Source organism: Papaver somniferum, chromosome 7, assembly GCF_003573695.1.
Source record: "Papaver somniferum cultivar HN1 chromosome 7, ASM357369v1, whole genome shotgun sequence".
Classification (NCBI taxonomy): Eukaryota; Viridiplantae; Streptophyta; class Magnoliopsida; order Ranunculales; family Papaveraceae; genus Papaver; species Papaver somniferum.
Window position 1 is genome coordinate 32,744,854 of NC_039364.1, and position 66,351 is coordinate 32,811,204.

At 37.3% G+C, this 66,351-nt stretch overlaps 5 protein-coding genes and 2 pseudogenes across 5 annotated transcripts; 3 read left to right on the top strand and 4 right to left on the bottom strand.

Annotated features, from left to right (window-relative positions):
* Positions 1-16,485: 16,485 nt before the first annotated feature.
* On the top strand, positions 16,486-18,374 carry LOC113300648 (L-ascorbate oxidase homolog). The gene is made up of 6 exons (XM_026549850.1): positions 16,486-16,708; positions 16,791-16,900; positions 16,989-17,259; positions 17,371-17,470; positions 17,573-17,918; positions 18,002-18,374. Exons 1-6 carry the CDS (start codon positions 16,553-16,555, stop codon positions 18,372-18,374), a joined length of 1,356 nt encoding a protein of 451 aa, XP_026405635.1. The 5' UTR covers positions 16,486-16,552.
* Positions 18,375-22,552: 4,178 nt separating this feature from the next.
* On the bottom strand, positions 22,553-22,730 carry LOC113300924 (annotated as a pseudogene).
* Positions 22,731-22,986: 256 nt separating this feature from the next.
* On the bottom strand, positions 22,987-23,166 carry LOC113300919 (annotated as a pseudogene).
* A 353-nt stretch (positions 23,167-23,519) lies between these two features.
* Positions 23,520-25,200, top strand: LOC113294497 (1-aminocyclopropane-1-carboxylate oxidase homolog 1-like). Its single transcript, XM_026542894.1, has 5 exons — positions 23,520-23,881; positions 24,042-24,055; positions 24,248-24,370; positions 24,450-24,774; positions 24,946-25,200. The coding sequence occupies exons 1-5, from the start codon at positions 23,558-23,560 to the stop codon at positions 25,198-25,200; spliced, it is 1,041 nt and encodes a 346-aa protein (XP_026398679.1). The 5' UTR covers positions 23,520-23,557.
* Positions 25,201-35,700: 10,500 nt separating this feature from the next.
* LOC113292627 (1-aminocyclopropane-1-carboxylate oxidase homolog 1-like) lies at positions 35,701-38,407 on the top strand. Its single transcript, XM_026541509.1, has 3 exons — positions 35,701-36,361; positions 37,553-37,877; positions 37,989-38,407. Exons 1-3 carry the CDS (start codon positions 35,796-35,798, stop codon positions 38,244-38,246), a joined length of 1,149 nt encoding a protein of 382 aa, XP_026397294.1. The 5' UTR covers positions 35,701-35,795; the 3' UTR covers positions 38,247-38,407.
* A 1,953-nt stretch (positions 38,408-40,360) lies between these two features.
* Positions 40,361-42,152, bottom strand: LOC113296907 (F-box/kelch-repeat protein OR23-like). The gene is made up of 2 exons (XM_026545266.1): positions 41,777-42,152; positions 40,361-40,864 (listed from the first exon to the last, which is right to left on the bottom strand). Exons 1-2 carry the CDS (start codon positions 42,084-42,086, stop codon positions 40,836-40,838), a joined length of 339 nt encoding a protein of 112 aa, XP_026401051.1. The 5' UTR covers positions 42,087-42,152; the 3' UTR covers positions 40,361-40,835.
* A 120-nt stretch (positions 42,153-42,272) lies between these two features.
* LOC113296906 (pyruvate dehydrogenase E1 component subunit alpha-3, chloroplastic-like) lies at positions 42,273-44,809 on the bottom strand. The gene is made up of 3 exons (XM_026545265.1): positions 44,411-44,809; positions 43,507-44,287; positions 42,273-42,836 (listed from the first exon to the last, which is right to left on the bottom strand). Exons 1-3 carry the CDS (start codon positions 44,663-44,665, stop codon positions 42,559-42,561), a joined length of 1,314 nt encoding a protein of 437 aa, XP_026401050.1. The 5' UTR covers positions 44,666-44,809; the 3' UTR covers positions 42,273-42,558.
* Between the last annotated feature and the right edge of the window lie 21,542 nt (positions 44,810-66,351).

A 66,351-nucleotide genomic window follows, 5' to 3' on the forward strand; every position in this document is an offset into this window, starting at 1 on the left:
TGCATTCGACAGATAAAGCAATTCACATATATGCTCGACCAAGGATTGAACTTCTTATTTGACAGGTTATTCGGAGAGAGTAAAAGTCCTAATTGGGATAGGATACTTGTGCACCCCTTTAGTCCCCAGATTAGGCTTGCGCTTCAAAATATTGCAGTCACTTGTCGTATGATTGACGAATCTATGAAAGCGGTAGTATCTAAAATTCTCCATTTTTCCTCAGTGGGAAGAAAGATCGGATGGCAGAGAATCCAATGTGAACAAAGTTAATGAGCCAATGCGCACTCTCTCATGATATATGACAATTCAATTGCACCATCTTGGATCCATACTTTTTGTAGTTCGATCACTTCTTCAATGGGAAGGGGAAAGTTTGAGTCTGTCTGGTCATTCCCTATTTGTTGACGATGGGATAGAGCTTGTGCATTTCGTTTGATTATACTTCCTTTGTGTTATGGAGGATCCTGGAATGTCGGGGAAGCATGCTTGTGTTGTTCCACGTCTTTCCTTTTATTCCCTTCTGCAACGACATTCGTGGAAGGTTGGATATTGTATTGCTTGTTGACTAGGGGTCTTCTACCTCGAGTCTCACGTGGTTCCTATACTTTTGTAGTCCTTGCTCTCTCCAGTAAAGCAGGTGCAGTAGTTGTTGATTGTTCGGCTGCTTTATGAAGTTCCGAGAAAGTTTGGAATCAGAGATTTTTCAATAGAGCTCTGTAGACCGGAATCGTTCCATTGATGCACAAATCTGTAAGTTGTTGCTTAGTGACATTTGGATCATGACAATCTAAATTAGCTTGGACTCTAAACCTTTTCACATAATCGTTGGAATCTTCATTGTTCCTCTGAAACATCCTTCCCAGATCAGAGAGAATAACTTGTTCTGAAACTGTTAGAGCATAGATCGGTTGAACCCACCAAGTGTTGGTATGTCAAGTTTGGTTGTCATATTTTAGTGAATCAAAACTCATTTAAAGAGTCGTTCGATTATTTACTGGAGTCAACTTCGTATAGGTTAGCTAGAAAGTTACTAGGATATGAGATTTACAAGTATTATGTGAAGACTTGAAGAATGTGAAGAAGTAAAGAGCTACATCGAACATATCATCCTTCCTCTTGAGGTTAATAATATTTAACTTGAACTGTTTCATTCCTAACATATCTTTCAAGTCTTGAAAACATAACTGCGAAGCTGTGAATGATTATACTCTAGTTAGACAAAGTATTAAGGAATTATAAAACAAAGTATAACGTCTATCTTTTGAACTTCGTATATAAGACATCGACATAATCGTATGAATGCTATTGTGATTATGTGTATGGGTATAGGAGAATATTTCGTCCTAGGAAACAATGTTTTACATTCGTTTAAAGGAAGTACAATTCATAAACTTGTTTTATGAATTGAAAGGGAATTCGCTAGGCTTATTGGTATTGTTATTCATTGAAAATCTTTGGATTACCAATATGTAATTGGTATGACCAACTCTAGACATTGGGGAACCGATCCTAGTAAGAGGTGCAACCGATCACAAGTATGTGGAATCGATACTTGTAAGAGGTACACCAAGTCTTAGTAAATGGTAACCGATCCTATGACTTGTGCAACCGATTATGAGTAAATACCATAATTATGTGGTAACCGATCCTAGTACCTAGTCAACCAATTTTTTTAAAGCTAGTGTGACCGATCCTAGTACCCACAAGGAGGTAGAACTGAAGCCTTGTGTTCTTGGTATAACCGTGAAACCCATTAATGGTGATTTGATAGGATAATCAATCACATAGTTCTTGGAAGTCAGATGAACCAATTCTAAACTCGTTTGGAAGTGTGGCAAATCGGTTCCAAGATTGTAAATATGAAAAACTATTTACAAAGTAAAGATGTAGACATACTTTGAACATGTGCAGTAATTCTTATCTATTATTGTTCAGTGATATTCCTTAATAACTAAAGGAGAATCCCGGATCAAAATAAATTGAGAATCTTTTAATAAAGGTTTTTTTTTATATGCTTTTAATTTCCAGCAATTAAAATGCATATCTTTAGAAAATAAAAATTGTTAATGTACATTTACTGATTGGAAATTTTCTACTGAGATTTCGGTCAATATTTGGGCAGAGCATTTCCAGGAATTAAACCGAATTTGGAAATATATTGCATATCTTGAGAATATTTTCGGTTTTGGAAATTCCTTGGTGTCCAAACTTCCTTGGTCTACAAATATTGAAGTTTGCATTTCAAGTAAACTAATCCTGAGAGCCAGCAAAACTACCTAGTTGTGTTGTTACTGGTGGAGCCGTCTATTCGGAGATGAAAGTACCGTAATTAGGAGAAATCTCTTACGACTGCTCGTTTTAAAGACTTCTTTGGGATTGGGAAGCTCTACGAGTACCATTGGTGGGAAACTAGATAATTGCAGTTTATTATTAGTTTTCGATTGATTTGATTGTCTAACGGTTGTTGAACTTTGATTGCACCTAGTTTGTTTATGCTTGAGAATCTGCTCATCTGATATAAGATTCACTCAAACTAGATCGAAGTATCGACTGGGATCTTTAGACTGTTCGTAGATCTAAAGACGCCTTGTGATAATCCATTTTTAACAGACTCCGTTCTGTGTGAAATTGATCACAAGAGATTCAAGTTGTTTGTGTGCAGGTCTTTATTGAAGATCTAAGAAGATTTGAAAACAAAGAAGATTTCTTATTTGATTTCATAATATTTGGTGTGCACAAAACTTGATCGGTTGGGGATCCAACTATAATCGGTTTATCTTTGTGATAAACTTGATTTATTAGTTGAGTAGATTGACATCAATACGTTTCTTTGTGACTCAAAGTATTGATTGCATAGTCTAGACAATTACTTTGGTAGTTGTTAATAGATTGATCTAAGAACCTGACAAATGAGTTTATTGGGATAAACGGAAGAGTTTTTTGTCAAACTCATATCACTTGTTTGAAAAAAGTTGTTACCGAACAGATTTGTTGTTCGTTTACTGCTTGGAATACGAACCAAAGGAATTGTTCCAAGTGCGTGACTTATTGCAAGTTGGAGGCGCATGGATACAAACGGAACTAGGAGAACTATAGGTTTAGTTGCTTGGTCTCAACTATACGAAGTTTGTTTAGATTTTGTATAGCGGCAGCGGCTTAATCCTGAGAGTATTCAATTCTGGACATGGTCCCGGGGTTTTCTGCATTTGCGGCTTCCTCGTTAACAAAATCTTGCTGTGTCTTTTACTTTTCTATTTCTGCAATTATAATTGTTTTTATTATAATTAGAAGTAAAATACACAAACATTAATTCCTAATTACTTGATAGCAATCTTATTGTGTTTGGTTAAGTCCGAACCTATTATCAAGTAATCATACTTGTTGTATTGTCTCGATCTTGTATCCATAGTCAATCACACAAGTTATCTTGTTGTCGTATTGTCTAGATCTCGTATCCATAGATGATCACACGAAGTGTGAACCGACTAGTTGTATTGTCTCGACTCAGTCCATAGGCAATCACTTTCGGAGAAAGTACTTATAGGTGGAAAAGTTTTAGATTGAGGTATATTTGGGTACCCTCGTCTTTTCAGAAACGAATAAGTATTTTCTATAAAAAAATCATTAATCATTTCTCCCCAACTGTCTATGCTTCCTGGTGCGATGTTATTGTACCATGTGTATGCTCTGCCTGTCAGAGATTTTGAAACTCCCTCAAACGGACAACATGGTTGTACTCATGTTCTCCCAGTGACTCCAAGAACTGTGAGACATGTTCTCGGGAATTTCCAGTCCCGTCATAGAGTGTGAATGTTGGAGAGGTGTAACCCTTTGGAAAAGAACTCTTTGTAGAAGAAGGATATGTAGGTTGGTGACGATGGACAGATGATGTCTTGTCTTTCCCACGATCCTCCAAAAAGCGTTCCCAATCTTCTCGAGTGATGAAACTTGACAATTCCTTTGCTGGTGGGTTATCTGCAGCATAGTAGACTTCATCATTTTCCAGGATGTGGATTGGGGAGATTTCTGGATCAACGGTTGATGACGTTCCTTAACTTTTCATTTCTCCAACTGACATTGGGGTTGAGTTTGCTCAGGCGGTAACTTTTTTGTGAGAGTCTTGAGATAAGTGCACAACTCAGCCATGTCTGTATGATTCTTGGTGAGAACTTATTGATCCTTAATAAGGTCGGCTATGGTAGGTGGATTTCTCCAGGAGCTCGGCCGAAGAGAGGATTATTACCTGTATTGATGTTGGTTTCAGCATGGCCACAATTATTGTTGGTTTGAGGTGTAGTATCAGTAGCGCCACTGTTGGAAATGAGAAGAGTGACTGGATTACCACCATTATTACTAGTGCTAGCATTGTTTGGGTTAGGGTTAAGATTTGTAACTGAGCTTGACCTAAGATAAACCATTTTTGTCGAATTGGGATTGCAATCGAGAGATTAATCTCCCACTGTGGTCTCCAATGTGTTGATCTGTAAAAAAATTTGCTGGTTTTTGAGGAAAAGTGAAGACACGAGCAATTCCTCGATCAAGCAAATTGCCTAAACCTTTAGCAAACAGATGAACTGCAGGGAATGCTTTGAGTTCGAGAGATTAATTTGTAAGACTCCAGCCTAAACTAAGACAATGGTCATTCCAGAGCCAATTCTGTCACAAAGAGGGATGAGGGTCGATCTGTAGGAGGGAAACTGAAACATGTGTGAGATCAATGCTTGAAGGATTATGAATGTGTTGGAGACTTTTGTAAGTTTGATGAAACGTCAGTGTATTCTGATATTTTTAGATAAGTTTGACTAAGTTGTGTTCAGATGAGATTTTTATCGGTTAGGTTGAGTTAAGTTATCAAATCATAGATTGATGAACCTATTTATATTGCATAAGTTAACACACTGATCTCCAGTAAGTGTGACGGTTGCAGAAGAGTGGAAGAATGGGGAAGTGGAAATCGTGGTTGAACCAGTTCCACATTGTGTAGGAGACATGGTTGATTGTCTATCCACTACTTTTATGACTCCTTCAACTTATTGCACGACTTACTCACATTTCTCATCATGGTTGTACAAACTTGTCGTAGGCCGTCATACCATAACCCTAGTGAATATCCTCACATGTGACGTGATTGATGCCTCATGAATGTGGAGTCAATACGTGTATTTAATTGGTCAAATGTTGACTTGACTAGACATGAGTCTTAGCCTTGGTGAGTCAAGTATAATGGACGAATGTGATATGCTCTGAGACTCATGATTGAGCGTGAGGTGTCTGTTGAGACAAAATAAGGCACAAACGTCAAGTCTGATGAATTGCCATGTATCTTTCTACCAGTTGAGGCAATGATGAGTTCTAATAATTTGGATCGACGAGCGTCCATTGAGATTGCTCGAACATGGATTTATTCTGATATTTCGAGCATTTGACAGGAAATCAGATATTGTTGAATTATGCAGAATACTCATTCCTGACTTAATATGTCATGAATGCTCGAATAGCAAAGTAGGAATCAGCGTATTGGATTCGATGGTTTATCCAATAAAATATTAGATGTCGGTCGTCCGAACCATGTTGCTCAGTCGAGCAAAAATGTTGGTACGAACATTTAAATATAAATATAAATATTGATTGTTGGATCAATATAAAAGTTATCGACGTTCGTTGAATTATCGTAAATTCGAAAATCCTAATTTTAGAGAACCCTGAATCTTGAAGATGGATAGTTGTCCGATGTAGGTCAAGGAATATCGACCAACCAATGGGCATGAGATCCGACCATTGGTGGTGGATGGACGTCCAAGCATGTGGAGAAATATCTAGGACTCCTTATTGGAGAAATGTGAATAATTATTAAAATAATAATGAAGAGGCGTGGTACCGGACGACCATGATGGCCAAGGGACCGGACAGGTCCGGTCATGGTGGTGCACGGTCTACCATGTCCCTCACGCGTCCATTCCTAAAAATCTTAGGTATTTTGTTGGTCGTTTGTACAATATTTAGGATTTTCAGAAGAGTTTGATCTTAAATGAAACTCTCAATTTTGCATGAATGAGCAAGTAGGACTTTGCCCGTGCGTCCAATATTTTTATTTAGAATATTAAAATAATATTATTAATATTATTGGTAAAAAGAAAACCTAATAGTCGTGGGACTAGGTTTATCAGAGAGTTGAGCAATATTTGGAGAAATATGGAAACTAGGAGTTTTGCATGAATGAGGGAGTTTCAAGAGATGAGGGAAATAATAATAATAATTATTATTATTACGCAATTGCATTGGCGTTTCGAAGCTCTACTTCACGCTGCGTACTACAAAACCTATGGCCATCCGATCTGCGACCTCTCTTTATGATCAACACTTAATCCGTTACTTACGTCAGTTGGTCAAGTCTTTCTACATATAACTTTTGGTTTTTATTAATAAATGCCTCAGTGGCTCCCTTTCATAAAAAAAAGAAGTAATAATAGTAATAATAAATGCCTCAGTGGCTCCTTTTCATATAAAATAATAATAATAATAATAATAATAAATAAATAAATAACCCTAGAGGAAAGAGAAGCTCCGGCGATCGTGGGGGAGATTGTCAGGCGACTGAAAACTAGAAATCATCCCTGCCTTTGTTCGTGATTCAAAGCATACATCATCCTTTTTCCTCTTTGTTTATTGTTTGATCGCATATAGGGATGCAATACATAGTTCTTCTAGGGTTTTTCTGATTCTCAGACTCAGCTTTCCCTTTGATTATTCTATGCCCATAACACGTTCTTCAGCTTCTTCAGGAATCCGTAGGAATGGCATCCCTGAATCCCAATCCTCCATGGCCTCATCTTCGCAGAGTGATAAGCTTCATTGTCCTTTCGAAACTTTTGATGGTTGTCAAGGAGGTCCTGGTGGTTTGGGGTACTCCAGGAGTGGTTTAACAAGACATCTGAAAGACCATCACTTTCCAACAGAGAATGCCAGACTGGTTTGCGTAGAAAGAATTCAGACAATCGAGAGCTGCTTCACAGCATGGGAAGGCAATCTGTTGGAGTTGGAATCCTGGTTATGCACCAAATGCATGACTACTCATACATGGAAAATGGCCTGCAAAAACAAGTTGCATTCTGCAGATGTCATTCCAGGGCCGTTCAATGGAATTGGTGCAGATTTCCTGATTCATGGTGTTGCGAAACCACGCAATGCGGGTGCAGTGGATAACGCTGGTGCGGGTGTTTCAGTGGGTGAAGATCTTGCAGGTGGTGAAGAGTTTGCAGGCCTTACTGTGGAGATACCAAACCTGATGCTGCAACGACAAATACCTACGACTGTTAGTATTCCTCCACACTGCAGGCTACATTTTTCGCGTGCTCTCAAGTCTGCTTTAGATTCTGTTCTAGCTAATCCCATGAACATTGCGGCATGAATACGATTGTTACTGCTGCCAATTTGTACACTAAACTTATATGAACCTCAGAGTTCCAGTGAGGAACGCTCCGGTATGAGAAAGAAGTTGCAGACTGCTGCTATAAACAAAGATTTGTTGGTTTGGAGGGAACCTTCCGGCTGCATCAGTTTGGTACAAAAATTGCTTGGCCTGACCAAAAGAGCTTCTAAACAGCGTGCTCCCAGCAAAAAGAAGACGAAGAAACATCTAGTAGCCTGTCGAAAAAGTTGAGTTATGGCCACTACACAGCAGCAATTCGCATTCTTTCTTCCAGTGACGTTGCTCCACCTACCCCAGACACCTTGTTCGAACTCCAGCAGAAACATCCACATGCTCCACCTCCAACTATACCCACAGAAGTTGTTTCAACACCTTCCCTGACTGTTGATTCCAAGGTTGTACTTGCAGCCCTGAAGAGCTTCCCCAAGGGGACATCTTGTGGCAGAGACGGTCTCCGCGCTCAGCACTTGTTGGACGCCATGAGTGGAGCTGGTGCTGCAATTTCTGATGAGTTGCTGCTGTCGATTACTGGTGTTGTGAACCTGTGGCTTGCAGGTAAATGTCCTCTTTCTTTTGGTGAATTTGTGGACAGTGCTCCCTTAACCCCGCTACTTAAACCTGGTGGTGGTTTAAGACCAATTGCGGTAGGTACCATCTGGCGTAGGCTGTGTTCTAAGTTAGCAGCTACTTCAGTTTGCAAAAACTTGAACAACTATCTTGGCAATCACCAATATGGAGTTGGCATTCCTTGCGGCGGGGAGGGTATTCTACACGCGGCGAATAGATTGCTCGAACTGCATGGATCTGATAACACCAAATCTATGTTATTTATATATTTTTCGAATGCATTCAACATGGTTGATCGATCCACTATTATCCGTGAGGTAAGAACACACTGCCCTAGCATCTCTCGTTGGGTTGAATTCTGCTATATGCAACCTGCCAGGCTATATTATCAAGAGCACATTTTCTTCTCGACACAAGGGGTTCAGCAGGGTGACCCTCTTGGTCCCCTTCTTTTTGCTTTAGCTTTACACCCTCTTATCGAGAAGATTGCAGCCACTTGTACGTTGGATTTCCATGCATGGTATTTAGACGATGGTACCATCGCAGGTGACACTGTGGAAATGTCTAAGGCATTGAAGATTCTCCAAGAGGATGGACCAGGATACGGGTTACATCTGAATATTTCGAAGATGGAATTATTTTGGCCTTCTTATGATCCGAGAAGGGATTCTGATACTGGCTTTCCTGCGAATATTGATAAGCCAAAAGATGGTGTTAAATTGCTTGGTGGACCAGTCAGCCTAGATATGAACTTCTGTAGTAATATGGTGTTGAACAGGGTTGACAAAACCTCTCAGCTCATAGACAAGATTCAAGATCTGCATGATCCTCAGTGTGAACTTTTGCTTTTGCGCAACTGTACTGGAGTATCGAGGTTATATTTTTCCCTACGCACTACTTTCCCCCAGGCGATTCAGAATGTTGCCACGCGCTTTGATGATTATCTTATGCAGTATCTTCGTCGTCTTAACAACTGACTTATGCTAAGGTTTCCATAATACTTTACAGAGTTTCACGCAAGCTTGTGGGAATCCCTTTTCGGATTTCAACATTAATGATGCCGCCCCCAAATACATGAAATCTTTGGCAGCTATCTACTTTGGTGTTATCCGAGAAAAAAGTACCTTCTAGCTTTTCTTTATCTTCACGTGAAGCTACTGTTTGGCAGTGTAATAGATCAGATCATGCTATGGATTTCCTTAAGGCAATACATATGCCTGGGCTTAACCAAGCTGTTTGGTCTAGAAATTTTAGCTCCGTCTTGAAATATCGTTTGGCCATACCTCTTTTTGAGGAAGATAGTAAATGTTCATGCTGCGGCAAGCTTATGGATATCTTTGGTGACCACGCCATTCATTGTGCTAGCGAGGTCGGGCAAAAATTCAGACATGATTTAGTAAAAGATATTCTGGCAGATATGTGTTATAGAGCTGGTATTGTAGCTAGAAAAGAAGTTTCCTTGGGCGTTATCAATAACAAGGATTTTAGGCCAGCGGACATCATGGTTTATTACTGGGAAGATGGCAAAGATGTTTGTCTTGATGTCACCGGGGTCTCTCCGTTCAATAGTGCTAAAACACGCAATTTCATACCAGGTCATGTCATTTCTGCAGCAATCACTCGCAAGAACAATAAATACTTAGATGTTTGCACCTCACTTGGTTACGGGTTTGGTGTGTTTGCCTTCTCCACCTTTAGTGAGCTTGGTGCGAATTTCCTAATTTTTCTGAAGAGACTGCGAAATTGTATGGCAAGACACGACGCAAATTTTAAGATAGGCAATTCTCTTTTTCATAGGCTAGGGATCATTATTCAGAAAGGTGTTGGTGCCAAGCTTGTTGCTAGGTTACCCACCGTCTCTTGTAATATTGATTTTGATTTTTAATAATAAACCCTTGGGGTGCCTTTTTTTATAATAAAATAATAATAATAATAATAACAATAATAAAACCCTTTCTTGTGACTCAAATTTCTGCACAATGCAACCTTGATCTGCAGGCTTGGTATCTTGACGATGGTACCATCGTAGGCGATACCCTTGAAGTAGCCAAAGCTCTACGAATAATTCAGTCTGAAGGTAAGTATAGAGGGTTATATCTTAACATTCATAAAACTGAATTGTTTTGGCATACAATCGACCCCAGGGGTCTGTGTGAAGGTGTCTTCCCTGCTCATATCAGTAGACCATCCGATAGTGTTAAACTCCTAGGGGGTCCTGTTAGTCTAGATACACAGTTTTGCAGCAACCTAATACATGGAAGAGTCAACAAAAAAATTGGCTTAATGGAAGCTATCAAGAGATTGAAAGATCCCCAATCTGAATTTCTCTTTTTGCGTAACTGTACTGGTGTCTCGAACATCTATTTAACAATGAGGAAAACCAAGTCGTCATCTCTCCAGTCTGTACAAACCCTATTCGATGAACACCTAATGCATTATCTGCGACACTTGATTGTTGGCGATAGTGCAGGATTTGGGCCAATTCAATAGCGTCTGGTGACCTTGCCTATTAAAGAGGGGGACTTGGCATCTACACCATGGCAGACACCATGAACTAATGCTTCCTCGCCTCCTGTTACCAAACCAGACATCTAAAAAATACCATTATGCGTCAGTCCTCAGTCCCTGAATCCAGTGTTGCTCTCCAACAGTCACTTGATCATTACACGACTGTTTGTGGTTTGTCACCCTCTACCTTCAGTATTGAAGACATTGCCCCTCACCCTATGCGTTCATTAGTAGTGCATTACTTCAAAGTCGTGGTTAGAGATATACCCAACCAGTTCAGTTTGTCAGATAGGGACTCAACGTTATGGCAGTGCAACAGAGAGAAACAGGCCCAAGATTACCTTCTCGCTATACCTATCGGTGGACTTAACCAAGTCATTGGGCCAAGGCAGTTTAGATCTGTGTTGTGTTATAGATTAGGTATACCTCTCTTCGCTGAAGGTGACCAATACATTAGCTGTGGACGGCCTATGGACACCTATGGAGATCATGCGTTACACTGCGCCAAAGACGTAGGTTCGAAATACAGACATGATCTTGTCAGGGACCTGTTTGGGGACATATGCTATAAAACCGGAGTTGCGGCACGAAAAGTGATATCACTTGGTCCGGGCTATTACCTGCGGATGTACTAGTGTACAATTGGGAGAATGTTCGAGACGTTTGTTTTGACGTTACCATTGTTTCCCCGTTTACTAAAAGTAGATATCGCAACTTCACTCTTGGGCAAGCCATCTCAGAGGCCATTATGCGTAAACGTAATAAGTATTTAGCCACTTGCTCTGAACATGGATATGGTTTTGGTATTCTTGCTTGCACAACTTTTGGTGGTCTCAGTGACAATACAGAAACGCTCTTGAAGCGGCTGAAAAATTGTATGGCGAATCATGATGCCAATTCTAAAATAATAAGTTCTTTATTTCATAAATTAGGAATTGTCATTCAGAAGTGGATAGGTGCCCAGCTTGTGGCGCGGCTACCTACACCCTCCACTGACGTTGTAAGTTGAACATATTTCTGATTTCTAATAAAATGCCCATGGAGGTATCATTTTATATAAAAATATATATGAGGAATTGGAAAGGTGTAGGACCAGCCACGGCCCTGGCATGGCCGGCCGGCCGATGGGCCCGGCCCCATGACACCTCTTCCCTATTTTTATTATTATATGTTTTAACCTTCCTTAGCTCTTCATATTTCCTCGTTCGTCTATATTTGGGTGCTCGTTCTTGCATTATTGCTAAGTACACTCGCACCATTTTTTCGGGCTTACTCGGTGGTGGCCCATATGCCCGAAAAGTGAATATCTATTACTAATCCATGGAATTCATATGAAAAAAGCTGTGAATTGAAGTAATGAGATATTATGATAAAAATGGATTATTTTCTAGGAATACAATTGATGAATACTACACTAGAATTAATTAATTGATGGCTTTATACTAGCAGGCAATTTTTTTAGGAGCATTATGTTTACTCGAGAGTCGAGGTATGAGATAGTAGAAGCATCATACTCGTTCTGGCTATTTATTCTGCATAGTCAGAGAACATTTGCGACATCGACATTGTTGCTCTATACTAGTGGTTAATCCATCTAGGAGCCAATTAACCATTCTTGATTCTACACAGAAGTGAATACTGAAATTGTTCAGTATTAATGAAATATGTGAAATATTGAAAGCTCAGCTAAGAGGCTTTAATGATTGCATATTTATGCATGCTCTGAGAGGATATACTCTCAGTCAGAAATTATAGTGACATGAGATTTCATGTTTGAATTCTGAAATATGAATTTCATACACTCGTCTGATTGCCGGATTGGAAATTTGCAAAATTAATTTTATGATTTTAGCCTTTGTCAAAAATCCACCATCAACATTAAGTCCCCTTCTTAGTGAGGGACAGTCATGTTCCGCAGTAAGCACTGGATGGTGATTTTTCCTAATTATAAACGAAATAAGTAATTGAACTTAGTCGTAAGAGATGTTACCAGAATTCTCGATTTTCTCCATTGATGTCACGTACGAGCAATAGTTCGGATGAAGATCCTGGCAATATGATAGAGCATCGTCCGGCGAGTGTGAATTGGCAAAGCACTGCTGATTTGGGTGGTGGAACGTCTAATCTTGATGGATTTAGCAATTTCGGGCCCGTGTCCCAAGAAAGGAAATCCTTGTCTAATTAGGTTTAGGAAATAAAATTGATATAAAAGGGATGAGACACCTTTTTTTTTAATTTCTTCCCACAACCACAACTGACCAGGATCTCTCACCTCTTTATCTTCTCTCGAACGAGCAGAAGGAGAATTTGTTGGAGCTTCACCCGCCTCCGACCGGCGTCGTTGCCGTCTGGCCGGATTCCTGCCAACTTTGGCAGGGTTTTGTTTTTGTTTTTGTTTTTTTGAAGATGGACATGTGTCTAGTTTAAATAAAAATAAAATAAAATATTGTTCTACATGTGAGCTTTCACAAAAAAAATCTTTAATAATGGACGAGTATCCGATTTCGAAAGACAGACGATTGTTATAGCATAAAAAAAATTAAAACTTTACATGAGTTGCTCACGTTTTAAAAAAAAAATTACGTGAGTTTCTCACGTTTTAAAATTTTTGAAAATCAAGTTTTGATTTTTCGAATAGTAAACTATGCTAGTTTTTGCAGGTGTTTCAAAGAAACGAGCAAGTCCTTGAAGTGTCAACTCTTGTGATATAATAATCACTAACGGTTTGTGAAATTGTAAACAGGTAAGAGTTGGATTATTACCGTTTTTGTAGATGCATATCGTTTTTGATAGATGTGAGCATCTTTATCATTCGATTGTTGTGCTTTAATTTCGTTGCTTTGCTGAAATTTATGTTGTATATGAATGACATATTGAAGTAGAAGTATTGTATGGATGACAGATACTTTGGAAATATGTTAGTCGATATCTATGATACTACTTCAAATGATGAAGAATAATAAGGATCAATAATTAAGAACACTCCAAATACGGATGATGACTTCTTCATAGTTCAGTATAGACCCGAAAAAAGTCTTCCAAGTTATGCATTTCTCCTTCTTATAAATCTCATAGAAATTACTCAGAGAAAGTTGATGTCTCCTCAAGCAATAATTCGATTCTATCTGCAAGGAGGACATTATTTTGCTTCGCCCATAGAATTTAAACTTTCTCGAAGGCCCTCTAATAGACTTCCCTGGATGGACAAGGCATATGCTAGGTCATGACCATGTTTGCGCCATGTTAGAAAATGAACAAATAACTGAGTCCGTCAGGGAGGTTGGAGACCTGTTCGTTTATCATGATGTGCGAAGTATGCTAGATGTGCTCGCTCTCTGGTGCATTCATACTCACACTTTCGTATGAAAATTGGGAGAGTTCACCATCAGTTTGGAGAACGTAGCAGTCTTATTGCATCTTCCTATTACTGGTAATCTTCCCGGAAGGCTCTCAGCAGAAGAAATCACGATGTATGAAGTCTTAAAAACTAAGATGCATGATATTAATAAAGAATCTGGCAAGTGTTATACTCAATGGTTGAAGTATTGGTGGCCAATAAAAAAAGATCCCAGTAGACATGCAAATATTACATTGCTCATTGCTGCTTTCTTGTCTTTATGGTTGTTGTTAGAGCATAGCTCGGTTGAACCCACCAAGTGTTGGTATATCTGTTTGGATTGATCTAACCATACAAAGGAGTTAATTAGTTTAAACAGAAGATCCTTTGTTGACAACTCAAACATATCTTTCACCAAAGATTAAATAGAATGGTTACCAAAAAGATTTATTCATTTACTGTTTGGAATACGATCCAAAGGAGTGGTGATTCACGTGCGTGACTCTAGAATTCCAAGATGCAAGGATACTGAGGAAACTAAGTAGCTAGGGGTAGCCTACTTGGTCACAACAATACGAAGTTGGCATTATATTTTGTATAGTGGCTTAGTTCTGAGAGTATTCAAAACTGGACTAGGTCCCCGGATTTTCTGCATTTGCGATTTCCTCGTTAACAAAATCTTGTTGTTTCATTTACTTTACTTCTGCATTATAATTGTGTTATTATAATAAAGAAAAATATACTTGTACGTTAATCCTAATCACTTGATATTAATCCTATAGTGTTTCGGGTTAATGACATACCTATTATCAAGTGAACATTTTGTAGTTGTATTGTCTCCATCTCGTAGACGATCACACAAAGTGTAAACCATAGTTTCCGTATTGTTTCGACTTTGTCCATAGACGGTCATGCTTGGTATAGAACTTATAGGTAGATATTTAAAAGATTGTGGTGTATTTTAGTAACCTCGTCTTTTCAATTGGTATCAGAGCAGGCAAACACAAAAAGATCTAACAATTTTTGTTTGGTGCGATCCAACCTATAAGATTTGAATCAGAATAGTTACAGTTGAACCTGTATGTGATTCAGCTAATGAAAAACAAGATAAAGAAAGCATATGTGAGAAATCAATATCTGACAAAATCATCTCTTATGAATCTACGAAACAAGTTGATCATTGTAATAACGAAGATTCTGATGACTGGGAAACTTATCTTGAAAAACAACTTAATGAAATTTCCAATGACAGTGATTCAAAAATTGATCAGGTTCCGCCACTAGAAGTGATATAAGGTTGCATATACTTTAGCAGAGCACCCACAAAACATTGCTAATATATGGATACCAGTTTATTGGAGGAGGTTATCGAATTCCATACGAGACAGATAACTTTCTTATTTGTCTTGTACCAAATTCAGTACGCTTTCCTATTAGCAGCCTTGCACCCACAAGCTTAGTAAGTTAATAACAAACTTCTCTCTTGGTTCGAGTTTAGGAAAATTTCAAAGAAAAAAAAGTGTCCATTATTAAGGGGGGAATTTTTTTGAAACACTAACCCGACCAATAATATAGTTCACATTTTCCAAATTTTGATGCATGTGATGTGATTACATACGTAATGAAAGATGTCAGTGGTGTAATAAATGAAAGTCCAGTTATCATGATCTGCAGATCCGTTTCCTTCTCCGCGGCTGCCGCTAGCTACTTCTTGTTGTATCTTCTCCACAGTCCTTGTCGCACCCTTCTAATTCTAAAATGTACTCAGATCCTTTCACTATGCGCCGACAAAAGTGTCAGACCATATAAATCAGGAAGATCCTCTCGTATCATTTCTTTAGGTCTTATATTTTTACGAGGCCCCTTGATTATATCTTTGTGTTTATTGGGTTGTGGAGTATACATTTTTGCACACTTCTAGTTAAATGAAATGTTGCTTCTCTTTGGATCCTTGTGCAATATTTCTCGTAAATCTTACTCCCTCCGTTTCTTGTTCTTTTCTAATAGGCTGGTTTTATAAATAAATGTTTCAGAAAAATAGGTTGGTTTTCTAATTGGGAAAGTTAAATGTTACTTTAATTTTATGGACCATTTTTCTCTTAATTTCTTTTGATGACAACTGTTATGTGGACCATTTCACTTTACTTCTTTTGCTGACAAGTGTCATGGGAACTATTTCACTTCACTTCTTTTATTGACAAGTGTCATGAGGACCACTTTCAATTATTAGTTCTCTTAATTTTCATAAATTTTTCTAAAAACAAAACCAGCCAATTAAAAAGGAATGGAGAGAGTACAAAAAAAAAAAAAAAAAAAACACAACTTGTGTTTGCCTTGAAAGTCAGTCTTATAAACGAACTCCGAGGTTTAATTTGATGCTAGTGTTAGTATAAAAAAAATGACAGTTAATTTAGTTATTATCATATCATATGAAGTTGACTCTCTGATCTCTCAGTACGCGAAAGAACATGTGAAAGTCAAAGAGAACATGGAGCCTTCAAGTGCGGCAATGTAAACGCGTTGCTGCATGCTAGCATCCCTAATTACCTAGCAATATCATTAAAACTGCTTTGCAAAACCTATACAAATCTACATCTATATAAACCACTCTTCCACTTGCTACTTCTATCTACTCGATCACTTCTCTCTATATCTACATTCTTCAATTCTCTTCTTCTTCTTCTTCTTCCTCCCTCTTAAGTTCTGAAAACATGGGAGAAGTTATGATACTAAAGCTGTTAGCTGGAGTACTAGCAATGGTTTGCTTGAGTAATATGGTATTACAGGTGGAAGCAGAAGACCCATACAGATATTTTACATGGAAGGTCACTTATGGTACAATAAAACCTCTTGGGGTTCCACAGGAGGTAAACTTTTTTTTTTTACTTGGTTCTTGTACACTCCATTAATGTTGTTGGTTTAATCAATGAGTACTTCTCTTCTGTGTAGGCAATCCTAATCAACGGGAAATTTCCTGGTCCAAGAATTGAAGCTGTAACTAACGATAACATCATTATCAATGTCTTTAACGAATTAGACGAACCTTTCCTCATTACATGGTAACTATATGCGCTTATGAAACCATTTCGCTTTTTTCTTTATGCTAAGAATTATTGGTTTAATGTTTTGTATGGGGAAAAAAATTAGGAATGGAATCAAGAACAGAAAATCTCCATGGCAAGATGGAGTTCTCGGAACCAACTGTCCGATACTTCCACACACAAACTTTACTTACAAGATGCAAGTGAAGGATCAATTTGGAACTTTCACTTACTTCCCTTCAACTAAAATGCACAAAGCTTCCGGTGGTTTTGGTGCATTCAATATTTATACTAGACCCCATATTCCCCTTCCATATGATCCCCCAGCAGGAGATTATACTTTGCTTGTTGGTGACTGGTACACGGCTGGCCATAAGGTATATAGATTCTCGACTTACACTCATTGTATGCACATATATGGCAATATTTATGGCACAGATAAAAAAATCAAGCTGGTTGTAAGTTGCAACACTCGAACTATTTTGCAGGCACTGGCGGAAACCTTGGACGCGGGAAAACCTCTTGGTCTGCCTAATGGAATACTAATTAACGGGAAACAAAACGGTCCTAAATTTGTTGGAGAGCCAGGTAACTTCTAAGTGCTCCTCATAGCATCTATGTAATCGATCTATATCACAAATTTAATTTAGACGAGTACTAAACAAAATGTTGTTATTTTGTGGCTTTCAGGGAAAACATATATGATGAGGATATCAAATGTTGGTTTATCGACATCGATCAACTTTAGGATCCAAAATCACAAAATGAGACTAGTTGAGATTGAAGGAACTCATGTGGTTCAAGAATCATACGACTCTCTTGATATCCATGTTGGTCAGTCTGTTACTGTTCTTATTACCTGCAACCAAGCACCAAAAGATTATTATATTGTTGCTTCATCTCGATTTACAATTCCTGTGCTTAAAACAACTGCCCGCCTCCGTTACGCCAATACTAAGATTAAAGCTTCCGGTGCTTTGCCAATCGGCCCTACTACCCATGTTCACTGGTCATTGAAACAAGCAAGAACATTGAGGTAAAGATGCACCACAGATTATTTTGTCATCGATTCTACTATGATGTCAAGTATCTAAATGTCTTATACTTTACCATATGTAGATGGAATTTGACTGCAAGTGCAGCGAGACCCAACCCACAAGGAGCATACCATTACGGTAACATAAAGACTGTTAGAACTCTAGTTCTGGAGAACAGTGAAGCTCTGATTGACGGCAAAGTCCGGTACGCTATTAACGGGATCTCCTACGTCAACCCTGACACTCCTCTGAAGCTTGCAGATTGGTTCAACATTCCAGGAGTATTTGAACTCGACTCTATCCCAGATATGCCTACTCCCGGTACACCAGCTAAAATGGGAACCCCTGTCATTGGAACTCTTCTCCATGATTTCGTCGAAATAATCTTCCAGAACCCCGAGGGTACCATTCAATCTTGGCATATTGACGGGACTGACTTCTGGCTTGTTGGGTAATCTCCGAATACATTTTTTGTAGTTTTTGCTTTCTGCTATTGTTTCCTATCAAAATATTAACAAAAATTAATTCATGCAGGATGGGACCAAAGACATGGATACCAGAATATAGGAAATTTTACAACTTGGTTGACGCAACCACAAGGTACACAGTTCAAGTATACCCGTATTCATGGAGTTCTATCCTTGTACCACTAGACAATAAAGGTATGTGGAATTTAAGGTCAGCAAATTGGCCAAGACGGTACCTCGGACAAGAATTGTATGTCAGGGTTTGGAATGACGAAAAGAGTCTGTATACCGAGTCTGACCCACCACTGAATGCAATCCTCTGCGGCAAAGCCAAGGGAGTCCACCTCGGATGATCGATGTCAGACAAAGACACAGCTTGCTTTTGATTACGAGTAGCTAGCTAGTACTTATATATTTAGAGCGATCCAGAAGAAGTATGCAGATGCTTTTTATGTGATTCTGCGCAGCTCTATTAGTTAATCACCGCGGTCACGATTGTGTGACTACAAGATGTAGTGGTAGTAGTACTCGAAAAAGAAGAAGAAAATCCAGCTTTTGCTGGCACACTGGTCACGATTGTGTGACTGAAAGATGTATTGGAGTAGTCGAATGATGGCTAAAAAGCCATCTTTGATAGATATTGAGATTTGTTTTACAGTTCATGGAAATCCAGAATCAGTTGTAATGTGTATTTCTTTTAAAAGTATGTAGGATCGAGCAAGAGAGAGGAGAGCACGCACGGAAGCAAATAAACGATTACATTGTTAATCAATTTTGGTGTGTATTGCCTCATGGCTTACTAGCCTACTTATAGTCTCACAAACTTGAGAATCACTAAAAGTAGTTTCTAATAAAAACAAACTCTAAATAAAGCACACTTCTAGAAACACAAAGAAACTCTTAATATAGTAAAACTCTAAAACAAGGAACCGACACAACTTGCTCTTATAGTTAACTCGAACTTCCAAATATCGCATAGTGTGTCAAGTGTTCCTATTGATCCAACTTGACTGCGTCAACTGCAGCAGTTGATCCATTCGGACTGGATCAACATCATATGTTGATCCATGAACCAAAACACCATATCTTGGTTTAACTTCCAACATCCTCCCTTAAACCAAGATATCATTCAACGAGAATTCCGTAACCCTCTTCTACTCCTCATCTTCTTCCATTGATCGACGTTAGTACGTCCTTGTCTTTTCTCATTTTCCATTCCTCTTCTTCCATAGATAAACGTTAACACGTTCTTGTCTATTCTCATTCTTCTTCAAAGAAACCACCAACAAACCCTTACTCCTTGATACTCGATTATAGCTCATCCCAACTTCATGATCGCACCGGAATTCCGTCAATCAAACTCAAACTCAAATAATAAACAAAGCACAAACATCAAACTTACTAAAAAAACGAAACTCAAAAAGCAAACCAACTAAAAATGAAGCAATCTTCTAATTTTGCTTAACAGCAATCTTCATACCATCGCAACCAACACAAGTTTCTTTCACTTTCTTCTTCATCGCATTGGAACACCATTTTTAACAAGCTAGAAACACCTCTTTGTGCTCTATTCAACTTGCTAACCAAACACAAAACCAATAACTCATCACCGAGCATTATAGCTCACCTTAAATTTTCTTCACCGAGCATTGTAGCTCAAACTCAACACTTGTTTACCCACTTCACTCGCAGGATTTCCACTCAACACTTCAAATTACACCCTGAAATTTCTTCACTTCTCTAGCCAAATCCCCACTGGAGTTGCTTCACTCAACTTGTAGAATTTACTCGCCTACAACGCTCACAACCTTGTGACGTCTCAAACTCAACAACTCATAGGTATTAACCTCCTTTTGTTGTCTTCTCACACATCACCCCCGGTGATTACTTCTCTTACTTCACAACCTTACTGATGTATTTCTTCTTCTATTGTCTTCTTTACTTCTTTGTTCCAGTCACGCTTGTAGGAGTCGAAACTTTCACACTTCTTTCACAAGATTCTGTCACAATCTTTCTCTTGTTACGCTTCTGTCACAAGCAATAACTAACACAAAGTCTGTCACACTTTTTCAGGTATTCCAAGTTTCTGCCACAAACTCTTCAACCTTTCTTCACGGTTTCCAACATGTTTGAGCTTACACTCTAACACGCCATCCTCCCTTAAGCTCAAACATCACCATCCAAAAATCCTTGTCATTCTAAGTCTTTGAATTCGATCAACTTCATCAAACTGTGCCAGTCCTTCTTGACTGCAATACCAACTTTGATCTTCTCTTGCGTCTATTTCGAATCCATGACTTAACCCTTCTAATCAACCACGCACCCTAAGCTTCTTACCTCAACCAACATTCGATGCTCTGCCACAGCAACCCTTGCTTACTTCACAACAACACACCTTTCACACAAACTGCTTTCGGTCACGCCTGTTAAGACTGACACTTTCTGTTAAAACTGTGTCCTTTTCTTCTGTCACACTTCTGTAACTGTTACAACTCTTCTGTAGCACCTTCTTCTAAAACAACTCTTCTGCAACATTCTGTAATTGTGATTCTTCTTAATAACACTTAATTGTAACAACCTTTTGTCACACTACTGTTCTTCTGTAGCAGTTCTGCAACTGTAACACTAACACTTTTGTAACACCCGTACTGTTACAAACTTCCAATAACACTTTGTTTTTTAGAAAAACAGTACCTGTTCAACCTCTTTTCTTTAGGTCGTGAGACCCAAATCTCCAGCAAACGTCACCGTCAAATAAGCCTTCTAATCACGTATGGGAACTAAAAATCAAGCACACCCATCATTGCAATCATCATCAATCATTGTTTAATTATTGCCAATCATTACTTGTCTAACCCTTAATCATTGCCAATCACCAACTTGTCTGCTACTCAGTTCCATTCCTAATCTTCGCCACCAACTGAGAAACACCAGCGTGAAAAATCAAGGTTATCAGCTGCGTTCTTCAACTTCCATCTCTCACGGAAACAGCTACAATAAATCACCGACAGTACCATACGCATCTTCTTTTCAAACCCTAGCACCAAGCTCGCTCGTCTGCCATCACCATCACCAGCTCGTAATTGTTCCCGGCACAATCACAACTTCTCGAGCCAATTCATCTTAACTTCACCGACTCAGATTTTAACAGCAGCAGGCGCTGCTATTTTCTCTTCTTTATAAAATTCTTTACCTTGCTCCAAGTCTTTTTCATCAACAGCGCCAACAACTACTGCCAATAATAGCAGCAACAACCTTCATGCACAAACCCTAAAACAGCTTTTGGTAAGCAACAAGTCACGAACAATAACCTGCTCTCACGCCTTCTTCTCATCAGGTCCCTTGTGAAGACACCAACGCAGCAACAAACTTGCAGACAACTTTCACGGTTTTCCCTTGTGACCAAACAACAGCAACAAATCAGTTTTCAACCGATTTTCTCCTGCGTAAAAATAAGTCCGGAACAGCAACAATCTTAACAAGCCTTCAACTTCTTTCTTTTTTTTTTAAACCCTACAAAACACCAACGCAGCTTCGACAGACTCCAGTTTCAAACTCAGTATCTCGCACAACTTCTTCTTCTTTAATGAAAACAATTCTCTAAGTCTTTCTTTTAACCAAACGCAGCTTCAATCTTTCTCCTTCTCCTCTCCCTTCCTCTCACCTTGCTCTGATACCAAATGTAGGATCGAGCAAGAGAGAGGAGAGCACGCGCAGAAGCAAATAAACGATTACATTGATAATCAATTTTGGTGTGTATTGTCTCATGGCTTACTAGCCTACTTATAGTCTCACAAACTTGAGAATCACTCAAAGTAGTTTTCTAATAAAAACAAACTCTAAATAAAGCACACTTCTGGAAACACAAAGAAACTCTTAATATAGTAAAAATCTAAAACAAGGAACCGACACAACTTGCTCTTCTAGTTAACTCGAACTTCCAAATATCGCATAGTATGTCAACTGTTCCTGTTGATCCAACTTGACTGCGTCAACTGCAGCAGTTGATCCATTCGGACGATGTTGATCCACGAACCAAAATACCATATCTTAGTTTAACTTCCAACAAAGTTCCAATAAACATTGACTTTACTCGATGAATTTTATCAGAAAATCTAAAAAGAAAGAAAGTAAACATTGAGTTCAACAAAAAGATTTAGGAGTCTTTCAGAGAACCGCACGACCACCATAGCAGGCCAAGGCCAAGCTGAGAACGATCACCTACAGCCGCAGGGCCTACATCATAGGCCTGCGACCATTAATCACGCTCTGGTCGTGCGGTCCTGTCTCCTTAGAACTCAAGGATACAGAGGTACCTATAGAACAGATCATGTTCAAGTAAATAAAGAATCTTACTTAATCCCAACGTAAAATGTTGCTTAGGAAAAAGAGGCCTTAGTTTTGTGCTTATAGCTTAATTGTAATTTCGTAACTCTTTCCCTTTTTTATGTGCAAAAACAAAAGTATATTATTAAGGAAGCAAAGACATAAAAATCAAAGACATTATTCATCCATGCGAATATCACTTCGTACTAAGGAATGCCCGAATTCAGGTACCATTCTCATCAGCTGAGTCCAGCAAAAACAAAAAAGATTTTGGAGTCCGTCAGACAACCGCACGACCACCACAGCAGGCCAAGGGCCAAGCTGAGAACGACCATTAATCACGCTCTGGTCGTGCGGTCATGTTTCATCAACCAGACTGTGGTTCCTGTCTCCTTAGAACTCAAGGATACAAAGGTACGAGCCTATAGAACAGATCCTTTTCAAGTAAGGTCGTGTCCAGTTTCCCGATTCCACTCCCTTTAAACCACTCTCCATTACGCAGTCTTGTCGGTGTGGGACTAAAAGGAACTTTTGAACCTTATATATACGCACTTTTAGAAGGTCGCAAGTTCGAAACCTGTCTGGGACGCTTGGATATATATTTGAACAATGAGGATATGGGTCATTTCAGGTGATAAAGTAGCCACGTACCAGACATAAACGTAAATCCTCTAACATAGATTGACACTAATTCTAGTGGTTGATATGAACTAAGACAAGGAGTACGGTGCTATCACACTTCATTATGGAGCAGAAAAGTATAACTAGAAGTACTCCAAAGTCTTCATACCATTGATTACATCTTCCGACTTAAACCAAAGATAACAGAGAACACCACCGGATTGATGGAGGATTTAAATGGTGACAATCTTGATATTTTGTCTCGATTTGAGTCGAATAACTACGACCGAATGAAAGAATTGAAGGCTTTCGATGAGACTAAAGTCGGAGTAAGTGCCTTAGTTGATGCAGGAATTAAAGAGATCCCAAGGATTTTCATTTCCACAACAGCCGCGGAAGATGACATGAAGAAGAAGGTCGGATCATCATCGAAAGAATTTAGCATCCCTGTTATAGACCTCGGAGAAATCAAGAAAGGGGATGATCATCAACGAAAAATGATCGTTGATCAAGTCATAAGTTCATGTGAGAATTTAGGTTTCTTTCAAGTAGTGAACCATGGAGTTCCCAAAAATCTTATGGATGAAATGCTCCAAAAAAGTCCACATGTTTCACGAACAACCTGCCGAGGCTAGAGCTGCTTTTTATATACGTAATCTTGGAGGAAAATGTTGGAAGTTAAATCAAGATATGGTATTTTGGTTCTAGATAGTTCTAAAAGAGTTTGTTTTATGTTAGGAAAGTGTGCTTTATTTAGAGTTTGTTTTTATTAGGAAATTGCTTTGAGTGATCGTCAAGTTTGTAAGACTATAAGTAGGTTACTGAGCCATAAGAATTGTACACCGAATTTGATTATCAATGTAGTCGTTTATTGCTTCCGCGTGTGCTCTTCTCTCTCTTGCTCGATCCTACAGAAAATCTAACTACTTGAGTAATTTTGATATTTTCGAAGCACCATCCGCTAACTGGAGGGACACTTACTACTGTTCCATGGCTCCCACACCTGCAAAACCGGAAGAAATTCCAAGTATTCTAAGGTAAACTATGAATTTCACCATATTGAGTATTGACATAGAGTTTTCTGAAATTATAGAAATTTGTGCATTTTTTTATTATGGATACTATGATGAAGTACTCAGATCATATAGAAAAATTAGGTTTGGAAGTGTTCGAGTTAGTCTCTGAGGGTCTGGGATTAAAGCCAAACTATCTCAAGGACATGAATTGTGCTAAAGGTTGGGCTCTCCTATGTCACTACTATCCAGAGTGTCCCCAACCGGAACTCACTATTGGCACATCAAAACATGTTGATTCAGATTTTCTCACTATACTGCTACAAGATAATCATATTAGTGGTCTGCAAGTACTCCATAAGAATCAATGGGTTGATGTTCCTCCTGTGCCTGGTGCACTCATTGTGAACGTCGGTGATCTTTTGCAGGCAAGTGTTCATTTTAGAGCATTATTGTCATTCTGAAGATAAATAGTCAGGGAATAGAATAAAGTAACTTCTGTAGCCTCAATCGCTCCTAGAATTAAACATATCTCCCAAAATAGTATCCTCCTAGTATTCTCCAATTGTTTAATTTACTGTTTTGTTTTCTAAATGCAGCTTATGTCCAATGATCGGCTTAAGAGCGTGGAGCACAGGGTCCTGGACAACCTTGAATATCCCCGAGCATCAGTTGCATGTTTTTTCCATGGCACACATCTGGAACAACCAACAAGGAAGTCTGGACCTATTAGCGAGTTGTTGTCAGAATCCGACCGTCCTAAATATCGCGAAACAACGATAGACGAGTATATAAGAAACTATAATGCAAAAGGTCTTGACGGAAAATCCGCACTAACATTATTCAAGCTTTGAAAAGTCCCGTAATAGATGGCCATGCCCAACAAATTTCAAAGTCATGTCATCGGTGAACACCACATATATATATATATATAAAATCTTTATATTGAAACAGAATATATATATATATATATATAACTTCAAAACAGAATATATTATTAAAACTAATAAATAGAAATAGTGATTGAAAGATAATTTAAAAAATGATTAATAGAAAATTAAAAGGAATCTTCATAATTAAAAGAAATTTAAAACATAGATAACGGGTAGAGATACTTACAAAGTAGTCTTTTATTCCTTAATAGATAGCACACCAAACAACTTCAAACTCACACTTTGAACATGAAAACACTCACAAACTATCACTCTCAAAGCAGGAAACACTCAGAAACTTTCACTCTCAAACTTATAGACAATGACTCTTGAGAACTAAAAACTTGCCCTTTCCCTTTCCCTTAACGGGTATTTATATAGGGGAAAGTTTGCAAGAAACAAAAGAGATAAGATTTTCTTTTTTGAGAATCCTATCTATAATTACAACAACCTATAAGTGGTAGACAAGTGGAAGACATATCTAAGTTGGAAATCTTAGATAAGATTTACCTTTTTTCTTTTTTGGAAAATATTAAACCTTTTCACTTTTACTATTTTGAAGCAAATACGTGTCCTTGATGAATAGTGGAGTCGATCCTGCTTCCTGTTGATGAAAAGTTTAATTTTTTTATTTTTTTTTTTTGCAGGAAAATACTTAGAATTTTCCTATCTTCTTCGAATCATTTAAACCCTAAATCATTCCAAAGCAATCATCACCATTTGCATTTAGGTCTTCTGTATTTTCCGATTTTATCTCTTCTTCCTCAAAGGTTTTTGACGAGGACGGTTGGGAACCCAAATCTTCGTTATCAAGTGCCTCCAAAATCTGCTTCTTAAATTCTTCCTTTGACAAGTCCCCGTGCCTATGCTTTAGTGCGAGTATGTGGGTTGAGAATTCCATCGGCATTGAGGTGGTTGATGCCGATACCATAAGCTGAGCTGCAACAAACTGCATGTTAAATGTAGATGGTTGTAGATGTGCTGCATTATATCTATCCCACCATTTGATATATAATTGCCTTTCTAAATAAGGGATATAATCCCAATCAGGATCATTATCTTGTGGAATCGAATAATTCCATCTTAGAATCCATGGGATTTCATACAGTATAAAGAACCACTGCATTAATCTTCTTATATCATAAGATTGGCTATTAGCCTTGATAAACTTATTTAACATATCTACAATATATGCAGGTAAAATCTCCGGGCATGGCCCCCAGATACTTAGCCATGCTCTAAACCAATTTGGTAGCTCTTTGATTGTATTGAGTTTAAATCCAATATACCAGGAATGAGAGAATCTCTGAGTTTGATAGCAAAAAATATGTGTCCATGCTTTAATATAATCAGTATAAGAATATGATCTCGGTTTGATATGGGGGTGATCATTGAATTTTTTTAACCCATGAGGGTTCATTCCCCAATCTCGGTATGATAATACCTTAAGAATAACAAGCTTGGAGAACGCAGGAGGACCATTACCATTACTGTTGGCCGTGTTATGTGTTAAAAGGATAGATCCTGTCTCTATGAGTATTGTTTCATAAAACTCTCTAGTTTTACCATAATGTGGTAAAATATGCTCTTTTAAGTACATGCTTGCAACTTCTGCAGGATCTCTGTTAGCATGTTCTGTTTCTACCGCTAAAAGCGGTATTGATGTGGACATTATAAATGCCGACTTTTCTTCTGAAGAAGAATATTGTTTTCCCTTATTTGGGTTTCCTTTAATCATAATAGGATTACTTTTGTTCCTTTTATTAGGAGATGGGTAAGAAAATTGAGGAGCCTTTCCCCTAGTTATCTGGCAGTCCATGCTTCCCCTGCAAAAATTCACGAGTCAAGAAATCAGGTAGAGAATTAGTTTCACCTTTTATATATTCAATTTTGAAATCAAACGCTGATAAAATGGCTTGCCATCTTGCAAAAATTTGCCGAGAGGCTAAATTTTTAACATCCTTTACCAATACTTCCTTAGCTGCCTGACAATCCACTCTAATAAGAAATTCCTGGTTTAACAAATCACTTTCAAATTTAGTAACACAATGAATTATTGCCAATATTTCTTTTTTAATGGTTGAGTAATTTTGTTGTGCCGATTTCCATACACCTGAGGTATATCTTACTAATTGCTCTTTATTATGAATCCTTTGTTTAAGGATTCCTCCATATCCGACATCTGAAGCATCAGTCTCAACTATTTTGTAGGCTGTTGGATTCGCTATAGTTAGGCATGGCAATTCTTTAGCTTTAGCTTTGATTTTTATAACAGCAGTTGTATGCTCACTGCTCCAATTAGCAGGGTTTTTCCGTAATTTGCATATAGAGGTTTGCTATCCTTAGCTAAATCCTTATAAAAATCTGCTATAATTTAAGCTTCCTAAGAATCTTTGTAATTGTTTTTTATCCTTGATTTCATCAGGAAATTTATCAGCAAAGGATATAGCCCGTTCTATAGGTATTATAGTACCTTTATTAATATTGTGACCAAGGAATCTAACCTGGGTTTGAAATATTTTCATCTTTTTTGCAGATACCACTAATCCGGCCTGTTTTACTATTTTGAGGAATATTGATAAGTGTTTAAAATGTTGCTCAATTGATTCAGAATATATTAATACATCATCAATGTATACAATTGTAAAAGTTGAATAAGAATTAAATATGTTATTCATAATATGTTGAAATTCTGATGGAGCTTTTTTAAACCAAATGGCATAACATTCCATTCATAATGTCCAAAGGGAACCGTAAATGCAGTTTTATACTTGTCTTTTTCTGCGATTTGAATTTGCCAATATCCTGACTTTAAGTCAAATTTTGAAAATATGACAGCATTATGTAATCTATCTAAAAGATCTTTTTTATTAGGAATTGGATACCTAATCCATCTTAATGCTTTATTCAAAGGCTTATAGTTGATGACTAATCTCGGAACTCCTCTTTCTAATTCAGCTGCTTTTTCTACATAAAATGCAGGACAACTCCAAGGAGAGTAACTTTTTCTAATCAAACCTTTATCTAGTAAATCTTGAATTTCAGATTTACATATTTCTAATAATCTATTGTTCATTTGAATTGGTCTGGCTTTTGTTGGAATCATTTTTTCAGAAAAATCTGGTTCATAAGGTAATTCTACTATATTGTTTCTTTCCCAGAATGCATTTGGGATTTCAGCACAAACTTCTTTCACTAGAAGATCATTAAAATCATTGATTTGTTTTTGGAGTTTTGGGAAATTTAGTTTCTCTTCTATTTGCTTATATTGAATCTCCTCTTTTAAGAAAACAAAAAAATTTCTTTGTGCTTGATTTTTTCTTGAACCTGGTTAATAAATTTTTGCCTAGGTTCAGAGACAAATTCAAATAATATTTTATGTCCTGAATGAGGGCTTCAATGCCCGTATTGTTAATACTTAAGGGTAACATATTCAAGAATGGAGTCCCTAATATGCAGGATTGAGATAAATTCTTTACCATGATAAATGGTGTCGCTAGACAAATACCATTATTACACACCGCAGCATCAGATAATTTGTAATTAATTATCAATTTGTTTCCATCTGCAGTATTAAAACTTGGGTTGTTTTGCTAAAATACTTTGTGGGAACTAATCCTTCATTTAAGCAGTTTAGATCTGCACCCGAATCTATGAGTGCCATAGTTTCAAAACGGTATTCTTTTCCTATGATTAGGGTGACTAAGGTGTACCACTTTTGAGTGATTACTTTATCTATTATATTAATGAATTGCATGTTTTCGATATCCTGGTTATTAGTAGGTGATTCTGGTTTATCTATATGTGTAGTAATATGAGCCTGGTAGTTTTGTAAAATTTCATCAAAAGAGTTTTCTTCTTGTGAGTCATACTCACAGTCTACTGGTTTATGAAGTTCCAATATCTGGACTCTTTGCTTAAGACTTCTTAATTCTTCTTTAACCTGATTAACTTCTGCCCTAAGATCATTGACTGATGGTTCTTTTTTAATGTGATGATTTTCTACTCTTGCCATTATTTCCTTAAAACTATAAGGTTTGTAAGAAGTTTCGATTTTCTCTTGTTTTGGTGCTCTTTTAGCTACTTCAATATATTTTTCTAAAGCTATTCGCTTTGATTCTGGATTTTCAATTTTATCAATTAACTCTAATATAAAATTTTCTTCATTGGTGAGGACATTAATTCCTAGACTAGATATTTGTTTATGAAAACAATTTTTACAAGAACAACCATCTGTACATTCATCATCCTCCAATCCTGAAATTGTCCCTGAATCATTTTCTGAGGAGGATGATTCATCCTCTTCAGATAGATCGGAGTCCATTAAGAGGACTTGTTCTAATTGACGTTTGAGACCTTCGTCTAGATTAAGCTCATTTATTTTTTGTTTTGTACGACACTTATTACTATAATGCCCAATTTTTCCACACTTGTAACAGACCGGAAGTGACTTATTAGTCTTTTTATTTAATTGTTGTGTCTTTTTGTTGTTTTTCCTAAAATTGGGTCGTTTAGATTTCAATGGATACCTATTAGGATATCTAGTAGTCTTAGGATTGTTATGGGAAGGTGGTCGAGTACCTTTCTTCCTAGATAATAACGCGGATGGTGTATTAGTGTATCCAAATTGCTCACAAAAATCACCTAACTCTTGCTTGTTAGATAATTTATTCTTTTGTATTTGTCTATGTAGCTTTATGTCTGAGCATAAAGCTAAACCTTCACATACAATTTCGGAAGATAGTTGGCCAAAAGTATATTCGCCATACTCAATACGTTGTTGAATATTTTTTGATTTTAACCTATTTCTAACCCTTTCAGCAAACAGAGGGGGTAATCCTGAGACGAATTTCTCTTTCCAAAAATCAGAAATTAGAGGAACAATCTTCTCTGCTAAACAATTTTGAGAAGAATACATCCTTGTACCATCTATAATGGGAGAGGGTAGGACATTTAAGATTAATAAGTAATTCACTAGATCTTTCCATTTGTTGGCTATTACTTCCTACAAAGTGCAGGCCAATGGTATAAAGTAGGATACTAACAATATCTTCCTGAGAGTATTCAGCACCATCTTCTAGCTTGATTGGTTTCTTTGCCATATAAATGCTATATTTTGCCTGGTCGGACATATGGAAATCCCACCATCCTTTAAGTTGGCCAGTAAAGCCAGTAACTATGGATTCAGCAATTTGTTTTTCTGGGTTTTTAATGAGTCTAGAAGCAGAAGCATACAACGACATTTGTCTTATGATATTTACTATTTGGTATTCTGTCATACCATCTATGTTCCACTCAACTATGGATCTTCCATCAAACGAAGTCTGATTCCAATTATAATCCTCTTCCAGTTGTAAATCTACCGGTGTTAGTCTAGGGTAATAATTTCTAGTAGGAACTGTCGGTGTATATTTATTTTTTCCAAAAGATATTTTATTAATGTCATCAGAATTGTTGTTAATATTACCAGAATTTGATGAATGAAAAATTTCTTCCAGTTCTTCTATATCTATATCACTGTATTCTTCGTGTTTGGACGGAACATTTATTCCTTCTTTTGATTGTTTGGATGCTTTAGATGGGCCTGAAGCAGATAAGCTTAATTTTCCTAGCTTTTCTACTAGTGCATCTACAAAGCTATTATCTGGGTTGGACAACCTGAAGACATTTGGATCTATTATTGGGTTTGGTTTAAATAATAATCCACTAGATGGTGCCGGATTAAGTTTAAGCTCATTAGGTTGTATATGTTGGATTTTATCCTTGTTTAACAAGCCTTCAATTCTTGTCATTTGTTTTCCTATTGAATGTAAATATAAATTGGTGTGGTATTTTGTTGTATTAACTGACCAATATCTTTATGGTTAGCTACTGAATCAGTTCCCTTATGTTCTAATTTGTATGGGGCTGTTATAGCACCTTTGATATCAAGGACTACTTCTGGTGGATGGATTGACTGAATAACATTTCCATCTTTTGCCGTATAAGATTGAAACTGGGTTTCCAACATATTAAGCGATCTCTTATATTTATTTAAATTGTAAGTTTTGGTAAAATCTTCAAACCAGGTGAAAAATGGGTTTGGATTTTTATTATGACTTAAGTATAGAGCATAAGTTTTATATATTCTTTTTCTTCTATTAGAACTAAAGTTGGATTCAAACCAAGCCCTTTTATTTGTATTTTCTAAACTATGATACTCTTTTCGAAGTTCTTGTAAATCCAATGATGGTTTTTGGATCACATTTATCTCAAATTCTAGATCGGAGAATGTCGGTTCTACTTGTTCAGGAATATTTCTAACCGTAGATTTTGGCGTTTCTACTTTATAATAAGGTTTATTAACCTGATGCGCGGTTTGTTTAACTCCTTCTATAATAATATCATTTGGGTCATTTATAAAATTATGAATAGGATCTGTATAAGAAGAAGATGCTACAGATGGCCTTGGTGCAGTTCCCTCGCCTTCTGATATCTTAAGCCTAGTTTTCCTGAAAGATGTAAACTGTATTTCCACATCTCCATCTTCATATTCAATTATTTGTTGGAGATTTTGGTTTTGGCAAGGCTTTGCTGGAACTTCTACCTGTAAAGTCCACTTTTCAGGGAGGGTAACCTGATCCCACTTTTCTAAATTATATTTGTTTATGAAAACAATTTTTACAAGAACAACCATCTGTACATTCATCATCCTCCAATCCTGAAATTGTCCCTGAATCATTTTCTGAGGAGGATGATTCATCCTCTTCAGATAGATCGGAGTCCATTAAGAGGACTTGTTCTAATTGACGTTTGAGACATTCGTCTAGATTAAGCTCACTTATTTTTTGTTTTGTACGACACTTATTACTATAATGCCCAATTTTTCCACACTTGTAACAGACCGGAAGTGACTTATTAGTCTTTTTATTTAATTGTTGTGTCTTATTGTTGTTTTTCCTAAAATTGGGTCGTTTAGATTTCAATGGATACCTATTAGGATATCTAGTAGTCTTAGGATTGTTATGGGAAGGTGGTCGAGTACCTTTCTTCCTAGATAATAACGCGGATGGTGTATTAGTGTATCCAAATTGCTCACAAAAATCACCTAACTCTTGCTTGTTAGATAATTTATTTTTTTGTATTTGTCTATGTAGGTTTATGTCTTAGCATAAAGCTAAACCTTCACATACAATTTCGGAAGATAGTTGGCCAAAAGTATATTCGCCATACTCAATACGTTGTTGAATATTTTTTTATTTTAGTCTATTTCTAACCCTTTCAGCAAACAGAGGGGGTAATCCTGAGACGAATTTCTCTTTCCAAAAATCAGAATTAGAGGAATAATCTTCTCTGCTAAACAATTTTGAGAAGAATACATCCTTGTACCATCTATAATGGGAGAGGGTGGGACATTTAAGATTAATAAGTAATTCCCTAGATCTTTCCATTTGTTGGCTATTACTTCCTACAAAGTGCAGGACAATGGTATAAAGTATGGTACTAACAATATCTTCCTGAGAGTATTCAGTACCATCTTCTAGCTTGATTGGTTTCTTTGCCATATAAATGCTATATTTTGCCTGGTCGGACATATGGAAATCCCACCATCCTTTAAGTTGGCCAGTAAAGCCAGTAACTATGGATTCAGCAATTTGTTTTTCTGGGTTTTTAATGAGTCTAGAAGCAGAAGCATACATCGACATTTGTCTTATGATATTTACTATTTGGTATTCTGTCATACCATCTATGTTCCACTCAACTATGGATCTTCCATCAAACGAAGTCTGATTCCAATTATAATCCTCTTCCAGTTGTAAATCTACCGGTGTTGGTCTAGGGTAATAATTTCTAGTAGGAACTGTCGGTGTATATTTATTTTTTCCAAAAGATATTTTATTAATGTCATCAGAATTGTTGTTAATATTACCAGAATTTGATGAATGAAAAATTTCTTCCAGTTCTTCTATATCTATATCACTGTATTCCTCGTGCTTGGACAGAACATTTATTCCTTCTTTTGATTGTTTGGATGCTTTAGATGGGCCTGAAGCAGATAAGCTTAATTTTCCTAGCTTTTCTACTAGTGCATCTACAAAGCTATTATCTGGGTTGGACAACCTGGAGACATTTGGATCTATTATTAGGTTTGGTTTAAATAATAATCCACTAGATGGTGCCGGATTAAGTTTAAGCTCATTAGGTTGTATATGTTGGATTTTATCCTTGTTTAACAAGCCTTCAATTCTTGTCGTTTGTTTTCCTATTGAATGTAAATATAAATTGGTGTAGTTATTTTGTTGTGTTAACTGACCAATATCTTTATGGTTAGCTACTGAATCAGTTCCCTTATGTTCTAATTTGTATGGGGCTGCTATAGCACCTTTGATATCAAGGACTACTTCTAGTGGATGGATTGACTGAATAACATTTCCATCTTTTGTCGTATAAGATTGAAACTGGGTTTCCAACATATTAAGCGATCTCTTATATTTATTTAAATTGTAAGTTTTGGTAAAATCTTCAAACCAGGTGAAAAATGGGTTTGGATTTTTATTATGACTTAAGTATAGAGCATAAGTTTTATATATTCTTGTTCTTCTATTAGAACTAAAGTTGGATTCAAACCAAGCCCTTTTATTTGTATTTTCTAAACTATGATACTATTTTCGAAGTTCTTATAAATCCAATGATGGTTTTTGGATCACATTTATCTCAAATTCTAGATCGGAGAATGTCGGTTCTACTTGTTCAGGAATATTTCTAACCGTAGATTTTGGCGTTTCTACTTTATAATAAGGTTTATTAACCTGATGCGCGGTTTGTTTAACTCCTTCTATAATAATATCATTTGGGTCATTTATAAAATTATGAATAGGATCTGTATAAGAAGAAGATGCTACAGATGGCCTTGATGCACTTCCCTCGCCTTCTGATATCTTAAGCCTAGTTTTCCTGAAAGATGTAAACTGTATTTCCACATCTCCATCTTCATATTCAATTATTTGTTGGAGATTTTGGTTTTGGCAAGGCTTTGCTGGAACTTCTACCTGTAAAGTCCACTTTTCAGGGAGGGTAACCTGATCCCACTTTATGGTTCTGGGAATAACTGTATGGGCTTTACCAATATTGGTATGAAAAAGAGTAGTCTGACCTTTTGTGTCATAAACTTGAGCATTAGGACATAAGGTATTCATAACCTTATAATATATTCTATACACAACGGCTAAGTTCTGCGACCCTGCGACCATATCAAACCCCTGACTTCTAACATATAAAGTTAGAGTTTTAAGGAGTCCTGGATCATACAGAGACACCGAAAAATTTGGGAAACAATTAAAATAAATTGGACCTTCACATAAGGTGGACTCAATAATTCCTAATAATGAATCAGTGAATTTATTGTGTCTACAATCCCTGACACATAAGAGTACAGAATTATTTAATCCTGTCCTTGTCAATGGTTTTACGGCTATTTGGATTAAGCCTATATGAAGATAATTAAATCTTTTTTTTTATGATCTTTTATCATTCTAGGAGAGAAAAGCTCAAAATTATCATTCGAATCAATTATAGATATGGTCTTTTCTACAGTTTTAGTTGCATAATCGCTTCTGAATTGAAAAGATTTTGGTTTTGGAGATTTTGGTTTTGGCAAGGCTTTGCTGGAACTTCTACCTGTAAAGTCCACTTTTAAAGAGGGTTTATATATATGTGTGTGTGTGTGAATTTTAGTTTCATTTCGATATCCTGCAATTAGTTTTGAGTGCATAAAGCAGGATTCTTATTGTCTCTATTAATTCATGTTGGCTAATATGTTGTTCTGTATTTTAAAGACAATTAGAGTTGTTAAAAGTTGTGTCTATCTCTAATGCATAGTTGCTGCTCAAATCCTTGTCCAATCTTCTTAAAGGCACATTAATTGCAGTTATATCTCAATAAGCTGCAAGCTAATTTTGAAATAATTAGAGATAAAAAAGATACACAAACCTATTTAATTGGTTGTAGGTTGAAGGATAGGTTCCTTGGACATGAATTGTAAAAATCTTCAATCTATTTATGAATTATTAATTCATAGATAGAATCAATCCCACATCTCTTTGCATTAAACAACTAGTATGTGGTCCAACAAAAAGATTTTGGAGTCCGTCGAGCAAAAAATAAATAAGACAAGTGTCATTTACTTTCTTTCCGGTAATTGGCATGACCATGAACTTCAAAAACACATTTTTCTCAAAACTTAAGATTCTCTAATTAAATTTATTGATTTTGGTATTTATTTTGTGACTGTATCTTAACTGTTGTGGAGGATTTTAATTATTTTATTAGTCACAAGATTTTCTTACTAGTCAAAAGATTTTTCTCATTAATACGATTTAATTACCTTAGCTATAAAAGACGGTTTTGTAAGAGATTATAAACACAATGTTTTCGATAATCTTGAGAGTTCTCTAAAATACCTATAGAGCAAGTGGGTGTTCAGTTATTTAATCCCATAAGTTTTTTTTCTTTTACCAATTTTCTACTAGAACATTACAATGGAGAAGACCCAAACAACGGTGGCTTCAAATGGTGATAATCAGAATAACAATTATGATCGAATGAAAGAATTGAAGGCTTTCGATGAAACCAAACTCGGGGTGAAAGGATTAGTTGATGCAGGAATCAAAAAGATCCCAAAGATTTTTATCTCCCCAACGGATGATGCTGACATCAAGAAGAATTTGGATTCCTATTCCGAATCATCAAAAGAATTTAGCATCCCTGTTATCGACCTTGGAGACATTAAAAAAGGCGATGATCGGAAGCGCAAGATGATCATTGATCAAGTCATAAGATCATGTGAGAATTATGGTTTCTTTCAAGTAGTGAACCATGGAGTTCCCAAAAATATTATGGATGAAATGCTCGAAAAAGTCCGCATGTTTCATGAACAACCGGCTGAAGCTAGAGCTGCCTTATATGCGCGTAATCATAATAAGAAATCTAGTTATCTAAGTAATTTCGATCTTTTCCAAGCACCATCTACCAACTGGAGGGACACTTACTACTGTCGCATGGCTCCAGTGCCCCCAAAACCGGAAGAAATTCCAATTTTTATGAGGTAAATTATTACTTCACATTATCGCGGCAATATTTTAACTCGTCAATATAAACTGAATATTATTTCATACTTTGTCATCATTTTTTCAAAAACCCAAATGACAACGAGAAGTTAATTTTTTTGATGGCATATTTCTCTTATAATTCTCTAAATTGCTACTGAAAAAATGAGCTCTTTCCAAGACGTATAAGACCACCATCTACCACTTTAAAAGTTATATGTTGAAATTAAAATGGTTTTATATAAAGGAATGCGCTCATTTTTAGTATCAAGGTAGACATTTATAAGAGAAATATGCCATCAAAAATTTATCTTCAAATTTGTTGTCATTTGAGTTTTATAAAAGAAAAAAAAATGATGCTAAAATATAAAGACAATGTCATACTAATCATGTCCTTGGATCCTGTCCCTTTATTTAATTGGATATGTACCTATTTTTCAACATGATACCGTATTTACAATCAACATTATGCGAATCTTGGATTTATTTGTTTTTAGTTAATTTTTCACCTTCTAAAATATATTCATTCTCCATATTTTTATTAGTTTTTCAAAAATGCTATCCTTATCGAGGATTGGGTCCTGCTGGTTATCATGTGTGACATAACCCGCCAACCCATTGGTCTTAAAAATCCATCTCCGTTAGTCTTAGGATGGGTGGGAGTACTCAAACCTCGTCCAATGTAGCACTGCTATTGATTTTTATGGCTTAGTTGTTCGTTTTTGTAGGTAAATAGAGTACTTATATAATAAATTTACATTTCAAAAAGCAATTTTATCTTGTGCAAATCTATTTATGCACAAAGAGATTATGTCACACCAATTGATAAAATAAAAGGATAAACGAATTTGCTCATTGATACTTTTACCTTGCATCTTTTCTATTTGAAAATGAACATGATACAGTCAGAAACAATTGTTTTTTGTTAACAATACATGAACTAATTAACCAAATATGACTAGTTTTATTTTATTTGAATTTTGGAAAATAATAAATTTAGCATATATTGAAAGAAAACAGTATTTCACTTATTCAAAATTATAATTATATAATAATTTATAATTTTTAAAGTGTGGGTAAACTTCTATGTTGAAAAGGTTCATGTGTAAACGTTATTTTGATGAATCTATAATGAGTAAACGCTTATAAAAGACAAAATTATAAACATATTATTGTATATTTTCTCTTAGGGATACGATAATGGAGTACTCGGTTCAGATGGAAAAATTAGGTTTGGAATTGTTGGAGATAATCTCTGAGGGTCTCGCATTGAAGCGCAACTATCTCAAGGACATGGAATGTGGTAAAGGTTGGGATTTTCTTTGTCACTACTATCCAGAGTGTCCCCAGCCAGAACTCACTTTTGGGATAACAAAACATTCCGATGCAGATTTTTTTACTATACTGTTGCAAGATAACCACATTAGTGGTCTTCAAGTACTTCATAAGAATCAATGGGTTGATGTCCCTCCTGTACATGGTGCTCTAATTGTAAACCTTGGTGATCTTTTTCAGGAAAGTATTGGATTTTATGAAAATATTTTTTGTTGAACGTTTAAATGTTTAATCAAGGGGTCTACTAGTGTATTCCCAATTGTTTAATGTTTTTTTTTCCTTTTGATGCAGCTTATAACCAATGATCGACTCAAGAGTGTGGAGCACCGGGTTCTATCCAACCTTGAGAAACCCCGAGTATCAGTTGCGTGTTTCTTTAATGGGACTCATCTTGAACCATCAACAAGGAAGTATGGACCTATAAAAGAGTTGCTGACAGAGAACGACCGTCCTAAATATCGAGAAACAACACTATGCGAGTACCTTACGGCCCATTATGGAAAGGGTCTTGATGGAGAATCTGCCCTAACTGCATTATTCAAGCTTTGAAGAGTTTCTTAATAATTAAGGATGACTTACAAATTTCGAGTTCATGGCGTTGGTTCACACCTTAATTTGCATGTATTAATATATTATTCGAGAAAACGACAAGCCCTTTTCAATTAGCATATGTGAATTTTGATTTCATTTAAATAAAATATTAGCGGCTGCAGTTAGTGATTGTGTTTCAATAATATATGTGAATTATGATTTCATTTCAATAAAAATATTTGTGGTTGCAAATATTTTTAAGAGTGACCCTTTTTGTTTAAAAGGTAACCAAATAACTTATGATTTTTTTTTCTTTTTTTTTTTTAATCTTGAAGATAACAACACAAGCAACTACTAGCTGAATCCGGATATAAAACATAAGAATAGATAATAATACCACTTCGGATTTGAGAAATATATGCTCCCAGCACTTAGGCAAGAAAACTATCACGTGACTTAGAAAATATCAAATTGACTTTATTATAAGTTTAGCATTTTGATATCCCACATCTTTAAAATTAAGGCATGGTACATAAACTAACAAATGACCATCATGATCACATTTGACCTAATTATTTATTTATAATTTTTTATCTCATAATTCTTATTTTTTATTATCAATTGACTTTCCACAAAATTTCCCCTTATAAAACTCTTCAGGAAACTTCTGCATATATGAACACAATCTTTTAGTAAATTTATTTCACATATGTGTCTGTCTTGTGTCACAGTTTGCTTTGGTTGTTAGTTGTTGTCCATTGGCTAACTGTCTCTTTACCTTCTTGGTTTACAGTCTTATTATTACTGACTGTATTATAATGTTAGTTGTAATTCTGCTTAGTGAAATGAAAGAATTTTTCAATACAGCTATGGTATGATACAAATAAGGGTTATTTGGTTTTTGGTATTCTGGTTTGATTTGTCTAACATTTGTCCAGCCTTTGCGTTTGGTCTAAAGACCAATGTTGACCCATGTTAATTTCGTTAAATGGTGACGTGCATAAGTATCTGACTTATTAATTTCTCTGTGGCCCTCAAATTACAATTAATTTTGTTATTTCATCCCAACTCACCTTCATTTTTTTTTCTCTGATTTCTAGGTCTTGCAAAGTAAATGCAGAAGATCCTTAACAATAGAATTACTTGACACAAAGAATTAAGAATAAAATAAGATTAGATTTCAACGAGAGGGAGATGAAAAACCGGGGATATAACAACCACACCCAATAATTCGTTTAGCAATCTGTATGGACTAACTCCAATATAATTCCAAGAGAATCAACTAGATAGTCAGACTTCATCAATGGAAATATATCCAAGAGTTGTATCTCGGTTTCTCAAATCAATCAGCAATCGAACAGATAGAAATCTATGAGCCGGATTAATATGAAAAACAACTTGAACGGTACCAAAGACCGATGTTCAAGTGTCAATCAATTTATATCATCAACCAAAGGTTGGATTATCTAATTGATTGAACTACGCACAACCTGTGATAATTCAATTATATAAAAATATAATGCGAAAAAGAAATAACACAGACACCAGAAGTTTTTTTTTAGTTAAGCAAAAAAAAGGACACCAGAAGTTTTATTAACTAGGAAACCACAAATGCATGAAAACCCCGGGACCTAGTCCAGATTTGAACACCACACTGTATTAAGCCGCTACAGACTCTAGCCTACTACAAATTCACTTCGGACTGGAAGCCCAATAGGACTCTGCGCACTTGATTCCCTTAGCTGATCTCACCCACAACCAAGAGTTGCTATGACCCAAAGTCGAAGACTTAATGTACAAATCTGTCGCACACGGAAAAGTCTATAGGAATAGATAAATCTGTCTCTCACAAAAATACCCACAAGTTTTGTTTCATCTTTTGATAAATCAAGATGAACATGAACCAATTGATACACCAGACTTATATTCCCGAAGAACAGCCTAGTAATATCAATCACCTCACAATAATCTTAATCGTATGGTAGTGAAACAAGATATTGTGGAATCACAACCGATGAGATGGAGATGTTTGTGACTACTTTTAATCTTACCTATCGGAGATAATTCTCAAGCAAATCTTAGCAAAGATAATACTCAATCGCGATAGTAGAAGTAAGATCAGAACACGCAACTACAGAGAAAATATAATATTATGTATGTACTAGCATTCTAGTGACTGGATCTATTTAACATATTCTGTAAATTGACGATAACAATAGCAAGATGAACACAAGATTAATGGGAGCTACACAATTCATGAACAAATCTAGATTAATTGCTGATTAAGACCAAAGGTTTATGACTGCTGTAAATACTGGCAGCTAAATGAGTGAGATGTGGTAGGTGGTAGAGTTGGATTTTACACACTACTCCTGTATTGAAGTCCAAGGAGGATTGGAAAGGTGTCTTTGTTGTCAGAGATCTCCATTCTCTTCTTACGGCCGTAAGTTTGAATGAAAAGTGTTGCACATTTCTTGTGGTGACGTTGCCTTCGGTTTTTTGGGGGTTCCAATGACTTCAATGAGGACATAACATGCACTTCTCCATCTAATGCAGCAAATCGCAAACACGAGTCAATTTGGTATTTCCTTGGTACGCTAGACTCTTTCACCCATCTATTTGAAGAACTATCATATCTGCAAGAAAATAATTCCCAAAATTATGATTTTGCTAGACAATTCGGCAGCATGAAAACTTAAAATTGCAACAATAAACAATATTTTGTAAGAGGCGTTTAATCAACATGCCCATTGTTCATATACCAAATGAAATCGCTTCATGTTAAGTAGGGTTTCATACAGATTACAGAAAATGCAAAACTGAAATTTGAATACGAAGAAGAGCGAACAGATGCATCTTATCAACCGTGATAGAATCAAGTTATTATATATAAAAACACTCCGCAGAATGCTGGTGTTAAGGGACAAAACATAATTGACCATCAGAAAACCAACACACACCTTAGTTAAGAATATTATTGTGATTGGCTGCAAGGAGACTCGAACCTCAACACAATATCCAAAATGGGCATCAGATCTTAAGGCAGTACAAACCGTAGATACAAGGAGACTTCAACTCGTCCACTTACACCATCCATAGATACAAGAAAACAAATATATGGTAGAAAGCAACACAATAAAATACAGAATATTAGTACAATACCACACGGTCCACAACCTACCTTAACAGGCACAAAATTTCTATATCTCGAAAGCATACAAGAAAAAAAATTCTAGACAGTAAACATTCTACATGAACTAAACCAAGGCAATAATTAAACAGTTTACGATGCATAATGCAAATGCATGATACCTCTATTTCTCATGATATACGTCCGCCACAAACTAATGCTACATTTTATTGGATCTAATAGACAACTAGAAACTGATCAAAACATCGATCATGCAATAAAGTAAGCTAAACACACTTTTATCAGGATAATGGAAGCCATAACTGTAATAGTAACACAATAATTCAAATCAAATTCAAATTCAACAAGAGTAATAATTGAAATTGTCTACACATGGTTATTTGTTTATAAGGAATACCTGAAAATGCAAGCATGAAAACCATTGGCATATCACCATCCACAACAGCAATATTTCCAAGTTTCCCGAAATTCTTCAATTCTAAGATTACTCCATCTCCATAATATTCATCCACATGAAAAATTCCAGAAACAGTTCTAGATTCACCATATCCACCAATAACCTGGAACTCCAGTTCTTCTCCCTTTCCGGCCAAAAAAACAACACATCCAGCACGACATCTAGGTAACCCATCCAAAGCAATACACTCATCCTTCTCAACATTATAACACTCCACTGAATTCATCCAACTCCCAGCAGCACCAAACATAGCATGCCTTGTCCCACCACCAGCAACCAGAATTTCACCTCACTTAGGATTCCAATACAAGCAAACTACCTCGAGTTGAAATTATAGGTGCTAACCTCTTACATGTATTAAAATTCTTACAAACATCTAAACGAGACACAGAAGAAGATGGAATTGGTCTATCCATCGGAAACGAAACACAGAAGAAAGAAAAAAAAATTAATCTTACAAGGATAAAAACTGTCATATTAACAATAAAACCAAAGACAAAATGAATAAAACTAAAGACGTTCTTATTAATGAAGGAGACAAAATGATAACGAACAAAAAAAAGAAAGCAAACCTAGCTGACAAACAAATGCTGCTTCAGTAGAATAGAAAAAAAAGGCAAACTTGTTACTAAGAAAAACAAACACCTGAACTAAATCGACCACATAAGGTCGCACTAACACTGGAAGGATATAAATCTGGTCCAATAGATCTTGGAAGCGTTTTAAACATGAGCAGTCCCTTGTGTAAACTTCGGATCCTCGCACCTGTACTTTCCATCAGGTCCAATTCCAAAACCTTTAGGATCTGCAAACACATTCTCAAGTAGTTGGCTGCGTTCTGGATGAGGGCTTGCTTCGGCAAATTCAACAGCATCTTCAATCAGTTCGTCAATCTTCTTTTCTACAGCCTTCAACTCAACTTCCGTAACCAGATTATTCTCAAACATATATTTCTTCAAGGCCTTGATAGGGTCTCTTGCACCATATTTAGCCTTCTCCTCTGCCAAAACAAAAGTCGAAGATGAGAATCTATTAAAACATATCTGGAGACCAAAAAAATGTAACAAAGAGACGAAATAAACACAAAATTTATAGCTAAAAGTGAGTATAGTCAACCATCTTTTTTATTAGAAGCCAACTAATTTTGCAACTGAAATAGCATGCACAGAAAGATTAAAACAAGTTATACACCCTGACAATTTTCACAAAACCTTTTAATAACAGAACGAAAAGCAGCAGTGCAAGCTCTAAACAAAAAGAAAGCATACACGCGGCTTACAAACGGATGATAACAATCTTTTTCATACAGTTCCCATATAACTTGGATGTTAACAGTTCACTTCAGTCTCTAGTTCAAATACGTTAATTGTTAATGATTTGAAACATGTTTGGAATCTGCAACTATCAATATCAACAGCGATTGAAATAAGATCCAGACTGTACAACTAAATTAAGATGGTCTCAAAGTAACAACTGCAGTCCAGTAACAGCTCATGACCCAAAAGGATTTATTACATCACTTCCAAAAACCAACTCTCCAGTAAAATGAAACGGGTCAGATGAGTAACTATTTATTTGTTGTTTTGCTTGCCGGAAAACCCTACAGAACTCACATTTAAACAAATTGAAAACGTACAATTGAACAAGAAATGAGGATTTGAAAGTTTTACCTGGGTCACGAAGCTCATCAGGGTCAGCCAATGAATGTCCCCTAAGCCTGTATGTCTCACATTCAATCAAAGTAGGTCCTTCTCCTCTTCTAGCCCTGTCAACTGCCTCCTTAGCAACTTCCCTTACCTTGAGAACATCCATGCCGTCAACATGGATCCCAGGCATTCCAAAAGCAGGACCCTTCTTCCAAATCTCTGGATCAGAGGTAGATCTCAAATGAGACATGCCAATTGCCCACAAATTGTTTTCCACAACAAAGATGATGGGCAATTTCCACAATGCAGCCATATTCAAACACTCGAAAAACTGTCCATTGTTACATGTCCCATCACCAAAAAAGGCACATGTAACATAATCACAATCAGCTTGTTTTAAAACTTCTCTCTTATACCTAGAGGTAAATGCAGCACCAGTAGCCACAGGAATACCTTCACCAATAAATGCAAATCCACCAATTAAATTATGTTCTTTGGAAAACATATGCATAGATCCTCCTTGTCCACGGCAACATCCAGTAGCCTTACCAAAGAGTTCACTCATAACTTCACGAGCAGGTACACCCTTACTTAGTGCATGAACGTGATCACGGTAAGTACTAACTACAGAATCTTCCTTTTTCAAGAGCTTAATAAATCCAGTTGAAACAGCTTCTTGTCCATTGTAAAGATGAACAAATCCAAACATTTTACCTCTGTAATACATCTGAGCACACATATCTTCAAAAGCTCTCCCTAACACCATATCTTCATATAATACCAATCCTTCCTCTTTAGTTATCAACTACACGAAAACAAATGAAATTGGAATTGGAATCGGAATACAGAATTCTATACCTAAACGTCTATTAAAATTCAAAGATCTAATTAAATCAAAAAAAAAAAAAAGATATGTTTAAGGATTTACCAAATTGGAGATGGCATTAGATTTGATCTTCTTCTCCTTAACGACATCAGAAACAGCTGAAATAGAAGAAGATCGACGAATAAAAGAAGGAAAATTAGATTTGGATGAAATTGAACGAAGTTTATAAGTAGAACCCAAGAAGGAATTGTTGTTTAATTTTAAAGGGTCGAGAAGGGATTTCTCTTGAGATCTAGCTGTAGTTTTAGTACTAGTAACTGAAACAGGTTGAATGATTTTGATTGTCGAAAAAGACATTGTGTTTGTTTCCCAAGTGCTTCACTCAGTTTTTCTCTGATTCTCCAATGGAGAGTTTTAGGGATGGAGATTGGGGAAGAGAAGAGAGAAGCGAAAATTTAGGAAGATGAAGGGCGGAGAAAGCAAGAGAATAAGGGCTTTGAAATTACCGTCTACAAACGGTTCTAGTATTTTTTTTTGGATGGGAAAGTTTAATTTTGGTGACCTACTTTTTGAAATTAGTGACTGTTACTTGTTCATCATCTATCCGTTGGATGATATAGATTCTGCTGATTGAGGTGATCTGACTGGGATAATAATCGATTTTTTTTTCTTTTTTTATGGGATAATAATCCTGGCCCGATTGGGGTATACACAATTTTAAAGGGACTCATTTGAAGGGCTAGGGGTATTAATATGGACAAAGTTATAAAAATATCGTTGTGCATTATAATTCTTATCACTCTAATCAGATTTCATTTTTTTCATTTTATCTTCTTCTCTTATTCTTCTCCTCTACCATACCATACCGGATTATCCATCACACCACCATCGAAAATTCGTGGTAATCGTCGATTCGAAAATTCCGATTAATCTTCAAACATGTAGCGGCGGCCGAGCGCTAGTCGTATGAAAAGAACAAATAGAAAACCCAATCAATATAACCCTAGAATTGCAAATTTTGTTCAACAAAAACGGAGTAAAAAAACCGTTGAAGAAGAAGAAATCAACGCTGCTGAAACCGAAGAAATGGCGCAATTGAGAAAGTAAGGGCCTGCTTAAACTCACTCCAATACTTCAATTTTATGTTTGCATGTCAAATTATGTCAGAAACATCAAAATTGTGAATCTGCAGTTATTCAGCCGGCAGGGTCTCTGATTCACGACCCTGCCGACTTTTCATAGTTAAGATTAGTCGGCAAGCTCTTAGGTTAAATATCATGCCGGCTGTTTAATATTTGTAACTGCTTTTTACAGGGTCGGCAAGGTATTCAACCTTAATACCTTGTCGGCGATATATGTTTTTTACAGTCGCTGGGTTATAATTTTTTACCCTGTCGCGGTGTGTTTTGAAAAATGTTGGTGTCTCCTGATGCCTAAAGTCATAAGGTCGGCATGGTATTTGAATACCACCCTGTCGACTGCATTTTAGCCGGCATTGTATGGGTTATAGACCCTGCCGACTAATTGTATGGAAAATTCATGTATCTACTGTGTTTAGAGTTGTTATATGCCGGCACGTTAGTTGCATAACACCCTGCGGAGTACTGTTTAGTCAGCATGGATTATAGTTATTGACCCTGTCGACTATTGTTTGGCCGGCATAGATTATAGTTGTCGACCCTGCCGACTATTGATTTTTTTTTTAAAAAAAAATTGTTCTTGTTTAGGTTGCAAAAGGGAAAGAAAAAAAATGTTACTCCTCCTTCAAGACCTCCTCGTGTTAGTGACAAACTCTTGACTACAACACATCGAGGGGAATTAGTTGAGCCAAGAACGCTCAAGATTCGTGAAAGGAATGATTCTCATCCACCACTGGAACCCAATGATTCAGATGAAACTCCATATAAAGATCAATCAAATCCATCTGGTAGAAGAGGTAATGATCATGATGGTGTTGAAAGAACTCCGGCTGCTGGAGGAGATGATGAGCATCATGATGATGATCAAGACATGCCACCTGTTGGAGGAGGTAATGGTGATGGTCATAACAATGATGGAGATAAAGATAATGATAGACAAGATAAAATTGTTGAAGAGGAAGAGGAAGAAGAAGATGGAGAAAAGGCAGATAATGATCAAAAAACTGAAGCTGTAACTGGAACTGCAACTTCAACCGCAACCGAAAGACCGAAGCGAGTTATCACTAATCCAGCTGATTCCCACAAGCTTCCCCCTCACTTGAAGGTCACACTGAAACCATGTCAGCCTCCACTAGGGACCCTAGAAAATGGTGGATATGTTCTTTTTGGATACAAAGACTCATGGCCACGTGAAATCCATGGTGCTATCGTAAGTAATCTCAATAAAACTTTGTTTTTATTTAAGTGTATCTATCTTAAATTTGATTCAAGTGTTTGTATTTGTTTTAATTTTGTGTTTTTAGTACTAAGGATCACAAGCGTGCCATCTGTCTTATGAGGCACCATGTTTCAAGCACTATGATGAAGAGTTGGCCACGTGACAAGGAATGCGCCGAGGTGCAAGCGATTATCAAGAACTACGGGTTGTGGCCTGCGGTGGAGAGTTTGATTGTTGAGTATGACAGATTTACCGTATCTGCATTCTGTGAGAGGTTCTACGGAGAGACTGATACAATGTTATTCCCATTCGGTGAGATAGCGGTAACTCCCGATGATGCTCATCAAATTTTAGGACTCGAGGTTGAGGGAAAGTCAACCAGTGATGGCTACGAAGAAGGCATTTCTTGGGAGAAAATCTTCAAATTGACCAAGATCTTGTTCGGTTTGGATGAAAGCGGCCTGAGTCTTTGTTTGTGAAGAAGGATGGTTGTATAAGCAGGAAGTTAAATCTGAAGATGTTGAGGGACACATACTCTAGGACCCAGAAAATCTTTGGAAGTGTGTCCATGGTGCAAATCAATGCTACTGCGTCAGCTTATTTGCAATACATCTTGGGCAACTGTATCTTCCCCGACAGTTCTGGAAGCTTGGTCGATGTCTAGTATCTTCAACTATTGCATCCCTTTCATGAGATGCATATGTATTCTTGGGGTATTGCGGTGGTTGCCTTCTTGAATGAAGAGTTGACAAAGAGTTCAAGGGCATTGACTAAACAAGTTAAAATAAATATATGTCTCTTCCAGGTAATTCAATTGTCTAAATCATTTGTATTTGCAAAATGCTTATAAGATAAGATTCTTACTAAACTTTGTGTATGCATAGGTTTGGGTATATGATCACTTCCCTTCTTTGGTGAACGGCAACCCCTACAGTGAACACTAATCTTGCGAGTCACAATCCAAGAGGACAATGATATAGTTTTACCGGTGCTCAGGATAAGGATATGCCACAGCATCTTATCAACATGCGAGTCGCCTTGCACAAAATGACTGTGGATGAGGTAATATTTGATCCTTATCGAAATGATAGAAATGAAGGTATAATCAAAAGGAGAGATGTTGTTGCATTATACTACGGTCCCTTGTTTTACCCCCAAAGATTTTCAATGTACGATCCATAACGGGTTTTGCGACAAGTGGGTTACATCCAAGAAGTACCTCATCTCGGTGATGATCCGTTATTTAAAGTGGTAAGGTAGGAGTTCAGCACGTCCCAAAAAAGTATTTATGTTCGTTACGCTCCACTACTAGTGATTTCTCATTGGAATGGAAGGTGTGACCGTAAAATCGATACGAATCTTTTAGACGACGTGACCGAAGGTTATGAAGCTCATGAAGATTATATGCCATGGTACTTGGGTTTTGCTCATCCTACTGTGAGTAGAGAAGAGAATGTTGAAAAACTGGCTCGTAAGAGGAAGATGCCACCGAAATACCCAACAACAAGTCTTAAGAACTTTGTAAGTATTTTAGACTTGCTCTTAGTGTTTTATGATTACATTATCCAATCATTCTATAGAGAAGTGTTGAATTTGACTATAGAGAAGCACTCAGAGACGCAAAAGAATTACCAAACTTCAAGAGGAACTGTAAAAGAATTACCAAACTTCAATTTGACATGCAAAAGATGAATTTGACTATAGAGAAGCACTCAGAGACGCCTAGGTACAAGAAGAAATCCAAAAGAATCAGAGTTAGACGAGGTAAGTCCGTTTACTCAATAAACCTTGAAATGTCACCCGGTGACACAAAATGTGAACAATTTGTTCACTCTATTACTATCTAAACCATAGTAATAAATCGTATACTTATTTTGGACTTGAAAAATAAGGATTACTTCAAGGTTGGTTCAAGTCTTGTAAATCTTTTGTTGATTTTTCTGTTCCATATTGAGCAAGTAAATATTTTATTGTTAAGATTGATAATGGATCATGAACCGTGGAGACTTTTTCAAGTTCCTTTAGGGTTTTGCTATCGTGGAGTCTATTTATGTTCATTTGTGAACATCACTGTTCTTTACCTTCTTTTCTAAAGATACAGTCTCATGGCCCCTATAACTAGAGGTACCACGAAAAGAGATGTTGTAGAAGCAGTTAATGTGTATCTGTGTGAAGGAATTTCTTCTTCAAGGAAAAGAAAGGTGAAGAACACAACTGATGATCCAAGTTCTTCCTCTAACTGCGTATTGTATGTTTGTCATTCCGATAATAACTTTAGGGCTATGGTGAAGGATTTCATCGGGAAAAGAAATGATTTAAAATCTCGAATCATTTCTTCTATAAGAGATATCTCTCACTATGAACAAATCTTGTCTCTAACAAAGAACACTCTGCGTGAACTAAAAAGAAAACTTAGTGAGTTAACTGATATTTCTGAAGATTTGGAGGAATTGAACGATCCAACTATCAATGGATTTTTCAATAATGTGAAGGAATTCTCTGTAGATGCCCTGAGAAAGCTCTATAATGTCTAGTAAATCTTCTTTTTATGTTTTTAGAAGAATAACTAGGGTTTGGAATAGCCATTATTGTGAGTACATATAGCTATGTTCAACGATTTTCATCTTCAATGTTTTTAGATTTATTTATTCTAAGTTATTTGGAAGATGATTTTTGCAATTTTAATCTTTATGATTTTATATTTTGCAAATTGTTATGGGATATGTTGTTTACGTCCGTGAACCTGTGATTGTCCCATATTTTTTCAAAAGTTATCTCTATTTTGTCGGTATGAAAGTATTGATAGAAGATAGAATGAACTTTTGACATTACAAAAGTTAAAGCCTTTTATGTCATTATTTTGATGGAAGAAAGGATAAAGCTTTTGTTTACAAGGAATAATTATATTACATGTCATTGTGCAAATAGTGATGAAAAATAGAATGAATCCTTGTCTTTTCCGCAGTGTTGGTCATCTCCGATCCACATTTTTGTGCATATACTGTGTTGCTCCATAAGTTTTCTTATGTTTGAGCATGACCAACTGAATTGATCATTATTTTGTGGTCAGTTTAGTTGTTGCTCCATAAGTTCTCTTATGACGAGCATGACCAATTGAATTTATCACTTTCTTGTGGTTAATTTAGTTGTGTAATTCAGATTGAATTAATCATGGGTTTTCTTGTGGTTAATTTAGTTTTGCATTTCGATTGGATTAATCATGGATTCTTTTGTGGTTAATTCAATTGAATACTTTGGATTCAAATTCATGTTTTCATGTGATTTGGTTATGTCCAAAGAAATCCTTCTTTTCTTGAGAAAATAAGGTCGCCTTTGTTGTTCTTTCGGGAATGACATTTTATGGGGGAGAGTTCTTTTTGAACTTGTGCTTAATTTCCAAATCTTTGTGGGGAGTGCGACTGTGGAATATTTAAGGGGTGATCTTGTATCTTTATAAACTCCTTGAAGAATGCATTTAGCTTCGGCTTTATAATGGCATCCAATAAGTTGATATGGTATTCTCTTTTGGTTATGAAGTATCTCTATGAAAATTTCATGAGGATCCCACTAGTTTTCGTACCTTTTCCAATTTATATTGACAAAAAGGGGGAGAATTAATGTGTGGTGTGATATTACAAATACATATGGTTTACGGATCATTATGTAAGGGGGAGTGGTTTTCATATTGAGATGAAGTATTGACTAAGAGAGAGTGTTACATATCACCATAGTATTGTTGTCAAAGTTGTGATACAATTGAACTTTGATGTTGCGTAATAATACTATGACACTATATAACAATGATTGAGAACACTTTTTTTTCTCATTGTTATCGCTACGGATCTTCAACAACTATGATGCTGAACTTACAACCTTTAGGATCATGGAGTACTTGGAAGTGACGAAGATTTCGAGTCGCGTTGAAGATGCCAAGGAGATCAAGTATTTGGATGAGAAGCTACAATTTTTATCTATTCTGTAATCCATATGTGTTGATAGTTTTGTCACTAAAATTTACAAAGGGGGAGATTGTTAGAGCATTGTTCGGTCGAACTCGCATGTGTTTCTATCTCAAGCATGTTTGTCAATGTTGGTGATCAAAACTATAAGTCTTGATTTCTAGCCTATTTATCGATGTCTCTGACTAGGACATAGATTGTGTAGTTGAGCTTAGACTTCACGGCGTTTATCACTTGAAGACGAAGAACTACTAAGGAGAGCTTGTGGAGCTTCATCGAGAAAAGGTATGTGGAGACTTTAACTCAACTATCACTTGGAAAGTCTATTTATACTATCTCCTATATTGAGACATAAGTCGTATTACGATATAGTTTTCTATATACACATTTGAAATTTCGAGCTGAGTATATCTCGCTTACATATTTCTCGAAATATGTGTTGGTAAGCTTTCGCTTCGACCAAGTTCATCTTATATCATGAGAAAATTTCCGAGTAACATCTTACATGGTTTGTGTGTTACAATCATTTGGTGTAAGACTTGGAATGTTTCGATAATGATTATATCAATATCTTGAAAATTGCTTTGATGCCAATAGTGTGTGAAAACGGCTATTATCATTATAGAAGAATGTTTCAAGGATTGAAATAAAGAGTTTAGAATCTTATAAGCTTCTTTGGATATAAGCATAGAGTGTGTTCGCACTTTTGTGTATAAGTCCAAAACTGGGAACCTAAAGTATGTGTTAAAGCATTGCTCGGTCGAACTCGCATGCGTTGTTATCTCAAGAATGTTTGTTAATGTTAGTGATCAAAACTATAAGTCTTGATTTCTAGCCTATTTATAGATGTCTCGGACTAGGACATAGATAGTGTAGTTGAGCTTAGATCTCTCGACGTTCATCTCTTAAAGACGAAGAACTACTAAGGGGGGCTTGTGGAACTTCTTCGACAAAAGGTATGTGGAGACTTGAACTCATCTATCACTTGTAAAGTCTATTTCTACTATCTCCTATATTGAGACATAAGTCGTGTTACAATATGGTTTTCTCTATACACATTTGAGATTTAGAGCTGAGTATATCTCGCTTACATATTTCTCTAAATATATGTTGGCAAGCTTTCGCTTCGACCAAGTTCATCTTATATCATGAGAAAATTTCCGAGTAACATCTTACATGGTTTGTGTGATACAATCATTTGATGTAAGCTTGGAATGTTTCGATAATGATTATTTCAATATCTTGAAAATTGCTTTGATGTTAATAGTGTGTGAAAACGGCTATTGTCATTATATAAGAATGTTTCAATGATTGAAATAAAGAGTTGATGATGTAACTATCTTTGGATATAAGCATATATAGTGTGTTCGCACATTAGTGTATAAATCCATAAACCGGAAGCCAAGAGTATGCATATGTGTGTATACGAATTTGGTGAAGGATACAGGTTAAGTACGCGTACCCGTACGCATACTGGCGGAAGTTCTCGAACCGAGAATTTCTGATGAGTTTGGTTTTTGACAAACTCTTAACTAATCACCTTGAGTTTGGAAACTTTACAAACTCAAAAACCGGTTGCTTAAGTACGCATACCCATACGCATACTTAAGCTGGTTACTTTGTCAAATCGGTCAGTTCATGGATTTAAACATTTAAATCATAAGGAATGCAATCTTTGTAACCGTTGCTATGATGTCCATGATTGATTCAAGTGAATCAAACCGATTTGGTTTCAATTGTGCTTTCTAAACAATTGAAAACCTCTTTAAGTAGTTTCATTTGAGTCTTTTGAACTAGTTATGGTTAAGATGAATAAGGTTGATATGAGAGTAATCATATGTATAACCTCGGTTAACTATTTGTGAACCAACATGGTGTACACGTTTGGGTACGGTTACAGAGACCTAAATGAGGGTACATTACATTTATGTGTAACAAGCTAAGTTCGATCTAACGGTTAAAAGATATTAGCTTGGTTGAATCAGGTTTTTCATCTAACGGTGAATATTGAATGCTTTGTTACCAAGGTAACTTGGATTGCAAACCCTGATTTGAAAACTATATAAAGGAGAACTATAGCAACTGGGAAACCTAATCCCCACACCTCCTGTGTGTTACTAGTTACATAACTAGAGTCGATTCTACTTTAATCTTAGGTTTCTTCTCGAGACCCTGTAGGTTAACGACATGAAGACTTCATTGGGATTGTGAAGCCAACCCCAACTATTACCTTTGTAGTTGCGTGATCAGATTTTGTTGTTTCTATCGTGTTGAATGCAATTGAAATAATTGGCTCGACATTTTATATCTCCTATAGGCAAGATAGAAAACTAATCACAAACAAACTTCGTCTCATCGTTTGTGATTCCACAATAACTTGTTTCGCTAGTCGATTAAGTTTATTGTGAGGTGATTGATAATACTAGGTTGTTCTTCGGGAATATAAGTTTGGTTTATCAATTGGTTCCTGTTCACTTTGATTTATCAAAATACAGAACAAAAAACTCTTGGGTATTTCTGTGGGAGACAGATTTGTTCAATCCTATAGACTTTTCTATGTGAGACAGATTTATCTATCAAGTCTTCGACTTTGGGTCGTAGCAACTCTTAGTTGTGGGTGATATCAGCTAAGGGAATCAAATGTGTAGTATCCTGCTGGGATCAGAGACGTAAGGAGCGTAACTGTAACTTGAATCAATGTGAGATTGATTAGGGTTCAACTACAGTCCAGTCTGAAGTTAATTGGTAGTAGGCTAGTGTTTGTAGCGGCTTAATACCATATGGTGTTCAATCTGGACTAGGTCCCGGGGATTTTCTGCATTTGCGGTTTCCTCGTTAACAAAATTCTGGTGTTTGTGTTATTTCTTTTCCGCATTATATTTTGTTATATAATTGAAATATCACAGGTTGTGTATTAAGATCAATCAATTAGAATATCCAACCTTTGGTTGTTGATTTACATTGATTGACACTTGAACATTGGTCTTTGGTACCGTTCATGTAACTCCTCTTATATTCAATCAGGCTCGCAGATTTCTATTTGCTGATTGCGGATTGAATTAAGAGTTAGATATATTAAACTCTTTGATATACTTTATTCTAGATTGAGTCTGACTGTCTAGTTGATTCTCTAGAAAATGTATTGGAGTAAGTCCTCTCAAATTTCCAAACGAATTGTTGGGTGTGGTTGTTAGACCCCCGCATTTTCAATTGGTATCAGAGAAGGCAAACACATTAAAGACCTAATAAGTCTGTGTTTGTTGCGATGTGGTGTGACAAGCAACGACACACAAAAGCTTGCAAGTATACAAGGCCAAGGTTTGTAATAAAATGATGAGTAGGGGTTTGTCCACAGGGAGAGGAGCATACAAGAAGTCTTCCTAGGCTAACAATGGTGACAATGCACTATGGCAGTGAGCAAAGCAAGGTAAATCAGCAAAGAACCAACTAAGAAAAGAAAAACAGACAAGAACCAAGGCTAGGAAGCCAAGGGCAGAGTGAGGATTGTGCACTGACTTCAGTGCACAGAAGCTACAAAGTGCAAGAAAATAAGAGGCAAGAAAATTAACTGAGTTGAAAGCACACAGGACTGAAAATGCAAATTACTGAGAAGGGATTGGTGGTTAAGCCAAGGCTTAGGATCCACCTTGTGTCCTAATCAAATGACATGTTTCTAGGTTGTGTTTGATCCTATGCATACATCTAGAAATAGAAGAATACTAAATTGCTCAATAGTCTGCCCCTAGCATTGGCTGTCTTTTGACAGCACAGCCAATCATAGGCACTATGTGCATTGGTATCTCCCATTTGCTCAAGCAAAACAGGGCAACAGGAGAACTATCCTAGCAACCTGTCAATTGACAGTACACAAGGCTTCAACTGAGCCTTAGCTTAGTGCTATTTAGCTCATGCTAAACATGATGTAGCAACATACATACATTAACACAGATGATTCATACACAACTAGCAAAATTTGAGATAACTAAAAATATATGCAATTTTCAACTTGTTAACTGATAAGCACTGAAATTGAAATTCATAAAAATTTGTAGCAAATTCTCTACTGGCTAGTCCAGAGAGATACACAGTGTCTTTCACACACTCCACACAACACCAATTTATACCCAATTACCCATTTAGGGTTTTCCCCCAATTTCCCCCCAAAATCAGTAGAACTAGGGTTTGGTGAAATTGATTTACCTACTGTTGATGAGATACTCGCTCCATCTCGTCGACCCACTCTTCTCCTGCTTCTTCTCGTTCCTCTCATGCTCCAATTGTTGCTTTAATCATCACTTATATCCCCAATTTCTCACCTAGGGTTTCAGTGAGCAGAGAGATGAGAAATTGGAGAAATTAGTGATGCTAAAGAGATGGTACGTGATGGTGATGATGGGCTTAGGTAGAGTAGAGTTGGGGAGAAAATAGTGGAGTGATTTGGGGTGAGGTGGTGGTGATGGAGACGGACATGGTGGTGGTACGGAGTATGGTGGTTCTGCAGAGGGGGGTGATGGAGGAGATGGGTTCGATGGAGAAAGGGGAAGGGTGCGTTTGTTTGAGGTCTAGGGTGTTCGACACTTGGGTGTGAGGCGAGTGCATCGATTTTTGATGTTCAGCGAGACTAAGCCGTGGGATAGGGAGATGAAAGATCAATCGGACGGTGAGATGAAGTGAAGCTTGTAACGATCGCTGGATTATATAATACAACAAAATCAACGACGCCAGATGGAGTTAGGTGTTGTAGTGTTAGGCGGAGATATCCAACTTCGATGCACAGCAAGGGAGCGACCGTCGGATGCTTCTGAGAACTGATCTGACGGCTGAAGACGCAAGCGGGTATGGATTTGGGTTTGGGAAATGAGTTTGGGCTTGGAAAACCTTGAGCCCACTTCTTCTTTAAGAACAACTTTCTTCTTCTTGAGCCCATTTCCAGCTTTTTGGACGTGCGCTCCATTCTTTGCGGCTTCCTTGCGTAATTTCTCCCGGCTTTTCACCACTTTTCTGCTCTTTTTGCTCCGCAACTCATCCAATCTTTATTTATTACCTAAAAATGCAAAATTAATTAATAAAAATATTTATTCTTGAAAACAATGAAAATACAGAATGTGGGATAAAATGTAGAATTAATGCACAAAAGATGAGTAAATGCCAACAAAAAGGGATAAAATATATACAATATTTGGCACTCATCAAATACCCCCAAACCTGAATTTTACTTGTCCTCAAGTAAAACAAAACTAAGGAAATCCTAACTATACCACTGTCGCTGGTCTCTCGAATGCATTTAGCGTATGCACTAAGCCTTTTAAACCACTAAGTGTCCCTAGTGGACGAGTTGAAGTCTCGTGAAGGTTTGCTTAGAACGTACCTACAAAGTTCTAGGTCAAAATATAAGCTCAGATTCCATCAAATGTGACATGTGCAAAACAGTTAAGCTCCCAGCAAAATGGAGATGTCAATCTAGCTATCGAAGGCACAATCCTAGCACTGATAACAAAAAAAACATGTGATAAGAGTGTAAAGTGTATCTACACATGTGTAAAGAAAGATCTGAAGTCATGACTACTAATCACCAAGAGATAGTTTCTCAGGCTAAGAACTGAGGTCGAAATCTAGCTAGCTGTGTCCGGACTTTACGAGAATTGTGAATGAGTTGGAGGTATTTCACAATTACTCGCGTTGTACATCAATGGCATACACCCTCCTTGCTTATTACAATGAAACAACAAAGATGACATTACATGACTCTTATTTACATTGACTATTCTCTTTTTATTTTTGGAACAAGAGAGATGGAATTGATAAACACTTGATTTTTTTGTATTTTTCTGATATTTTTTTTTTTCTGAATATACATCGTTTTTTTTTTTTTTTTTTTTTTTTTTTTTTTTTTTTTTTTTTTTTTTGCAAGGAAACACTTTTGATACATAACAAAAGGAAACAAAAGATTACATGACACTTTGCAAGAGGTAGCCCTTTTTGATGCACCCAGTTAAATTCGATGGTTGTCTTTCTTAATGTAACCTCCACCTTCTATCCCAACCAACCAAAGAACAAGCTAGTCAAGTTTCGTTCAGTATTCTAAAGTGATTGGCAATCGTAACTTCCTATCAAACACCTTGAAGATCGAGGCCATACATGTATTGGTAGATCGTGCGCGTGCAAATTTCTTATCAACATGTGAATTGTGCTAGAATCAGGGTGCCTAAATATCTAGACTAAGACTCCTAATAATTACATATTTGCACAAGAGTCAACATTTCAAGGTAAATGAGCTACATTTTTATGATTTTTTTAATTTTTTTAATTTTTTTGAATTTTTAATTTTTAATTTTTTTGGAATTTTTCAATTTTTTCAAAAAGAAGAAGGAGTTCGTTTTCAATTATGCCAAATTATCATGGTATCTACTCTATACCCCCAAACCTAAACTAAACATTGTCCTCAATGTTTCAAAATATGGAAAGAATTATAAAACAATATATGAAGAGGAACATGCTGAGTAGAGTAAAAGGAGAGAGAATACCCGATTGTACGGTGGTAGCTCGATTAAAACTCCGTTATTTCAAGGCAAAAATCCATCATATTAGCAGTCACAATGGATGAGCACAAAATATACACAAAAGGAAATTTAACTAACACATTATCTACAAGAAAATTTGGTTTTTAATGGGATTGGACTTTTTGGAAAAAATTTGGTTTTGTTGGGAAATTTGGTTTTGATGGGAAAACGAAAATTTTGGTTTTTAGGGAAAATTTGGAAAACTTTTTGGTTATTTAGGGAAAGAGTGGACCAGTTTAGTCCACATAGACTGGGTCCTCCAGGTTGGTTGTTTCAATGTCGGGTGGAAATGGCTCAAGGAATGGCTTTAATCTCTGCCCGTTGACTTTGAAAACGTTCTTGTTGGAGACATCCTCCAACTCTACAGCTCCATGAGGAAAAACTGTGCGTACTAGGTACGGACCCTTCCATCTGGAACGCAGTTTTCCTGGAAAAAGATGTAATCGGGAGTCATACAGCAAGACTTTCTGACCAGGAGTGAAGGATTTGCGTAGAATACGCTTGTCATGAAACATCTTCATCTTTGCTTGTACAGCTTGGCACTGTCATAAGCCTCATTTCTCAATTCTTCCAACTCGTTGAGTTGAAGTTTCCTTTGAATTCCAGCTTCGTCCAGAGAAGTTCAGCTCTTTGATTGCCCAGTAGGCACGATGTTCTAATTCCACAGGTAGATGGCACGGCTTTCCATACACTAGACGATAGGGGGACATGCCAATTGGTGTCTTATAAGCTGTTCTATAGGCCCACAAAGCATCATTCAATCTCAATGACCAATCTTTCCTGGACGGGTTGACCGTCTTCTCCAGAATGTGCTTAATTTCCCTATTAGACACTTCCACTTGTCCACTAGTCTGAGGGTGGTACGGAGTAGCAACCTTGTGAGTTATGCCATACTTGCGTACTAAAGACTCAAAGTACTTGTTACGAAAATGTGAACCGCCGTCACTGATGATAGCTCTAGGGGTACCAAAACGTGCAAATATGTTTCCTTTAGAAATGAAAGTACCACCTTGTGGTCATTTGTTCTGGTTGCTATGGCTTCTACCCACTTAGAAAAGTAATCAACTGCGACTAGGATGTACAACTTGCTGTCAGACATGGGAAATGGACCCATGAAGTCTATCCCCCAAACATCAAAAATCTCCACAATCAAAATGGGGTTCAATGGCATCATGTTTCTCCTCGAAATGCTTCCTAGCTTTTGACAGCGTTCACAAGCAACACAATAATCATGGCAATCCTTGAACAATGATGGCCAATAGAATCCACACTGCAAGATCTTTGCAGCGGTTTTCTTGGCACTGAAATGGCCTCCACATGCTTGGTCATGACAGAAAGATATCACATCTTTCTGTTCAGTGTTGGGGACACATCTCCTAATGATTTGGTCTGGACAGTACTTAAACAAATATGGGTCATCCCAAAGGAAATGTTTGACTTCAGCCAGGAATTTAGAGCGGTCTTGTCTCGACCAACGTGAGGGCATCCTACCTGTAGCGAGGTAGTTAACAATATCAGCAAACCAAGGAAGGTCTGAGATAGACATCAGCTGTTCATCTGGGAATGATTCTCTAATCAGCTCACATTCATCAATAGACTCTAAAGTTAATCTAGACAAATGATCAGCAACCACATTCTCACAACCTTTCTTATCACGGATTTCGAGATCGAATTCCTGTAATAAGAGTATCCATCGAATAAGGCGAGCTTTAGCATCCTTCTTGGAAAGAAGATACTTCAAAGCCGCATGGTCTGTGTATATGATGATCTTAGACCCTATCAGATAAGATCTAAACTTGTCTAATGCGAAAACGACGGCAAGCAATTCCTTCTCGGTAGTTGAATAATTGAGTTGGGCATCATTAAGGGTTTTGCTAGCATAGTATATCACATATGGTAGTCTATCAACTCGCTGTCCTAAAACAGCACCAACAGCATAATCAGAGGCATCACACATAAGTTCGAACGGAAGCTTCCAATCGGGTGGTCGGACTATAGGAGCGGTGGTGAGAAGGGTTTTTAATTCCTCCCATGCCTTCACACAAGCATCGAAATTGAAGGCAACATCTTTGGAGAGAAGACTGCACAGAGGTCTGGAGATTTTGCTGAAATCTTTGATGAATCGCCGGTAAAAACCAGCATGACCTAGAAATGATCTGATCTCCTTCACAGAGCAAGGTTGTGGTAGATGTTGAATGAGGTCAACTTTAGCTTTATCCACTTCAATTCCTTTTCTGAGATGATGTGTCCTAGAACTATTCCTGAATTCACCATAAAATGGCATTTTTCCCAATTTAGAACAAGGTTCTTTTCTTTACATCTGGATATCACGAGGGCAAGATGCTTCAAACATTCGTCAAACGAGGAACCAAAAACAGAGAAATCATCCATAAAGATCTCGAGAAAACTATCTATCATGTCAGAAAAAATGCTCATCATGCAACGCTGAAAAGTAGCAGGTGCATTACACAACCCGAAGGGCATACGTCTATAAGCAAACGTCCCAAATGGACACGTGAATGTAGTTTTTTCCTGATCTTCCGGAGCAATGTGAATTTGGTTATAACCGGAAAAGCCATCTAGAAAACAGTAGTGACTGTGTCCAGACACACGTTCTAGCATTTGGTCAATGAAAGGGAGCGGGAAGTGATCCTTCCTTGTTACTGTGTTCAACTTCCTGTAGTCGATGCATACTCGCCATCCTGTGGTTGTACGAGTAGGGACTAATTCATTCTTGTCGTTCTGAACACAGTAATGCCTGACTTCTTAGGCACAACTTGAATGGGACTAACCCATTTGCTATCGGGAATTGGGTATATGATACCCGCATCAAGTAGTTTCAGGATCTCTCCTTTGACTACATCTCTCATGTTAGGATTAAGTCTCCTTTGCATTTCCCTCGATGGTTTGGCATTCTCTTCAAGGTTAATGTGGTGCATGCAAATGGTGGGACTAATTCCTTTGAGATCTGAGATGGTCCATCCTAAGGCCTCTTTGTGTTCCTTAAGTACTTCTAAAAGCTTACTTTCCTGTTCCGTGTCTAAACATGATGAAATAATGACAGGTAAAGTATCAGAAGAACCTAGGAATGCGTACTTCAACGTACTAGGCAATGTTTTCAATTCAAGCTTGGGTGGCTCAACAATGGATGGAATAAGCTTGGAATCAGAGAGTAGGGGTGGTTCCACTTCATATTTCCTTTCAGTGACGTCCATTTGAGGTACAGATTCGAGCAGAGATAGGACGTCACTACAGTATGCATCATCATAGGAATCAGGGTTAAAGTTCTCCATACATGCTTGAAAGGGGTCGACGGATAGAATGTTAGTCAACGAATCTTGCATTAATCCTTCAATCATATTAACTTCATGCACATCATCATCATCAAGATTCACAGGTTGTTGACTAATATCGAACACATTCAATTCTACCGTCATGTTACCAAAAGACAGTTTTAACACTCCATTCCGACAGTTATGATCGCGTTGGACGTAGCCAAGAAAGGACGTCCTAAGATGACAGGAATGTGACAGTCTGGGTTTTGTACAGGTTGAGTGTCTAAGACAATGAAGTCTACGGGAAAATAGAATTTGTCAACCTTGATCAAAACATCTTCGACCACTCCACGAGGAATCTTGACAGATCGGTCTGCCAGTTGTAGAGTGATAGATGTTGGTTTCAACTCCCCAAGACCTAACTGCTCATAAACAGAATATGGCAGTAGGTTAACACTTGCACCTAGGTCTAATAACGCTTTATTGACCGTGTGTTCTCCTATAGTGCAAGAAATTGTTGGACATCCTGGATCCCTAAACTTGGGTGGAGTTTTGTTCAGAATGATGGAACTCACCTGCTCAGCTAAGAAAGCACGTTTTTGCACATTGAGCTTGCGCTTTTGAGTACACAAGTCTTTGAGGAATTTGGCATAAGCAGGGATTTGCTTGATTGCTTCAAGAAAAGGAATGTTGATGTTGACTCTCTTGAACAGATCTAACATCTCATTGTAATGGGTACTTTTCTGTTGATAGATCAATCTTTGAGGAAATGGCAACAGGAAGATGAGTTGGCAAAGGGACATTCACAGCAGTAGAATTGTCAGATTTTCCAACTTGCTCAGATTCTTTGGTTTTCTGGGGTTGTGGAGACACGTGGAATTTGTATCAGATCATTAGGTTCGCCCACGTTGTTCTCGATGACTTTACCACTTCGGAGGGTGGTAATGGCATGGATTTGATCAGGTGAGGTTTCAGTGCAGGATGTTGTGCCTGTTTGAAATATCCTCTTTGGATTTTGTTGGGGTTGGCTCGGAAGTTTACCCTTTTCTCTCTCACATATTTGATCCATCTTTTGATCTAGATTTTTCTGACTTTGCATCAAACTCTGGAACATTTCCTCTAGGGTGGATAATCTCTTGTCGTATTGTGTTGAGGATATGATTGTTGTTGAGAGTTTGATTGTTGTTGAGGGTTTCTCGGGTGTTGATAACCTTGATTGTTCTGATATCCCTGATTGTTTTGATAGCTCTGATTGGGTTGAGATGGTCCTCCTTGAGTGGGTCCTTTTGACCATGAAAAGTTAGGGTGGTTTCTCCATCCTGGATTGTAGGTCTGTGAATAAGGGTTATGCTCTGGTTTTTGAAACATGGCATGTGCCTGTTCAAGCCTAGACTCCTGGACTGCAAGCAAATCTGGACAATTTTGGAATTGATGGTTGGGGTCGTTACAAGCAGCACAAACAGACGAAGCGACATGTTCTCGGAGAGTAGTGGTGGAAGGTTTTGAATTTTTATGTAGTTCTAACTCTTCTAATCTCCTAACTATTGATGCCATGTTTGCTCTACCCTCAAAATCCGCTTCAATCCTAAAAGCCTTTGCTTCGGATGTAGTCTTTCTGGTTTCACGGATGGATTCCCACTGTTGCGTCTTTTCAGCTACTTCAATCAAGAAGTCCCAAGACGCGTCAGCAGTTTTATCTACGAATAGACCATTACACATCGACTCAACCGTTGTTCGGGTGGACACATCTAGACCTTCATACAAAATTTGCACAAGTCTCCATTTTTCAAAACCATGATGGGGACATTGGAGCAATAATTCATTGAATCTCTCCAGGTATCTAGCTAAGGTCTCACCTTCTAATTGCACAAAGCTATTCAGACTTTGACGAATTGTCGCAGTCTTGTGGTTCGGGAAAAACTTTTTGAAAAACTCCTTTATGAGGTCATCCCATGTCATGATGGATTGAGGCTGTAAAGCATAGAGCCAGGCCTTTGCCTTATCTTTCAGGGAGAAAGGAAAAAGCCTTAACTTCAGGGTTTCGTCGGTCATTTGAGTGAAACGCAGAGTTCCACAAATTTCCTCGAATTCTCTCACGTGGTGGTACGGGTTTTCATTCTCAACACCTCTAAAAATAGGAAGCATCTGTATTGTGCTTGATTTCAGCTCATAATGGCCATTAGCCTCGGGCAGCAAATACAAGAAGGTTGACTGGCTCTAGTTGGGTACATATAATCCTTGAGGGTACGGGGTTCTCCCATTGTTTCTGGTTGATCTGGACTGTCTCCCTCAGAACTTAGAATTTCGATAGGTTCGTCTGGGTTAATTCTAACAAGTCTGTTTGTCTGGTCTCTGTAGGTCACAATCATGTCCTAGTAGGTACTAACATGTTGGTCAGAGCAATCGGAAACAATTTGGCCCACAAGGGTTATGAAGATTTGGTTTTGAATGGGTTTTGGTTTAAGAAGGGGTTTTGTTTTTGGTTTAAAAATTTGGGCTTTGAAAAAAATTTTGAACTAAACCTAGCATAAATTAGCACAACTCATAAAAGAAAATAAAAACAATAATAATAATTAAACAAGCCCATAAAAGAAAAAAAAAGAAAAATAAAGAAAAAAAAAAAAAAAAAAAAATAATTACAGTCCCAAATTAAAAAAAAAAAAAATAAATAAATAAAAATTATTACAATCCCAAATAAATAATTAAATTAATTATTACAAGCCCGAATTTGAATTTAAATGAGGCCCAAGTGGGTTAACTCATGGGTTAGGCTTACTTGTTTTTTTGGAGGGAAGCCCGAAAATAGGCTTTTAGTCCCCTTTTAGTTGCAAAGCCCAGTTGGGCTTTATGATCGTCCTAAGCAGCTCATGTTCAAGCCCAGCAGCAACAGGTGGAGCAGAGCCCAGCAGCAGCAGCAACGAAGCCCAGCTCACAGAAGACCACGAGCCCAGCAACAAAAGGAGGCAGAGCCCAGCAGCACTTGGTGAAGCCCAATTCAGAAAAGTACAAGCCCACTAGAAGAGGGCAGAGCCCAGCAGCTTCACTTCAGTTGGCAGCCCAGCAGCTTCACTTGGCAGCAACAGTTGCTTTGGTTCACCACCAGCAGCAGCAACAGCAACAGCAGCAGCAGACTTTGGCTTGGCAGCAACAGCACAGCACAGCTTGGCAGAGAAGGCACCAGCACCAGCAGCAACAGCAGCAACAGCAACAGCAGCAGCAGGCTTTGCAGCAGGCTTGACAGCAACAACAAATAATGCACAGCTCCAGCAGCAGTTAGCAAGTGAACAAGATAGCAATGAACACACACAACTATGCAAGCACAACAAGGCCACAACAGCTATGAAAACTTCAAAAATATGGCAGCCAGCTCCCCGGCAGCGGCGCCAAAAACTTGGTGTGACAAGCAACGACACACAAAAGCTTGCAAGTATACAAGGCCAAGGTTTGTAATAAAATGATGAGTAGGGGTTTGTCCACAGGGAGAGGAGCATACAAGAAGTCTTCCTAGGCTAACAATGGTGACAATGCACTATGGCAGTGAGCAAAGCAAGGTAAATCAGCAAAGAACCAACTAAGAAAAGAAAAACAGACAAGAACCAAGGCTAGGAAGCCAAGGGCAGAGTGAGGATTGTGCACTGACTTCAGTGCACAGAAGCTACAAAGTGCAAGAAAATAAGAGGCAAGAAAATTAACTGAGTTGAAAGCACACAGGACTGAAAATGCAAATTACTGAGAAGGGATTGGTGGTTAAGCCAAGGCTTAGGATCCACCTTGTGTCCTAATCAAATGACATGTTTCTAGGTTGTGTTTGATCCTATGCATACATCTAGAAATAGAAGAATACTAAATTGCTCAATAGTCTGCCCCTAGCATTGGCTGTCTTTTGACAGCACAGCCAATCACAGGCACTATGTGCATTGGTATCTCCCATTTGCTCAAGCAAAACAGGGCAACAGGAGAACTATCCTAGCAACCTGTCAATTGACAGTACACAAGGCTTCAACTGAGCCTTAGCTTAGTGTTATTTAGCTCATGCTAAACATGATGTAGCAACATACATACATTAACACAGATGATTCATACACAACTAGCAACATTTGAGATAACTAAAAATATATGCAATTTTCAACTTGTTAACTGATAAGCACTGAAATTGAAATTCATAAAAATTTGTAGCAAATTCTCTACTGGCTAGTCCAGAGAGATACACAGTGTCTTTCACACACTCCACACAACACCAATTTATACCCAATTACCCATTTAGGGTTTTCCCCCAATTTTCCCCCAAAATCAGTAGAACTAGGGTTTGGTGAAATTGATTTACCTACTGTTGATGAGATACTCGCTCCATCTCGTCGACCCACTCTTCTCCTGCTTCTTCTCGTTCCTCTCATGCTCCAATTGTTGCTTTAATCATCACTTATATCCCCAATTTCTCACCTAGGGTTTCAGTGAGCAGAGAGATGAGAAATTGGAGAAATTAGTGATGCTAAAGAGATGGTACGTGATGGTGATGATGGGCTTAGGTAGAGTAGAGTTGGGGAGAAAATAGTGGAGTGATTTGGGGTGAGGTGGTGGTGATGGAGACGGACATGGTGGTGGTACGGAGTATGGTGGTTCTGCAGAGGGGGGTGATGGAGGAGATGGGTTCGATGGAGAAAGGGGAAGGGTGCGTTTGTTTGAGGTCTAGGGTGTTCGACACTTGGGTGTGAGGCGAGTGCATCGATTTTTGATGTTCAGCGAGACTAAGCCGTGGGATAGGGAGATGAAAGATCAATCGGACGGTGAGATGAAGTAAAGCTTGTAACGACCGCTGGATTATATAATACAACAAAATCAACGACGCCAGATGGAGTTAGGTGTTGTAGTGTTAGGCGGAGATATCCAACTTCGATGCACAGCAAGGGAGCGACCGTCGGATGCTTCTGAGAACTGATCTGACGGCTGAAGACGCAAGCGGGTATGGATTTGGGTTTGGGAAATGAGTTTGGGCTTGGAAAACCTTGAGCCCACTTCTTCTTTAAGAACAACTTTCTTCTTCTTGAGCCCATTTCCAGCTTTTTGGACGTGCGCTCCATTCTTTGCGGCTTCCTTGCGTAATTTCTCCCGGCTTTTCACCACTTTTCTGCTCTTTTTGCTCCGCAACTCATCCAATCTTTATTTATTACCTAAAAATGCAAAATTAATTAATAAAAATATTTATTCTTGAAAACAATGAAAATACAGAATGTGGGATAAAATGTAGAATTAATGCACAAAAGATGAGTAAATGCCAACAAAAAGGGATAAAATATATACAATATTTGGCACTCATCACGATGTGAGGATGGATGATATAGTATCTGATAAACGCATCACCAGAAATAAAAGTTTTGTTTCTATAAAGTATATTAAATAGAAAAACTTGTCAATCTCGAATATAGATGAACCTTATGTTCCAATGAAACAGACGTACGTTGACAAGTGTTTCTCTGACTACCTTACTGATGAGTCCTTCTCTTAAGTTGAAAGGGATGTATCCAAAGAGAGTTCAACGATTCTAAAACTCTTTATGATCCAGGTTGATAATGTCAATCGTTTGAAACACAAAGTCAATGTCCTAGTTAGTATGGTAAGTGAGTTGACTCTCGTTTAAATATTCTTCAAGAGGAAATTCTCAAAAAGGATGCTTTGAAAATTGAACATCTCTTAAGTATACTCTCCATTCAAGAGTGTTCAAATGAGTCCACCATACCAATTTCTTCTGATTTAACTATAAACGAATCAGCTTCAGAAGTAAAAACAAAAACCATTCATGTTGAAAGAGATGTGCATGTGTCTTCTACATCACACGGAAGGAAGAATTCTACCAATGGTGTTAAGACTGTTTTTTCTAATCACTCAGGTGATCA

Excerpts from the sequence above, each read along its gene's own strand:
- LOC113294497 (XM_026542894.1), top strand. The coding sequence starts at position 23,558 with ATGGAGGATTTAAATGGTGACAATCTTGATATTTTGTCTCGATTTGAG. Across the intron at positions 24,371-24,449 it reads GAAATTCCAAGTATTCTAAG|GGATACTATGATGAAGTACT; the intron begins GTAAACTATGAA and ends TTTTTTTATTAT. Across the intron at positions 24,775-24,945 it reads ACGTCGGTGATCTTTTGCAG|CTTATGTCCAATGATCGGCT; the intron begins GCAAGTGTTCAT and ends TTCTAAATGCAG.
- LOC113292627 (XM_026541509.1), top strand. The coding sequence starts at position 35,796 with ATGGAGAAGACCCAAACAACGGTGGCTTCAAATGGTGATAATCAGAAT. Across the intron at positions 36,362-37,552 it reads GAAATTCCAATTTTTATGAG|GGATACGATAATGGAGTACT; the intron begins GTAAATTATTAC and ends ATTTTCTCTTAG. Across the intron at positions 37,878-37,988 it reads ACCTTGGTGATCTTTTTCAG|CTTATAACCAATGATCGACT; the intron begins GAAAGTATTGGA and ends CTTTTGATGCAG.
- LOC113296907 (XM_026545266.1), bottom strand. The coding sequence starts at position 42,086 with ATGTTTGGTGCTGCTGGGAGTTGGATGAATTCAGTGGAGTGTTATAAT. Across the intron at positions 40,865-41,776 it reads TTTCATGCTTGCATTTTCAG|ATATGATAGTTCTTCAAATA; the intron begins GTATTCCTTATA and ends ATTTTCTTGCAG.
- LOC113300648 (XM_026549850.1), top strand. The coding sequence starts at position 16,553 with ATGGGAGAAGTTATGATACTAAAGCTGTTAGCTGGAGTACTAGCAATG. Across the intron at positions 16,709-16,790 it reads CTCTTGGGGTTCCACAGGAG|GCAATCCTAATCAACGGGAA; the intron begins GTAAACTTTTTT and ends TCTTCTGTGTAG. Across the intron at positions 17,260-17,370 it reads GGTACACGGCTGGCCATAAG|GCACTGGCGGAAACCTTGGA; the intron begins GTATATAGATTC and ends ACTATTTTGCAG.
- LOC113296906 (XM_026545265.1), bottom strand. The coding sequence starts at position 44,665 with ATGTCTTTTTCGACAATCAAAATCATTCAACCTGTTTCAGTTACTAGT. Across the intron at positions 44,288-44,410 it reads CTAATGCCATCTCCAATTTG|TTGATAACTAAAGAGGAAGG; the intron begins GTAAATCCTTAA and ends GTTTTCGTGTAG. Across the intron at positions 42,837-43,506 it reads TGATGAGCTTCGTGACCCAG|AGGAGAAGGCTAAATATGGT; the intron begins GTAAAACTTTCA and ends TTGTTTTGGCAG.